Source organism: Nicotiana sylvestris, chromosome 6, assembly GCF_000393655.2.
Source record: "Nicotiana sylvestris chromosome 6, ASM39365v2, whole genome shotgun sequence".
Taxonomy (NCBI): domain Eukaryota; kingdom Viridiplantae; phylum Streptophyta; class Magnoliopsida; order Solanales; family Solanaceae; genus Nicotiana; species Nicotiana sylvestris.
Genome location: NC_091062.1, coordinates 158,491,021 through 158,563,109, shown reverse-complemented (window position 1 = coordinate 158,563,109; position 72,089 = coordinate 158,491,021). Strand labels below are relative to the sequence as shown.

Below are 72,089 nucleotides of genomic sequence, written 5' to 3'. Positions count from 1 at the left end.
TCTTAGGTGAAAACTTCATCAGACTAAGATTTTCATCTTAGGAGAAAGATTCAACAGACTAAGATTTTTGTCTTTATCTTAGGTGAAAACTTCATCAGACTAAGATTTTCATCTTAGGAGAAAGATTCAACAGACTAAGATTGTGACTCTAGGAGATAATTCATCAGACTAGGTCCATTTTTGTGTGATCCCGACTTTCTTAATTTTACAAATTCCAACTTCCTTTCTTTTCAAATTCTGCCTTCCTTTCTTGTTCCCAAATTATGTCTTCCTTTCTTTTTTCCAACTTCTGCCTTTATCTAAATTATGCCCTCCTTTCTTTTCCAACTTCTGCCTTTATCTAAATTATGCCCTTCTTTCTTTTCCAACTTCTGCCTTTATCTTTTTCCAAATTATGCCTTCCTTTAGTTTTTCCAACTTTTGCATTTATCTTAGGTGAAAGATTCATCAGACTAAGATTTTTATCTTAGGTGAAAAATTCAACAGACTAAGATTTCTTTATCTTAGGTGAAAGATTCAACAGACTAAGATTTCTTTATCTTAGGTGAAAAATTCATCAGACTAAGATTTCTTTTAACCATTTTCCTTCAAAATTTGTTTTATCTACCTACTAACTTGAATTATCTTCCTTCGGAACCGCTTCCCTAAAAACTGGTGTTGTCCTCCTTCAAAAAAAACCACTTCCCTAAAAACTAGTGTTTCATTCCTCCAAAAATTACTTTTCTTAGAACTGGTGTTTCTTTCCTGAAAACTACTTCCCTCTCTTTTTCTCTCTTTTTAAAAACACCTGTATTGACCTTCATGTTCTTCAGATAGGTACCCGACTTCAAGAAAATTTTCAAGACGACAAAACATTTTTTGCCCCAGTTTGATAATCCTCCTATAACATATCTTTCTGCCATCAATAACATTTCCATGCCCCTGTTTCAAATCAAAGAAAATTCTGTCAGTTTAAAAGTACGGTGGTTGGTTGTGGTACTCCCGCTGGGATGGCTTTCCTTTTCTCCTTTCCATGCTTTGCGTTGTCCGACCATCTTTGAAACTTGGCTGATAACTTCCGCCCTTCTTGACGACTATCTCTCAATTATTACTTCTAGTCTTCTTATCTGACCCCATATGTTTTCTGTGACAACTGATTCTTCTTGAAGGTCTTGCATGTTTACTGATTAACCACTTTCCCCGTCATCTGTGTCACTGAAATACCCTTTTTCCCCGTTCAATCCCAATACCCTCTATCTGTTGCATTATTCCTGAACCGACATCTACCAAACTTTGTGTTTCATAAGGATCCCAAAGTATGTGGATTATTACCAGCTCAGTGCTCTTGTTATTTTTCCTGACTTGTGACCCCATTTTGTGCAATTGAAAGCTGGTGGCCAATTTTGAAGTCATTCCACACTTGTTACGACCAAAAGACTCAGAAAGGGGACATAAACAAAACAAAAGGAACAGAGTAAAGGACAAATAGAAAGAGATGATTCCTAACAAGAAAACTACACAGTAGAAACCTATCGGATGTGGATACCGACTCTAATGACCTTGACATGCACCTGCGACCTATTCTGTTAAGCAAATCTGATGTTCATCTCTTGTTGTTCCTTTTCGCCGTGAAACTGGGCTTCATTGCTCCGCTTATCCAATTTGATTTGCATTCCTTATTCGGCTTGTAGTGCCCCAAAGGGTTTTCACCATCAAACCTCTCTCATTTCATTCTTTCTCTCAACTTACTGTCGCCTCAAGGTGCCCGTAAAGGTTTTCACCAATAAAACTCTCTCATTTTTTATTTCTCTCAGCTTTCATCACCTTGCGCTACCCATGAGGATTTTCATCAATAAGATTCTCTCGTCTTCATTTTCCTTGTTTGGACCGGAGCGTTTCCCCTTACATGAATCACCTTACATGCTTGACTTAGCATTTCTCAAAGACTGATCAGAAGGTCTTTCTTTGGACCGTAATGTAGGCTTTTGGATGGGTTAGAAAGAAAGGGTATAAAAGGCTCAAAATAATTTCAAAATGGGTTAAAATTACAATTTTCGGAATCCAACTTCTCATAACAACCACAATTTCTGCCCCAGTGTCTTGCTTGGGGACTTTTGGATTTTTGTTTTGGTATGACTGAACCTCAGAGAGGCTGCCTACGTACCCTTTCGGGATTAAGTCAAACGTAGTTCACGACATAGAAACTACGTTGTTGCGATTTTTTTTCTCTCTCTTTCTTTTTCTTTTTTTTTTTCCTTTCTTTTCTTCATTTTCTTTTTCTTTGTTCTCTTTATTCCTTTTCTTTTCTTTTCTTTTCTTCCCTTTTTCTTTTTTTTTCTTTTCCTTTCTTCCTTTCCTTATTTCTTTCTTTCTCCTTTTCCTTTCTTCCTTTTCCTTTTTTTTTTCTTTTTCCTTCTTTTTCCATTTGCGTATCTCCGGCACTTGCATTTCTTTAATTGTGCCGTTGATTCCGAAAGAGGGGTATGAAAGAAAATAAATAAGGCTCAAAGAGGTTGACAAAAGGGTAAAGTGTTTAGATAGCAGAACAAAACGCCTTCGTCATTTCAATCCTCAAGACATGCCAAAGGCAAACCAATACGATTAATGCACAGAAATTACACATAGTATATCCTGACCGCCTCGGAGTTGATGGCCATTTTTACACATTTTCCTACTACATCTGTCAAATATAATGCACCGTTGGGCAACACTCTTACTCTTATTACCACGCCCGGCCCCCTGTCAATTTGGCCAACTTACTTTTAGGGTTTCCTTATATTCTATTTGCCCCAGTTTCACATGGTTCGGGCGTCAAACAATCTCAAAACGTCCAAATCTGTTCTTATTTCCTCAAGTGCCCCTATCATTTTCAAAATGGTCTCATTGCTTCGCAACTTTTGAAGATCAGACTGAGAATTATGCGTGCATGTCATGTCACTAGAACCGGCAAAAGGCAAAACAAAACGATAGAAAAGAACTAAACGAAGAACAATGATTGAAAGTAACAAAAGACCGGAATTTGCATTAGACAATGATGAAATAACTCGAATAACAAAACAAAAACAAAACAAACTGGATTGCAACCCTAGAATGAACTGAAACAACCTAGGACAACACTAAACGAACCACTTCGACTAAACAAGCTAGACAAAAATGAAAGGATAAGAGGGTTTTATCACAAGACAATATCCGTATTACAACCATGCAAATAACCCTGACAACAGAAATGACAGCAAAATGGACCACCAAAGATCCTCCCCAGCTGACTTAGGGAACAGAGCGTCTTTCCAGTTACCAATCACGGCATCTTAGCCACTAAGCTTCGCATCCATATTGCCATGACCACTATCTGCTTCAGTATCTTCAACATCAGTCAACAAGTTCCCAAGAGTATTCTCATACCCCATGTCACCGGGCATCATCCCCACCAAGTGTGCCTCCCCATGTAAGGGATGCAACATGATATTCTGGGTGCCACTGTCTTGAATCAAATTTTCCTGGATCATCCTTTCTATTTCTCTTTTCAAATCCCGACAATTTTCCACATTGTGCCCCAGAGCATTGGAGTGGTATTCACACCTTTTAGATGAGTCAAAGCTTCTCGCACGTCGGTCCACCTGATTTGGAGGAATGGGTGCAATCATATCATGTTGTTTTAACTTCTCAAATAAGCTTGCATAGGACTCTCCTATTGGTGTAAAACTATCTTTCAACTTTTGTTCCCTCTATACCCCTGGCTTGGATGTGGGTTACAAGGTAATTGAAAATTTTGCAGAGGCTGGTGGAGATTCTGTGATACTCGTGCTCGCTTTCTTGGGTGATTTGATGGCTGGGCAACATACTGGGAAGGATCAACAGAGTATGGGGGTTCGAAGGTGGATAGTAATGCTTAAGGGGGTCATGAAAAACCTGATGAGGCTGCACATACCTTCGAGATGTTCTCCTAGGACCTCTTCTCGACCCTGATATCACCATGATTTCTTTATCCCTCTCATTCGTGTTACCAAATTCAATTTGGACAGCTTGAGCTGCAGCTTTGAGAGCTGTTTGACTTATAATTCTGCCTGTCTTAAGACTGTTCTCCACTATTTCTCCCATTTTGATTGCTTCCGGGAAGGATTTACCCACTGCGGACGTCATGTATTGAAAATAATCTGGCTCTTGAGCATGTAGAAAGATAGTGATTAACTCGTGGTCATCCATGGGTGGCTTAGCTCTAGTTGCCTGCTCTCTCCATTTGATGGCATATTCCCTGAAACTTTCAGTTGGTTTCTTTTTTAGGTTAGAAAGGGAAATGCGGTCTGGGGCGATGTCGATGTTGTATTGAAACTGTTTGACAAAGGCTCGTGCCATGTCATCCCAGACGTGCCAGCAAGATGTGTCTTGATCCAAAAATCATTCAGATGCTACTCCCGAGAGGCTTTCCCTAAAATAAGCTATAAGCAATTCTTCATTTCTTCCCACACCTCTCAATTGGTTGCAATACCTTTTTAGGTGGGCTATGGGGTCTCCATGTCCATTGTACTTTTCAAATTTGAGGATCTTGAAGCCAGGAGGCAAATGGACATCGGGGAACATGCATAGATCTCTGAAGGCAACGCTCTTTTGACCTGCCATTGCTTGCGTGTTTTTCAACCGTTGTTCTAATCTTTTCACTCTTTGGGTTATTTCTTCCTGTACTCTCTTTCGGGAAGGCTTCTCGATGTTTACAGGAAGCTCAAACGAGTACGAGTGGTACTCGGGAGAGTGGTACTGTTCTTGCTGTGTAGCAAATCGTGACTCGTGACAAGACTGTCCTTGGCCATTGGCCCAAGCTTGACGCATTTTGGTCATTTGTTGTTTCAGTGTTCTATTTTCCTCAACCACAGTAGACCCTTGTTGAATCCTCTGACCCTGAGTCTCTTGAGCACTCGTAACAGCTTCAATGTCAGTTATCATTTTCCTTGGATCTTGCGTTTCCAGCTTACCACAACCGACCACCTCAACTTTCTTCACAATTCAGAACAAAACATGTTAGAATGGATTGGGTCGGTCCTTATTATTAACAACATCTTTTCCATTTTTTATTCAATTTTTTTTTTTTGGTTGTGGTCGAATCCTATGTGGATTGCCTACGTATCGTGACCCCGCACGAATCAGACCAGGCGTAGTTCGTGCAAATAAAAGGTAAACGACAATAAACTATTTTTTAGAATTTTCCATTTTCATAATAACGACAAAACTGACCAACTTAACGATGCAATACAGACTCGAAAATTAAATGACCCATATACTCTAATCAGAAATACAAACCCAAAAACAAAATGACAGATTCCTTCCCCTATATGCCAACTTTGACCCAAAAATCCGGACGGTATTCATTTGACCACTGACTCTTTTCTTGTTTTTTTTCAAAATTAAAATAAATGACCCGGTATTGCAAACATGGCCTTCCTGCGCCTCGGGGCAAAGATTTTAAGGCTGTGAGGTTCAAAAATCAAAATACGACCAAAGGTGGCTGTTTATGCAAGGTCAGCCTTCCAGCGCCCCATTTGGGAACATTTGGCTATTTTTGACAAAAACGGCATCACCTGGTTTATTTATGACAAAAATTAAAATTTTGATATTTTTTGGTTATTTTTGCAAAGGGGGGTTGGACCCGACGAGGGTTGCCTACGTATCTCACGCCCTGTGAGAATCAAACCATGCGTAGTTCGGGCGAATTAACCGAACTATTTTAAAACATGACTCTTTTCCATTTTTATTTTTGACATTTCATAAGCGAATAAAAACTATTTTTAGAAACAAGACTCTTTTTTTTTCCTTTTTCTTTTCAACAAATAAAACATCCTATTTTTCCAAGCTAAAAATAACAGACTCTTTTTCTTTTTCATTTTCCACAGACAATAAAACAACCTATTTTTCCAAACTAAAAATAAAAGAGTCTTTTTTCCTTTCCTTTTTTTCAACAAATAATGAAACAACTTATGTTTTTCAAACTAAAACAAAGACTCTTTTTATCCTTTTCTTTTTCAACAACCAACTTCCCAAAATTAAAAGACTCTTTTTTTTTTGCTATTTTTCTTTGCTTTTTTTTTTAATAAAACAAAATAAAACATTTTCCTTTTTTTTTTTATTTCCTCAAAATTTCGGCAGCGTTTCGCCAGTAATTGGTCATTGATTTTTATTTCTAAAATAATCAATTAACTCCCTAACTGATATTTCTTTCTTTTTCTCTTTTCTCTTTTTTTTTTCAATTTTCCAAGATTCCCGAGATTCAGAAACCGGTCAACATGTAGGTTCGAAACAAATATATGTACAGAGCAAGTAGGATGTATCAGGATGGTCTTTTCATTTCAGGTTGCTAGTCCTAGACGGACCCAACCCCTGTGTTGAGTCCCCTAAGTCAAATGCAACATGATGCAAATAATCGTTCCTACTAGGGATCCGGCATGAAGTCACGTTATTCTATATTCAAAACCTGGGTCGGTGTTCTAGACTATGTACCCGAGCGGACAACTCGAGTCGAGGAGGGGGCAACTTACCGGGAACCAAAAGGCCATCCGGCTTCGTAACTTATCCGGCCTCTTTCTTATTTCAAGGTATGACACTAACAGAATAGGGAGTCTCAACCAGTAAGCACATCCCCGGAGGTGAAGAGAGAAGGGTGTCAGCACAGTTTATATACAGTTTAGATAATATCAAAGCGGTAACATTTAGCACATTCAGCATAAAATATGTAGGAAAATCAGATACAATAAAATACAACAATTGATCTAAGCTCGAATTCTGAACCCTGAACCAGAGATTCTGGGTTCTGTCCCCAGCAGAGTCGCCAGAGCTGTCGCACCTCCTTTTTCATCTACCTCTCGTAAAGGGCGTAAAGGAGTTTTTCCAATTAAAGGACAATCGGAACGGGATTTAATTATTAATTATTCAGAGTCGCCACTTGGGAGATTAATGGTGTCCCAAGTCACCGGTTGAATCCCAAACCGAGGAAATTTATGACTCTGTTAACAGTCCGCGAACCAGAAATCCGAGTAAGGAATTCTGTTAACCCGGGAGAAGGTATTAGGCATTCCCGGGCTCCGTGGTTATAGTACGGTTGCTTAACTGTTGTATTTGATTTTATCTGATTTAAAAACATGCTAGCTTATGTGTCTTTTATTTGTAAACCGCTTTTATCATTATATTTTAAAAGAATTGCAACGTTGTGGAAATGCGTCTCGGACCATGTCACAATCAATGCACCCGTGGTTGTCAACACATTTAGACATCCGTTGAGATTTGGATTTGGGTCACATCAATGCGCACCCGAGTTTAAGAAGGTAATTTAATTAAAATCACGCCTAAAGATCCTAACGTAATATTATTTTGGGGAAGACCGTGAAGTTCGCTAAATGGCCCTCCCAAATTCTAATCATTTTTAATAACCATTTATTGAGAGCCTCACCATTTTGTGTTTATTGGGCGGGGCTCGTCTCACTTATTATTTAAAAGGCCGACCTAAAAGAGACTACGATTTTTATTCACTTTGTCTCTAATAATAAAGAAGAACCCATGATTATTTAGCAAGATACGCGAAATAGATTCAGGCCAATTTATAACACTAATGGGCATTTGTTCAAGCCCAAGCGTAATCAAGGAGCCTAAAGCAAACTATGATGTTCACAATCTATTCGACTTTTACACCCAAATTTGATTCTCACGTTGGACAAGGTCGAAGCCCAGTGCTCATTAGTTCCAATTCCATTAAAGAAATATCTCACAACATCGCATGACCTTAAATCTTACATATCAGTATTGCAACAATTCATAAAGCAAAAATAGAAACAAATTAAGGAAAGCACAATATGAACTCATTTAAAATCCAGCTACTTACGATGCAAAAGAGCAACTTAACCCACAGACATCTATCATACACAACTGATGTAGATTAAACTCTATCATGCCATCAATATAACACAGCAGCAATAATACATCCAGTCAATCAACTAAATTAGCGCAAGTAATTCTATAGATAAGTATCACAGCAACAGTATTAAACTTGTGATTAAAGAGAGAGATATATGGACCTCAACGAGATACATTCTCCAAACTGATCTTTTCAGCTAACACGTACAAACGTGACGACAAACCCCAGCATCTAAACCAAACGGGAAACAAGCATCGCAACAGAAACTCCGACATGAACTAGGAATGACCACCTTGCTAACAACCTCAAAGCTTGGCTGAAATGGTTTTTGGGACTACTTCAAGACTGTTTCTCGGCGAAAGAGGTAACATTTGAGCCACTGTTTCCGGATGGTTTTCGTGTTGTTCAGCAACACTCTTGACTAGTGTTTGGCAGCAGATTTTCGTGGTTTAAAAGGTGCGACAATGGCCAGTGTTCATGGTTGTTCTATCGCTGATTTGCAGCTGGCGTTAATGGAGGTTTTTGAAGGAGAGTTGCTGCGAGGAAGATGAAAGGGATGGTTGGGTCGTTGTTTGGGGTGTAACAGCGAGCTCGCCGCTGGTGAGGAGAGGAGGAGTCGAGGGGTCGTTTGGGTGGGGAAGGAAGATGAGATCGTGAGGGGGGTTGTGTGAAGAAGACGACGTCTGAGGGGGTGGGGTCGTTCCTTCCGCAACTTTTGTGTTTTTTCCGCTTTTCGTTTTTTTAGCCCCCTTTTCCTTTAGTCTTCATCATTCTTTTATAGTGTAGAGTCTAGGTTGTAGGGTTTTTAGGTTAAGGGGTATGGGCCTAGGAATTATGGGCTTGGCAATTATGGGTTAGGTCCAAAATTAGGCCTAAAATGGGTTGCTCGACCCCAAACTCTATTCTTTTGCTGCGAACGAGTTAAAAATACGGGCCCATTTGTTAATTATTCCTACTATTCAAATAATTATTAAAATAAAACCAATCATTAAAACAAATCTATTTTTGGTATTTTCAAAATATCACATTAAAATAAAAATAAAAATACGATACTATTGTTGTATATATTTTTAAGATTTTTCTTTTTTAATTAAAAATAACTACAAAACATAAATGAACCTATTTTTGTGATTTTGTTTTTCTTGTAATAAAATAGAGTAAAAGAGTCAAAATTACTTAAAATATCTATATTATGCCTAAATTAAATATTTTACGCTAATATATAAAAGATCTTGGGGAGGGTCAAAAATCACATGTCTACAGCTGCCCCTCTTTGACTGGAAACGTACAGAGTTTTCAGTTGGGGTTTGTATCCATTGGCCAGTTTGTAGCTTGTTTGGTACCGACATGATTTAAATCTCGGCATATGAATTCTTGATCGCCGAAAAAGAAAAATGATTGAAGTAAAGATAATTGTCATGACTTTTAGACTCAATTTTTGGCTCTTTAATTCATTAAATAGTCTCTTAGGCTATATGTGACTTCTTTGAGTTCATTGGTTTCAATTGGATTTTGGATTTGTATTGTACTCGAGTTTTCATGTGCCAATTGTGGTGAGATTTATTGTGAGTTCTTTTGTATTATTTGTAGTCTAGAACTTTCCCGGAATGTGCTTCAAGGCGAAATCCTAGACTAACTTGGTTGGAAAAATGATGTTAGACCTTCCTTGGACCGTTATAATACCTTAAATTTCTTACCCTTGCATATTTTCCCTAGTCAACCCCTTTTGAGAGTTAATTCTTTCCATTTGATATCCCATTTATGTTTTAAATTGTAATTTATGAGTGTGGAATTCTCTCTTAAATGTGAGCGCACATGAGATTTGAGTTGTGAATTTAATCCCACTTCAATGTGGAGGAATGAAGAAGGGAAGTTAATTGTGATAAAAAGACAAAGTTTGAAGCTTTAGTGTCATGACTTGATTGACAAAAACTCATAAGAAGTTTTTGGTGTTTCATATGCTTTGGAGCAATTGTTGGTACCAATCAAAGTCATGTATTTGTGCCTAAAGTAGCCATTTTTTTACTTGGCATGATATTGATCCACTATTGAGTTAAATACTTGGAAGGAGATTTTATGTTTTCATTGCTTGAAGACAAGCAATAGTTTAATTTTGGACGTTTGATAAGTTGGTATTTTACCAACTTATCTCATCTTTAAGCTTAGATTTTTGCTATGTTTGATTGATAAAATTGGGTGTTTAATATCGTTTACATCTATTTGTAGGTTATATGTGATTTAGAAGTGATCATGAAGAAACCAAGTGCAAACGAGTCAAAAAGAAGTTGAAAAGAAGAAATCTGGAAAATGGCCTCAGATGTCGCAATTGCGATATTAACTTGGCAATTGCGAAGTCAACCAAGTCCAGAAATTTTCACAAATGCAAAATCAAACCAGGCAGTCAACCTTCGCAAATGCAAAGCCCTTCATCGTAAATGCTAAACCAAGTGCACAATACCTAGTTCGCAATTGCGAACATATAGATAGCAAATGCGATGTTCAAAAGTGATGTCAAGGTTAATATTCACAATTGAGAATGTCGCACTTCAGTGTTGGGCACTTCTGTCATTTCATATTTCCTTTATCCCAAACCCATTAATACACGACCTAACTTATGGGAAACGCATCTTTGGCTTAATTTTTTGTCTCTTGACTAGAGAACACAAGTTTTGGAGGTAGGGTTCTTGCACACACACTTGGGTCTTGAAGATTTGAAGCTTTTCGTTGAGAATTTCTTACCTATTTATGTTCATTTCTTCATTTCCTTGCTTTGTATTGTATATTTAAGTCTGTAGTATTTATTTCAATTCTTGAATCTTGTTTATGGGAATATTAATGTTTAATATGTGGATTAAATATCTTGTTGTGCTTATGCATTGAACGATTTTTATTTATTATGAAGTGAGTTATTGTTTCTTTAATTATTCTTGTTCTTTAATGTTTCCAAAGGGATTAGATAACCCTAGGACTCGCCCATTAACTTCGAAATGATTTTGGAAAAGATAAAATAGGGTTGAGAATGATTAATTAACAAGAATTTGAGGCGTTAACCCTCACTTTATAGATTCTACCTAGGGATAGGATTAAACTACTTGTTGCCATATTCGGGTGTGCTTAATATCTTAATTATTTTAGGGATAATTCAATTAGGAAGTCTTGTTAGTCTTCGGAAGAAGCTAATATTGAATTATTACCTGAGGCTAATTAACATAAACTCACTCATATTTGTAAAGTCGTGAAATACATTAGATCGTTACTTGAGTGTAATTCCTAATGCATCCATGCTTGTAGCAATCGATCATTTTACTTGCTTTCTAGGTTAGTTTATATTTTTGCATTTAGACATAAATATCTTCTCAAAATCTTTCTAAGTGTTTGGCATTGCATAATAAGTGATAATTCTCTTACACGCCTAATCACCTACATATTGTGCTTTGTGGAATTTGACCCTGACTCATAGTTGGATAAATTATATTGCATGCGACCATGTCTATTTACTTTTTGTAGTGGATTTGGACGTCATCACCCGTCTTTAGCATTCAAATCTAACGCAAGCTTAATTACTTTGTCACATTTGGTTTGATCGCCTTGTTTTTCTTTAATTCAATTATTTGTTGTTCTTTGGCCATTCGTGGTAAATTAAACCATGTATATTTTAAAATGCGTACAAATTTAATTGTTACTCATTTTAAGGGTAAACAGTTTGGCGATCATCGTGGGACTAAGAATAATAGTGATGATTTAATACGAATCTTTATAACACACTCTATTTTATGCTTGTTCTTTGAAGTTTGATTTCAGGATTGTTCAATATGTCAAATTTTCAATCTGCTCACTTGAGTGTTGACGCCGAGTCAGGCCACCACAGTGAAAATAACAACGTGGTGCCAAGCACTAGCGTACCCCATGTCGACCCTTATAGCGTTCCAGTTGCTACCTAGTCAATGCCAATTCACAGGTTTCTATCAACATCAACCTACCGACTGATCCTGATAACAATAGTCATAGGGCACCCCAGCCATCGGCTCGCGATGCACTTGAAGGGAGAGGTGATGGAGTTAGCTTACATTTGATTTTGGAGACGTTTCAAGCTCAGCAAGTTGCAATAGCCCAACTGCAAAGTCAAAAGCACGTACACAACACAGCCGAACAAAAATGGGTTGGAAAAGATACTTGGAGAGAAGAACGGATTGTCACAGGGGAAACTTTCAAGGTGATGAAAGTGCTCGAAGCACTAACAAAACGGGTGGAATCCAGTGAAAAGAAGTAGATATTGGCATACTTCATGGCCGATTTCACATCGACTTTGATCTATGAGGTCGATAAAGAATTATTACTCGCGTCGGGGACTAGCTCCGAGGTCTGGACCCTATTCATGGACAGTGCTTCTAATGTGAAAGTGTCCTGTTGGGGATCATACTGAAACCCCCCATGGGTAGCATAATAAGGAAATCAATTAGAACTGTGAAATTGATTAACAATAAAGCCGAGTATGAGGATATGATTGCAGGTCTGGAGCTGGCTAAAATCTTGGGGGCTGAGGTGGTCGAAGACAAGTGCAATTCCCTCTTTGTTGTTAATTAAATTAACGGGAGGTTCTAAGTCAAAGAAGACCGTATGTAGAGATACTTGGATAAATTACAAGTGGTGTTACATCGGTTCAAAGAATGGAAGTTACAACATGTGCCCCAGGATCAGAATAGCGAGGCTGTTGGCTAATTTAGGATCGACAATCGACTCAGATGAATTTAATTCTGGAACGGTGGTTCAATTGATGAGCTCAGTGATAAAGGAAGGTTACGCCGAGGTAAACTCAACAAGTTTGACTTGGTATTGGAGAAACAAATACAAAGACACCTTCAGAAAGGGAAACTATCATTGGATCCAAAAAAAATAAAGGGCGAGGTTTAGCTTAATTGAAGGAAAACAGTGCCAAAGATTGTTTCTCGGGCTGCTAGCAAGGTGATTGGGGACCGGGGAGACCGATTACGTGATGAGGAAGTTCACGAGGGTACTTGCGAAAATCATTCGGGAGCAGAATCGTTGGTTCAAAAATTGACCAGGGCCAGATACTACTAGAACAAAATGGAAAAGGACGCGAAGGACTTTGTTCAAAAATATAACGAATGTCAAAGGCATTCCTCGATGATTTACCAATCGGGGGAGCTGCTTCACCTGGTCCTTTCCCTTTGGCCGTTCATGAAGTGAGGAATGGACATTGTAGGTCCTTTACTATGGGCACCTGGTAAGGCCCAATACATTTTGCTTATGAACGATTACTTCTCCAAGTGGGTTGAAGCATAGACATTTGAGAAAGTTAGAGAAGGGAGGTCATCGATTTCATCTGGGATCATATAATATGATAGTTCAGGATACCGACCGAGATCACGTGTGACAATGGGAGACCATTCATCGGCAGCAATGTCAATAAGTTTTTTGAGGATCATAAAATCAAAAAGATTTTATCGACCCCTTATCACCCGAGTGAGAATGGTTAAGTGGAGTAAACAAACAAAACCATACTGCAGAACATGAAGAAAAGGATGACCAACTCAAAATGAAAGTGGAAGAAATTCTGCCCGAGGTCCTATGGGCATATCGAACAATTTCAAGGTCGAGTACCGGTGAAATACCATTCTCTCTAGTCTACGACACATAGGTTTTGATTCCGGTAGAGGTGGGAGAACCGAGCTTAAGATTCTGATATGCTACAGAGACACCGAACGATGAAACCATGGCCACAAGTCTAAATTTAGCAGACAAAAGGCAAGAAGTCGCCCTATTCTAGTTAGCAGCTCAAAAGCAGCGAATGGGAAAATACTACAACCGAAGGGCAAACCTACGACACTTCCAAGTCGGGGACTTGTTATTGAGTAAAGTCACACTACATACCAATAACTTGAATGATGTAAAACTAGGCCCCAACTAGGAGGGACCGTACAGAGTCACTAGTATAATCGGGAAAGGCTCGTACCAACTTGAGTTCGAAAATGGTGTACAATTGCCAAACAACTGGAATGTGGCACACTTAAAGCGGTACTATTACTAAGGTATTAATACATAAATTTCTGTAAGGTTTATTACACTTTGAACTAACCCCATGTAGGTACTCAATCGAAGTTAAGTGCAAGGATTAGGTCCGAAAGCACGTGTTGAACTCTTTTTTACTTCGACCGGTTTTTTTCCAAAGTGGGTTTTACGCAAGGTTTTTAACGAGGCAACAGTAAGAGTGCTACTCCAGTTTTGAAGACTGGTCTAAGAGCGGGGACTACGGATTGCCCGTATCGGATTAATAGTACTCTAGCCCTTAAAATTCAGCCTTACTAGGGGACTATCACATCCTGAGTCAAGAACCGAAGATCTAAGCTCGAATTTAGAAGGCAATGACATCGAAGCCAAGGATTGAATAATAGGATTTATTATAAGGGCCAAACGATCAAACTAACTGTGCCCACATAGCATGTTCTCCCCATGGCGGATAGCTTCTGTATCTTCGAATTACTTGCACTACATTTAAAGTAATAAAATGAGAAATTTGCATTCTATGTGTCATTGGTTCACGTTCGCACAAGCAATGTTATCGTTACGTCACTTAAAACGAGTGCTAGGTTCAAAAACCCCTAGGTCCACGGGCCACCATTAATCGGGGTCATGAAACCCCAAAGGTAGTAAGGGTCTACGGGACCATTCCCAACAACCTAAAGACCCTTAAGCCTACGGGTCTCCGAGGGCACTGAGCCTATGAGGCAGGGCCTGAATACGAATAGCCACAACCAACTTAAAATACGAAGCTATTGGAACTTCGATAATGATATATAAGCGACCCGTAGACGTTTGAGTTCGTACACATAAAAAGTAAGGTCCTTACACATTTTAAATCCACAAGAGATTGCGTATGATCTGTCAAGTCAATCGGTCTCAAATTACAGCCATGAAAAGAGCCACCTTCGGCAAAAATTAGTTGTGTCCGGATTAATCATTTGAATACTTTAATAAAGATTTCATTTTAATTTATATCGGATCTTCCAAAGTCAAAGCAACTCAGATTTGTTACTTTACCTAGGCTTTATCCGGGCTTTGGAAGTTAAAACAATTTAAGCAAATTTTATGCTAAGGCATCGATGTTGTATTAAGTCCGAGATGTAGGTTATATATCCTAAGTCCTAAACATAAGCAAACACAGAAAAATTAAAGGACACAAAATGTAGCCAAAGGGTAATTTTATAAATATGTATTCAGCGAAAGGCATTTACAAAGGCACGAGAAAACGGCCCCAAAACACAAAATGTACGAATACAAAAAACAAAACAAAAAAAGGCAAAAATAAGCTAAGGCATTTCCTGCCTAGTTTTCATCGGAGCCCGGCTCGCTATCCGAACCCTCGGGCTGGTACCTCACCTTGGTCTCGACTTCAAGCCTCTTGGCCTCTTCAATCTCGGACGCTAAGTCAACTCCTCAGGCTTGGGTCTCCTCGAGAGTATCTTTTCAAGATAGACACTTCACGTACTCAGCCTTCGTTATAATACGAGCTTTTGCTAACTCTACATCATTCTTGTACTGGGCCAGCATGTCCTAGGCTAGCATGTCCTGGGCTTCAAAACCTCATTTAAAGTCGCCTCCAATTTGGACTTCAGTGCAGTGTATTCCTGACCGAGAGCGTCACACTCTGCAATTATCGAGGCGAGTTGCGCCCGTAGCTCCTCATTTAGCCGAGTCCATTTATCGGCCTTTTCTCTCATCACTCAAAGCTACACTTTGGTCGATATCATGTCCTCTTTGATGGCATCTTGCTTCGATGCTAAGAGATCTAAGCTGTCCGATCAAGGTTATTTTCTCCCGGACCAACGAGGCTGCGGTATTAGCATTTGCATTTAACCACTCATTATCGATCTCGGGCACTCTTACCTTTTCAACAAGAAGGAATGTTCCTATTTTGCTTTCGGAGCCTCGTTTTGGGCTTTCTCCAGCTCGGCTTGGAGGGCAGGGCGATCAACCATGTCCCAGAGTACTTCATCCGTCTGCTCACAGAGAGCTTGATACATTTCTTTTTGCCAAACCTGCTCTTTGAGCTCGAATTCGAGGTGGCTCACCTCCATCCTGACCGGTGAAAGGTTTCATAGTGAAGCACCAAGGCTGAGACATAAAGAAAGAGAAATCGTTAAAATGACGTTAAGGCAAAGAGAACTCTTTAAAATAAAAAGAGAGGAATGTATACTCTATCTAGCGCCTGCTAAGCCTCGTTGAAGAGGCTTGGCCCGACTACCTAGTTCATCTTCACTTGGTCCTCTTCGGTTACCAAGGAGAGGAGATAGATTTCCACTCCGACTAGCCCGGATAGCATGCTAGTATCCGTCGATACTGTGAACATGACCGTCCTCTTCCGTTCAGCGTCTACACTCGGGGCGAGAAACTGCTTCTCGAGCTTTGGGCTCGAACTCAGCCGACCTAACCCTTGTTGCATGTCCCTTTTTGGGATATAAAGGTGGCCAAAGCCGGAGTAATCCTCTAGCATGCCGACGTCACACCCTCAAAAAATGAGTTAAGGGACTCATCCACGGCCCATGATGCCTCAGTCAATTTTTCTGCGGTGGCCCGAGCTTCGTCTAAAATGGCATCCATATGAGGCGTTGTCTCTGGAACATGGATAACATAGGCATTTTTTGAGGCAGCCCCCCTTGAAACTAAAGGAGTTTCTTGTAAAGCGGTAGCCACTTGTTCTTCTCCAAGCCCTCGAGCCGAGGAAAACTCGGCCTTTCGAGTGTCCCCCTCCAGGGCCACCAACTCTAGGTCGACATCGATCGCTATGTGAGTGACGAACTCCAAGTCATCGTCATCCTGGGGAAAGTCCTTGAGCCGATGAAGAGCCTCAAGATCCGGAACCCGGGCACCTGAAGCCCTTTTGGTTCTTTTTGTGACCCTGAGCACGATCCTTTTCTTTTTCTTAGCCTCGACAGGAGCGTCCAAGGAGCTAGGAGACCTTTTCTTCTTCTTTATTTTCTCCTCCTTCTTAGAAGAAGCTTCGGTAGTAGGCTGTAGTGAAGCGGAGGGCTTTGTAGACAGGGTCAAGGCCACGACCTCGGTGATTTCCCGAAGTTTAGTAGTCTTAGGCAAACCTGTGGAAGGAAAAGACTTAGTCATAACATATTGACACAATAAGAAATGGTCAAAGAAAAAAAAAATCAACCAAAAAGTGGAGAGGCTCACCATGAGAACGAGCCTCCCACTTGCCTTTGGAAATCTTGCACCTCTCACGTTCGGGATAGATGAGTTGTTTGCATATTCCCTTGACCACTCCATAAAATTAGGGACATCATTGGGGACTCAGGAAACATCTGCATATCAAATGAAACAAATAATAAGAAAGAATAGCATGTTCGAAAAAGTACTTTGACAACTTAAGAGGAAGTAAACTTACGTTTTGAGTTCCACTTCTCGCGGAACGGCAGGTACTCGGAAGGAATAAGGTCCTCAATTTTTATCGGAACAAACCTTCCCTGCAAGCCTCAGTTCATGTCCTCGTCTAATGCAGGAGAAGCGAGCTTTCTTTGCCTGATGGGCGAGCTTGATTAATCCTCCTCGGAAGATTTGGGGGCTGTAGACTCGGATCAAATGGTCAATTGTGAACCGAGGCTCCTCCGAGTTGTTCGCAAAGTAACAAAGAAGAGTCACAATCCTCCAAAAAGACGAATGAATCCGCCCAAGGCAGATTTTGTACCTCTTACAGAACTCGAGGATCACCTTATCGTGTAAATGCTTAAATATGCTTCCACGTGTGTCATGATGTCCTCATCGGGGACTAGGAACGAATATGTTTTTGCCTTCTAATTTGCGGTCCTCTCAGACTACTTGGAGCATCTCCTCGGTGATGGAGTAAACATACCTCCACGCCTCATCACCTCAGTCTCCTTGTGCGGAGGCTTTTTCGACCTTGAAGTCGTTATCTATGGAGAAGCCTCCATGGATGAAATTTTTAAGGAGAGGTCCCGTGGCTACTACTTGAAGTGCTACCTCGGTACATGTAGTCTGGGAAGAAGTCGAAGGTGCAGTATTTTGGGGTACCAATTTTGAAGTCTTAGCCATCTCAATCTGGAAATATGAAGGTTTGAACGTTTGGTATGAGGTTTGAAGATCTGGTATGAAGGTTTGAGGGTAAAGTATGAACGTTTGAAGATAAGATATGAATGTATAAAGATGTGAAGAACAAATTATGAAGATTTGAAGGATTGTTGAGCAGATGAAAAACTCTATGGTAACTTAAGAAGGTTCAAAATCAGAAAGTAAAAGAGTGAAAAAGGGAAATCAGAGCTTTTATAGGGAAGGAATAATGAATGCATGACATTTTACATTTAGTAACTGCCAAGGATGATCAACCGGCGGCTGACGCGTGTCCAAAATTAGAGCGACGTGATTGATGGGACGTTTTGGCTCGTCAACCTGCTTATGGTGTACAAAGGAAGGAATCAGGGTCAATTAGTCACTTCTCATCATTCCTATGAATCTACTCTCCGAGAAGTGAGGGGACAATCTGTGTACGGGTAAAATCGGGAATAAAGTTACCCCCGATATTCCGATGAAGAAACGAGGAACAACGTGATTCGACGCTGGCTTGGGTAAGACCGAGGGTGCCCGGGGGTGGATGAATGATACGTTAGGAATCGAGCATGGCCAAACACCGGAAGAATCAAGCTCGAGCGAAACAAAGAATCGGGGTAAAAGGTAAGGCGGATAAATAGGACAAACGAGGAGCTAAAATATCCATCACCAACCGGATATTACGGCACGAATCACGCCCGATATTAACTGTGGATCGTGTCTTCTTGGGAAAAAAGGAAGGAAATAATTTTTATCTTATTTAGACTTGTTTTACGGTTAAAACTCCTCTACTATATAAAGAGGTGAACCTTTTCATTTTTTTGGACACTATTGGCAAGCAAATCAAAGCAATAAAGTTTACTGTTGTCTTATAGCAATTGTTCAAGTGTTCTTCAGTTGTTCATCCATTCAGTTGCAACTGAGCTCCATTCCGAGGGCCCTATTGAAATCGGTCTTTAGCATTCAAAACTAACGCCAGGCTTAACTACTTTGTCACATACTCACATTTGGTTTGATTGTTTTGTTTTATTTTAATTCATTTATTTGTTGTTCTTTGGCCATTCGTGTTAAACTAAATCACGTATTCTTTAAACAACGTACATATCTAATTGTTACTCATTTTAAAGGTAAAAAATATTTGTGATGGATAGCATTTGATAAATCATTAGTGAATAATCTTAATTTTGTTTTTAACTCAAACAAAAACTTTTATTAAGCTGAATCACAAATCAACAAGTTTACAATAAAAAGATCTAGCATAATTTCTAGATTATCTTACCAAACAATGAGCAAGTAGAATTATTTTTTAATCTTAATCTTAATCTTAATCTTGCTTTTTAATCGGTTTTACCGCGTATAACGCAAGCGAGCAGGAAGGAGTCCAAAAGAACGATATCTAAGTTGGTACTCTTTTAGGCAACTTTTTGTTTTGTCTACTATGTTCTCACTTCTCAGTCATAGCGGCTGAAAGTCCACTCCCGATGAATTGCAAGGTTTGGGAAGGGGGTGGGGAGGAGGGGGGAGGGGCGGTGCAGTACATGACATAATCATTAAGTTATCAACAAAATAAACAGGAGCCCCTGGTTATGGAAAAATCTTTGGTAGGGAGCGATTCCCCCGAATGACGTCCTACGCGGCACAAATCCGGATATAGTCGGGCTCCAATGCAGCTACCGAACACCGGATGAGAAACCAAAAAAAAAAAAACAGAGTAATTTAGTAGTACCAACTTTCGTTCAATTTCACATCAAATCCAAACTACTTGTATCTAAATTTGAGATATGATTTACGAGTTACAAGTGCAGAATCAAGAGAAATATATATTTTTAGCCGCTCTTAAAAATAATAACAGATAAAATATAATATAATTTTGCATGTGTATTATATACAAACAAAATATATATTTTATATAAATTTTGTATTTTACCCAAAAATCAACTTGATGAATCAACTATGCTTCAGGCCTAACAAAGCAAGAGACGACCTAAGGCAATCCAATTTGTCAGAACGCAATTTATTCCAATAATAATTTTGCTTATAAATAATTCTAAATTTAAGATATATTAGGATAAAAATAGTGGTTCTTTAAACCTCAACATGAAGAATTAACTCAGTTTTGTCTTTGTCAAATAAACAAACATATTCCGTTCAATAGAGTATATATCGTTACATGAACTAGTGATAAGTAGTTCAATCAACGCAACAGATTTATAGACTTAGAGAATGTCACTCAATCTTCTCGAAATCATAATGACATCCATTAAGATAACTTTCGGCAAATATACTTCTATAGTTTGGATCAGAAAGTTTCTTCACTTGTATGAGAAGACCCATCAACAGCTTGACACTAGCAAGCTTGTCAGATTAACATATTCAATATTTACAGCGACCATACAGGGGGTTGGAGTTGCACCATCTAAACACTAACTTTAAACACATCATCTCATTTAACTATTCACAACATCCAACCTCATCTCCTGCCCGAAGACAGCTATTTGCTAGAGGATTACTGATGAAACTTTATGTAATAAATCAAGTATGCCTGCTATGAGATGGTCAATGTCCAAAAACAAAAATTACTAACAAGCTAGCCCTTAGCTTATCTTTGTAAAACATATTCAACCTCTCCGACTTCGAGTCCTTCGGGCAATCTGTCATGCATCCAAGAGATAAATTTAGCCAAAAGGAGGAAACAACATTGACGGAAAGCATAAACCAAATAAGTTGGCAATCAACTGATAGAGGATAACGTCTTGATCCCGAACAACGTTTAACTACAAATAAAAGGTATTTTGTGGAGCAAAGCAACTGTGTTAAATAAGCAATTCACGGTGCAATAATTGACACAGTATTATACATAAAAGCTAAGACTAGGAGACCTAAGCACATCCCACATAGTACCAATGATACCTTTTGACTCTTCAACATGCTGATCGGAAAGTTGCTAATCTCTACAACTGTGAAGTCACATGATATCGACATTAATTTGTCTAAATACTTCCAAGTTTAAACAGATTAATTTCTTAGTTACAGTGTCTGACCTATGATTTATTAGAACGTTGTAGCATGCCTTCTTCAAGCCATCTCTATAACTCTGTCAATTATTTTGAGAAAGGACCTAGCAGGACGCCAGGACCTAGCTCTAAAGCTACTTCTTCTCTTTTCTATTTCTTTTTTCCTGATAAGCATGTCCAAAAAGCTTCTCACAGAAACATGGGTAAAACAGAAAAATATAAAAAAGTTGGTGGCTGGAAGGTGAGACCAAGTGGCTCTTCAAAAATGTCAGCAAAAAAGCAATTCTGTTAAAGAAGAGGGAAATAACCAACCGTTCAACCCAATACAGGTGATAAGAATTTGATTTGTGCTATTTTTCTTTCAGAAATAGCTACAATCATCTGGTTAAAAGGAAACAAAAAAGAACAAGATGTGCTAAAAGGAAACTAAAATAAAAAGAAGAATCTTACGGGGTCCTCATTCACATTAATGACTTCAGAAAGTGATGAGTCAACAAGAACACTACCCCGCTTCTTTATTTCTGCGGTAGAAAATGACAAGAATCATAGAACACAGTTAAGTCAGACCTGCTCTTCAAAATCCACCAGCAATAAAGTTCAAAGCCTTTGCTGAAGGAAAATTCATACAAATAGATGAAGATTTACACCCATACTAAGATTTTGCTTCACTACCATCAAGGTTAATGATTTTTATTTCTCGTCAACAAAGCTATTAATCAAGCTTAATAATTAGAGAGTGCAGCTGCATTAACAGTAACAATTTTTTTAGCAAGAAAATCATAAAACTTTTGGTCGGAACTCTAACTTAAATAGGATGCCTCCTCTATAGTCTCAAGTCTATACATGGCCTCATGACTTGTTGCCTAGCTCCATTTAAGGAACAAAGCAAAACCAGCTTTGAAATTGAAGGAAAATTAACCAGAATTGAAGAAAGAAAGAAGATGGCACATGGAGATAAAACTGAATGGATAAATAGGAAAGCCTAAAACTTGTCAAACCTGGTGCATCCAACAAGAGAGCAGAACTCAAGCAAAAAAGTTCTTTTTAAAAAGAAAAAAAAGAGAAAAAAGAAAAATTGACTTGACAAAATAAACAGAGAAAATTATAGTAAAGCTCTCGCATCACAGAAAGAAACTCAAGTATAACAGAAGACCTAGTAATGCTTCTTCTAATTGGAACAAGCTTAGGTTTCACTGTGAACAAATCTGCAAAGTTAAAGGAAAGAAATAACTAAACAGAGGTAAGATCTTTACCAGCTAAAGCAGTCTTTTTACTACCAAAAGTAGCTTCATCCTTTGACAAGTCAGCTTCTTGTTGAGAGACATATCCAATCATGTCACTACTTTTCCTAGGATTATCAAAAGAAGAGCACTTCTTATTATAACTACAGCAAAAAGCTTTTACAGGTCATAGCATCCACTACGGAACAAAAATGTGGAATTCAACCATAATATGAGAACAGTAGATGCTGCATGAGCCATGAGTACATGCATGAATAGCAGTGTGTGAACATGTTTTACATGACTAACAAATGAATACCATTTTAAAGGAGAGAAGTGAAAGAGTGAGGATAGATGAATGTCTACTTCATCTTATTTTTACCCTTTCTACGTAATACAGTAATATGTTTGACAATCTTAACCCAGCAGCACACAAGCTCCATAGTTTTTGCAGGGGTTGTGTCGATATAAGTTTGTCTTTAGCGAGGGACTATTCTAATGGACCCAAGTGCAGCCCAGCAGACAGATCGTCCTACATTCAAGTGAAACCCAGGATCCAGATACTAATGCAATCCTGATTAAGATTACGCAAAATGCATATCAAGACATCCAAATCCAAGGAAATTTACATAAAATTTGTTTTTGATAAAGTTTACATAAGACTTATTTGTGTGAATGATCTACCTGGTTTTGTAAGATGAACCCCTAAATTATGATGCTTCATCTACCTGGTTTTGTAAGATGAACTCCTAAATTAAGGTAAGTACCACTGACATGTTAAAGTGACTACTATGCAGGGCAAAAAAATCCTTATTAGAATCTCGAAGAATTTAGCGTCAAAGTGAAAATAATTAGAGTTCATCAAAAAAGCTTTCCTAGTTGGCTAATGTTATGACTGTGCCTTCTGCATAAAGTATGTATTTTATCATGCTTTTGTGAAATTATTGTGTTCAAAAAGATATCGTTCAATTTTACAACGTAATGCGTATCAGTTCATACAGTTAATTTTACAGGTGCTATTCATCAAGAGAGCAAGGTAAGTAGGTGATGCTTCCACTGTATCATGCTTCTTTTAGTTAGGAAAAGGAAGAACACTAATAGCAAGCAATTACGTTCCTGACTTAAAGCTGAGTGCAATTAACACGTCAAATGACTTTTTTTTTCTCGAAAAAAAAATGCAATGCATCACACAATCCTTCTCCCCATTGATATTCAGAAAGAAGTAACAGCGCACCAGCACCGTGATTGCAGACCACAGGAATCCTGCATTATTAGCTCAGCATTAGGGACCAAACCACATCGACCGGATCATAATACTAAAAAAATAATAAGGTACAGAAAATGGAGAACAAACTCGATATGACAATGTGATTACAGTGATTGGAGTGAAAAAGAATCTTCAATTGAGAATCAATAAAATCCTAATTCAGGTATGGGTTAAAGTGAAACAAAATTTTCAAAAATCTTTAGGCAGAGGCGAATATTCTTTTTTACTATCAAATCACGGAATTAAGCAAACTGCTTTGGTAATAACAACTGAATGAAAAGTTAAACTTGTTGACCACAATGCAAGACAAAATGTTAGGCCTTTAAGAAAGGTAATACAATCGAGATTCATGTTGTGGGAATGGAAGCAAGGGCAACAAAAAAGTAAAGTTTCTAATTCATGTCTGAGTTTTAGACACTCTTTTGAGTTAAGCATGAGAGTATTTAATATTTTTCTTAAGTATATAGCAATTAGTTTCAAAATACTCTGAAGGAAAACTTCAATTAGGATGTTGGGTTTTCGAGCAAATAAGCTACTTATTGGCAGAAGCAGAAGATTACAGTCAAATCCAAAGGTTGAAGAGCAAAGGAAACATTCAGAAACAACGTCACCAGCATTCTATCTTGTATTTAGCAGATTAGATAGTCACCAAGCATTACTATTTTTCCCACTTTTCTCTAGTTTTTTTCACGCTCATTTGTAATTGACATTTAAGGTCCTTACAATTCTTAGTTTTTACAATAAAGATTCTAAGTCTTAAATAGCATGCTAATCCACTTTGCAAGTCTACCTTACATGAACTCTACAAAAACCTTTTGCTATATTCAGTGTTGTTTGAGTATATGCATATATGATGGAATATGATACATATACATGACAGATATGAAACATGTTTATTAACCTATTTACTCAAATTTAGGAAAAGATCAAATAGAGATGGTGATAACTCATTCAACCCTGTTGCATTATATATTATTTCTTAGATCTTCCATTCAAGGTTTATTCATTAAAAACCCATTCATGGTTTGCTTCTTAAAAGCAAAAACATGAAACCTACTTCTGTGTCTGGATAAATTTAGCATTTGATGATGTTAGTATACCTGGTCAAGCAAGGAATGGCTACTTAAAGTCCCCAAAATCTCACTATCCAAACTGACAACCTCAGCTTCCCTGCTGTCATAGGTGATCTACACATGCAAATTTCCATTGTTAACTAATAGCAAATAAAATTTTGTCCTAGGTATCTGGGTGTTCAAATATACTTCAATTTGTAGGAGAAAGCCTTTCAGAAGTGAATGCAACCCGCGACTAAGTGAACAGATAGTATAGAATAATAATTTGGTTATAGCAAATATAATTCTATCTCAAGATACATGGATTGGTTACACTCCCCCTTTCCCATGATAATCCAACCACAAGTAGCTCATTACAAGTGAACATAAGTCCCACAATCTATCACCAAAAAAAGGAAAAGCATTATGAGCTCTAATATTGTACTGACAAGTTACCAAGCTCAGAAGCCAAAAACCTTAAATAAATCAATTCTCTCATACACAAAGAGTAATAAAGTAGAATTTACTTTTCCAAAGTCTTGCTGCATCTGCAAAAAGTGCTCTGACTTGGGAAATGTGCCAACTACACTCTCTCACTCCTAACTTTTCCGATGGCCTTTTCCGCCGGTAACTTAATTTCTTTTGTCCAATGGGAAGGAAATCTTTTTTCATAGCTGGTAATAAGTCTTTCGAAATTCTAGAAGATTGTGAAGGGATTGACAGGTGGTATGTGTGGATCGAAAGGGGCCATAGATTTTCCAGCCAGATTAAAATAGACGAAAACAATTTAAGATAAGTATGCGAACAAATGCAGCAAGCTTCACGAGGCCAAGGAAATCTGTATAGAAGATGGGGGAGGAAGATCCAAGCATACACTTATAGAGTTTACCAAAACTACAACATCCATGGGAGATACATCAGAATTGAAGCATGGGCAGGGGAAAGGAAAAAAGCTATCATTATTCCTGAAGTTTCTTACAACAGGGGATGGGGAGACATCGCAGGGAAAATATTACAATTTTTGGGGGAAGCTTCAAACTACAAATACGAGGAAATTACTAACTTAGGGGGGGGGGGTCCTTCTTGGCTGCTGCTGAAATACCCAAAAGACCATCTCTACAAGAAGAAGGAGAATCCTACACAGAGAATTCCAAATTTCTGGCTAAGTGCTTGTTAGGAAGCTTCAGTGATTCCTTTCACTCCAACCCTAATCCTGAAGTCATACAACAGTGGTTCACCAAAAGGTGGCAGGTGACAGTGGGCCTGAGAATCACCCCTTTAGCTCATAACCAATTGCTGTTCGAACTTCCCTCCAGGCAAGAGGCGGCTAGAGTAAAGGCCGGTGAATGGTTTTGGAATGGGAGACGCCCGTCTCTTGAGTGGTGGTCTCCAGAAGCGGGTTCTACGCCGGCGAGCGAGCAAGCTAGTCAAAAATGGTTAAAAGCATTTGGGGTCCCTTTGCATGGATGGACAATGAACAATTTCCGCTATATTGGTAACCAGTGTGGTGGCTTCGTCGGAATTGATGAAGATACGAAGCACAGATCTAATCTTCTTTGGGCTCGTATTTGCGTCCGAGGGGAGGAAGTTGACCACCCAAAAGAGCTGATTCTGGTGGTTGATAACATGAAATACAAAATCTCAATTATAGAGGATCAATTAATCAAGCTTGTTACAGAAGAAGAAAGGTCTAATGGGGTGAAAGAAAGGCAGAAAGGATCGAAGGTGGAGATGGGGAGGAAGCCGGTGGAAGACCGGAAGAAGGAGTCGCTGGTGGTGGAGTCTTCGAGCTTCTCCAAATTGGCAGTGGAGGAACCGGTGGATAAAAGAATTGGGCACAGACAACAAGGTTACTTTAATTCAAACTCATTTAATGAGTCACATGCCAAAGTGGGGAATCTGCCACGTAGGATTCCACTAACCCAACGCAATAAAAAGGGTTATGAGGGGAGTAGGAAGTGGGGTTGGAATTTGGACCACTCTTACTACTCAAAAGGCCCAAAGACAAAAATCACAAATTCCCATAGACCCAATAGGAAAATCTAGAAGCCTGTTGGGTCTCTTCTTGACCCTTGCTCAAGTCGTAATAGCCCACTACCATACACAAACAGATTTGACCCCTCTATGCTGAAATTGAAGCGGCAGAAGAAGTCCAACGTTCAGAGCCCAGGCCAGAACCCTTTGCATGTGATCCCACTCTGAAGCTGACGATGAAGCAGAGCCTATGAATCAGATAATACCAAGATCCCCCTCGATTAACCCTTTTGGAGTGGTAAGTAGCTCTGAAGCAGACCTCTCTTCTTCTGAGACACTGCCTCTCCCTTGGTATGGTATGGACCAACCAAATTCTCGAGAATTGGGAACTCCATCAATAATTGAAACTTCAAGATGGACCAAATCAATGTTGTTAAAAGCATGCAAGGTCTTTGGGGTTAATGTGGCAGGATTCGAACATGAAATTTTCGATATGATTCTTAGAATGGAGCACAAAAGACGAGCAAATCCAGAAGCAAAAATCATCAATCAAGACCATATCAAAAGGAAAGAGAAAGCAGTCTCTAGAGTTGGAAAGACTACGATGGGGCACAAATTACGAAGGTAGGAAGGCTGGGGAAAGGGACAGGCAATACAAAGCCTCTCTGGATGAAAATCAAAATATTAAGCTGGAATGTTAGGGGCCTTAACGAGGCAGAAAAGAGGAGCACAATTAAGTCACTGATTCATAAATGGAGAGCGGATATAGTGTGTCTTCAGGAAACAAAAATTGAAGAATGGTCTATACAATGGATTAGACAAGTTTGGGGTAATAGATGGGTCGACTGGGCAGTATTAAAATCAACGTGCAGAAGTGGGGGCATCATTGTTTTGTGGGATAAAAGGGTATGGCTGAACAGAGAGATACACCAAGGCCATCATACAATTACATGTATGTTTGACAGTGCATTGGAGGACTTCAGATGGTGCTTCACAGGGGTCTATGGGCCTCACAACAACTCAGATAGGGAGATCTTTTGGCAAGAACTAGCAGCCATTGGAGGAATATGGAATTAGCAATGGGTCATAGGGGGTGATTTCAACGTCTGTAGATACGAAAGTGAAAGATATAATTGCATAAGAAGATCTAGGGCCATGAAATCCTTCTCTGATATCATCCAAGAATTGGGAATCATAGACCTGCCACTTCAGGGGGCCCACTATACTTGGTTGAGAGATGAAGACTCACTCCAGGCATCCAGAATAGACAGGTTGCTCATCTCCCCAGAATGGAATGACAGCTTCAATGCAATCAAGCAAGTAGCCCTTCCTAGAGTTGTCTCTGATCACAGACCTTTGCGTTTGGAATGTGAAGATTGGGCAGCCAACCCATCATATTTTAAGTTTGATAATATGTGGCTCCAGGCTGATGGTTTCTTAGACAAAGTCAAGGATTGGTGGCTTGGATACCCAGTCGATGGCAGCCCAAACTTCATCCTTTTGCAGAAGCTTAAATGTCTAAAAAAGGACATAACAAGCTGGAATAAGGAATCTTTTGGCCAGTTGGAAGCAGGGAAGACTAAGACTCTAGAAGACCTAGCTCTTCTAGAATCAGCAACTGAAGGAAGATTGATGACTCAAGAAAAAGAGAAGTCAATGCACATGAAAATGGAATTGCAACAGATGGCAAAGGCTGAAGAGATTTCTTGGAGGCAAAAGTTCAGATGCCTATGGCTCAAAGAAGGAGACAGGAACACCAAATTCTTCCAGAGAATGGCAAACTCTCATAGAAGAACTAACTGTATAGACAAGCTGATGATAGGGGAAGACATCTGTGAAGATAGTGAGGAAATTAAGGCTGAAATTTTGAATTTCTATCAAGATCTCTACACTGAAAATGCACCATGGAGACCCAGTGCTAAGTTTGAAAACTTAGCTACACTCACTGCAGAGGAGAAGACATGGCTGGAAAGATCATTTGAAGAAGATGAAGTGAAGGCAGCAATTAAATCCTGTGCCCCTAACAAAAGCCCAGGTCCTGATGGTTTCACAATGGCTTTTTTCCAACATTCATGGGAGATTATCAAAGTAGACTTAATGGGGGCTCTTAATCACTTCCATCATCAATGTTACATGGTAAGGTCATGTAATGCATCCTTCATCACTCTAATTCCCAAAAAGAAAGGTGCAATAGAACTCAGAGACTTCAGACCCATAAGTCTCATTGGTAGTGTGTATAAGATAATAGCCAAACTCTTAGCAGAAAGATTGAAGACAGTGATAGGGAAGCTGGTTTCTGAGGAGCAAAATGCATTCTTGAAAAACAGGCAAATCACTGATGCTTCCTTGTAGCAAATGAATTACTGGATGAAAGATTAAAGAGAGGGACCCCAGGAATCCTTTGCAAGCTAGATGTAGAGAAAGCTTTTGATAAGGTCAACTGGTCTTACCTACTGAACCTACTGAAAAAAATGGGGTTTGGAGATAGATGGATCAAATTTAGCCTTACCACTGTTAAATACTCTATCCTAATAAACAGGTCACCAGTAGATTTCTTTTCCCCTCAGAAGGGAATAAGGCAAGGAGACCCCTTGTCTCCCTTCCTATTCATCTTAGCTATGCTAGGACCCAGCAGAATGTTTGACAAGGCTAAGCAGGAGCTGTGGATTGAAGGGTTCAAGGTGGGCAGTAACTCAGACCTATCAGTTTCAGTCTCTCATTTGTTGTATGCAGATGACACTCTAATTTTCTGTGGGGCTGACAAGCTTCAAGTCCAGTATCTCAACTTGACACTACTAATTTTTGAAGCTATCTCAGGGTTGCACATCAACATGGCAAAAAGTGTGATATACTCGGTGAATAAAGTGACTAATTTAGAGGAACTGGCTGGGATTATGGGTTGTAGCATTGGGTCTTTCCCAACATCTTACCTAGGGCTCCCCTTAGGAGCAAAGCATAAAACAACTGAAGTCTGGAATGGAGTCATTGAAAAGGTAGAAAAAAGACTGGCTTCTTGGAAAATGCAGTATTTATCAATGGGGGGCAGATTAATGCCGATTAAAAGTGTCATGGACAGCATTCCTATTTATATCATGTCCCTCTTCCCTATGCCAAGCAGAGTCAAAATGCAGCTAGACAAAGCCAGAAGATCATTCCTATGGGAGGGCAATAGTGAAGATCACAAGTTTCATTTGGTCAAGTGGTCCAAAGTAATCATGCCTAAGCACCAAGGTGGTCTAGGAGTTAGGGATCTACAAAAGCACAATAGGAGCCTTTTATTGAAGTGGTGGTGGAGGTAGGCTCAAGAAAATTCTTGCATATGGAAGAAGGTGGTGACAGCTAAGTATGGGAAGTTGGACAGCTGGAGCACCAAACAAAGTAGAGCTCCACATGGAGTTGGGCCCTTGAAGTATATCAACAACTTAAAACAGGAATTCTTTCAAGAGGTATACTTCAAAGTAGGGGATGGCAGATTTGTTAAATTCTGGAAGGATAGGTGGATCCTGCCCCAACCTTTAAAAGACACACACTCAGACATTTTCCAGATAGCCTTGGATCCAGACTCAACAATTGCATAGAATAGAGGGAACCACTCTTCAGAAGGAACCTGCAGGACTGGGAACTAGAGGAACTCTTTGATCTCTTCAGAATCATTGAAGGTTCTTCCATAGACCTTCAAACTACAGACAGGCTAAGATGGGGCAACTCCAGCAAGGGTATATACACAGTGAAGGCAGGGTACAACAAATTGTGTGCACCTAATGGAATGATTGACAATTGGCCATGGAAACACATTTGGAGATCAAAACTACCCAAAGTTATTTGTTTCTCCTGGATTGCCCTCAGGAATGCTACACTGACACAGGACAATCTATGCAGAAGGAGCATCCAACTGGTCAATAGATGTTACAAGTGCTGCAGCAATACTGAATCAGTAAATCACCTTTTTTTGCACTGTCCAGTGGCATCTGACATCTGGAACATGTTCTTAGCGGTTTATGGACTCAGTTGGGCAATACCTATGGACATTAGAGATGCATTTGAAGGCTGGTGCTCCTGGAAAGTTGAGAAATCCATCAAAAAAATCTGGCAAATGATCCCAGCTTGTATCTGCTGGAGTATATGGACAGAAAGGAATTCCAGATGTTTTGAAGGCATCTCAACTTCCACCAGCCGTTTGAAGTCTAAATGTCTAGTGAATTTGTTTAGTTGGAGCTACCTTTCCCCTGTGAATGATGCCATTTCCCTTTTAGATTTTATTAGCTCCCTTAGCATGGCATAATGCCTCTTTTGCTTTTGGTCTTGGTTAACTCAAGTCTTATAGGTTTTTTGTTTTTATAGAGTTAGCCAAGGACTCACACTTTGTAATTTTCTGGCATCTTCTTGATGCATTCAATGAAACATCTTACTTCATCAAAAAAAAAAAAGTAGAATTTACTATTTTCCTAAGACACGAGGTAGCAAATCTGTTTTCTTGCTTGTGAGTGCTTGACTAATTAGATATAGGAGTAGTTCTTTTTTCTTCTTTTGCTTCCTTAGTAGTCTCGTTTTTTTGTTAGAGCAAGTGCTTGCTAGGGCCGGGGCACTTTTCATCTTCATCTGAAACTAACAGTGTGTCAGGAACCCGGCCTAAGAGAGGTGGCCTCTCTCGCGAAAGATGGCCTAATTTCTCTTCTTTCTTTTTGATTTCAGCTTTCCTTTTCTCTTATGGATCCAATAGGCTATATGGTGGTGAATTCTGTGATAAGGGGAAGGTGGACTGAGGAGGGCCCATTGTTTGATCTACAACCCACTTTCTAGGTAGCACTGAGGACTGAAGTCCCTTTTCAGAAAGAAGTCTATGGGAATGCAAAAGTACTTAACCTTAAATCATGTCAAGAATAGATTTTCCTTTATTTTGCCAATTGGAAGACCTCCGAAGCCAATTATACTTTCTCAGAAGAATCCAAAACCGATTATATCAACAGTCTAACTCTAGCAACATCATGTAAACCTAGCCTACAATCCAGAGCCACCTCACCTAAATACAATTAGAATCCGTTTCACCAAACATATTTTGTCTAGCTAATTATCTTCTCAAAACAGTTGCATTGCAATCTATGAATTCATCTTAAAGTACAGGTCCCTCCAATTCTACAAAATCAGCAAAAGCCTCCTTGTACCAGACCTTATATAGCTAAGAAACATAGGCAAATCCTGTTAGGCTTTTTGATTGGCATTCATCCACCTACTTTCATAAGCTTAATAAAACAATCGTAACAGCAAACTTGCAAAGCTCAGTTTTTTAGGGCCCTCCTTAAAAGAATTAGACCAAAAGTAGATGTGACACTAGTTGAGAATGCTGATAGAAACCAGGAAACTTTTCCTCCTAATATACCCAGAGAAGGTTCTTCATTTTTGACTATTTATTTTTTTTGTTTTTTGAATTGGTAACTATTGTATATATTATAAAAAACAGTACATAGGTTGCACTGAAAATCAAATTTACATAGAGAGAATTTGAAGATATTCTAATTTAAAACCTAGCAGGATCCTAGTATGTCTATGATTGTCAATGTATCTTCTGTGTACATCTGTTTGCACCAAAAACAAAATAGAAGAATACAATTGAGTTTGATCTTCTGCAGTGGATTGCTTCTGTCTTCAAAACATCTAGTGTTCCTTTCCCTCCAGACTGTCCACCAAATACAAGCCGGAACAGTCCTCCATCTATCTCTGCTAGTTGCTTCAGCTCCAGCTTCTTCCCAACTATAAATGACATCTTTAATCCTGTATGGCATTGACCATGAAATACCCCTAAGACTAATAAAGATTTTCCATAGTTGATCTATAATCTTGCAATGTAGAAACAAATGGTTGACAGTTTCTGCATTTTCCCCACACAGAAAACATCTTGAACACAGAGATATTCCCCTTTTTATGAGATTATCCTGGGTTAAAACCGCCTCCTTTGCTAGTAGCCAAGTGAAGCAAGCTACCTTGTATGGAATCTTTGTTTTCCATATATGTTTCCAAGGCCATGTGTCTACCTGTTGATTATCATGATTCAAAATCTTATATGCATCCTTCACTCGGTAAACCCCTCTGTTGTGCCTCTTCCACCATATTGAATCCAAACCTTCCTGTAATCCTGTAAATGCTTCCAGCTCTTTGTAGAGGTCAGTTAGTCTTATTATCTCCCAGTCATTCAGCTGTCTTCTTAGAGCTATTTCCCATCCTTGACAACTCCTCATTTCAGCTACTGTCTTATGCTGGTTTTGTGCTAAAACGAACATATCTGGGTATCTTTCCTTTAAGCTTCCAATTCCTAACCAGTTATCATTCCAAAATGATGTGTTCCTTCCGTTGTTCACTCTTATGGATGAGTGATTCTTCATTATTGGCCAAAGTTCTCTGATGGATTTCCACACACTTACTCCATGTGATGTTCTGACTTTTTTTGACACCCAGTTGTTTTCTTCACCATACTTTGCTTTGATCATTTTGGACCATAAAGATTGGGGTTCTTTAGAGTACTTCCATAACCATTTAATTCTAAGAGCCTTACTTTGGTTCTTCAAATTCCTTATCCCCATTCCACCTTGTTTTTTATCCATTGTTAGCGTCTTCCAATTGACTAAATGGAAGACCTTTTTCTCCTTATTGCCTTGCCAAAGGAAAGTTCTTCGGAGTTTGTCCAATCTCTGTATAACACCTGCTGGAATTGGGAACAAAGACATCATGTAAGTAGGTAGAGAGTCTAATACTGAGTTGATTAGAACTAGCCTACCCCCCAATGATAGGTACTGCGATTTCCATCTTGACAACTTCTTCTCACACTTTTCTATGACTGAATTCCAGATTTCTTTTGATTTGGATCTTGCACCAAGAGGCATCCCAAGGTAAACAGTTGGTAGGGACCCAAGTTCTCCTCCCAATATCTGAGTCAGTTGCCCCATATTGTTAACTTCATTAATGGGAAAAATATTGCTCTTTCTCCAGTTAATGTGTAATCCTGATACTCCCTCAAATAAAATCAAAATGATCCTTAAGAATCTAAGTTGGTCTTTTTCAGCATCACAGAATACTAGAGTATCATCTGCATATTGGAGATGTGTGATCTCTAGATTTGTAGCCCCACTCCTGTTTACCTCAAAACCTTTAACCCATCCACTGACTTTAGCCGTTTTGATCATGTTGTTTAATCCTTCCATGGCTATGATGAATAGAAAGGGAGATAAAGGATCACCTTGTCTGAGACCTCTGTGTGAATAAAAATAACCTTTAGGACATCCATTTATAAGAATGGAAAATTTCACAGTAGATATACAAAATTTCATCCATCTAATCCATTTTTGCCCAAAACCCATTTGTTCTAACATTCTTAGTAGGAAGCTCCAGTTCACATGATCATAGGCCTTCTCGATATCCAATTTGCATAAGATTCCAGGTTCTTTCTTTTTTATTCTTGAGTCCACAGCTTCATTAGCAATCAACACTGCATCAATTATTTGTCTTCCTTTGATGAACGTCATTTGTTGAGCATCGACAATTTTCCCAACCACCCTCTTAAGTCTTTCAGTTAAGACTTTTGCGAGCAGTTTGTAGAAGCTCCCTATTAGACTGATCGGTCTGAAATCTCTCAATTTCTTTCGCACCTGTCTTCTTTGGAATCAAAGCTATATATGTTGCATTGAAGCTTTTCTCAAACATCTCCTGTGAATGGAAGTTGTTAAAAGCCGCCATGATATCTTCCTTCAGAATGTCCCAGCACTTTCTGAAAAAACCCATTGTGTATCCATCTGGCCCTGGAGCCTTGTCACTTGCACACATCTTCAGACTGCTCAGCACTTCTTGTTCCTCAAAATTACTCTGTAAAGACTCCCTGTCTGATTCAGAAATGCTTGAACTATTTTCAAAATTGACTGTTGGTCTCCACTGTTCAGGTTCTGTGTAAAGCTCCTTGTAGAATTCTATGATCTCGTTCTCTATTCTTTCTGGATCCTCGATTACTTCATGTCGAATCATTATTTGGTCAATGTTGTTGTTTCTCTTGCGTGCATTTGCAGTCCGATGGAAAAATTTTGTATTCCTATCCCCTTCTTTGAGCCACAAAGCTCTTGATTTTTGTCTCCATGCCAATTCTTCATTCTTGAGTTGCACCTCAATCTCCATTAGAGTGGCTGCTTTCCTGACTGATTCCTCCTCTGTCAACGCTCTTAGTTGTTGCGTTGTCTCAAAATCTGCTAGTTGACTTAGCAATTTTGATTTCTGCAGTCCCAAATTCCCTTCGTAACTTCTACTCCATCCTTTTAGCTTGCCCTTGAGAGCTTTTAACTTGCAAGCTAAAATGTAATCAGGTCTTCCTGAGAATTCAAAAGATCCCCACCACTCTCTAATTCTATCCTCAAAGCCTTCCACATTCAGCCACCAATTTTCAAACTTAAAGTATGATTTAGCTTGTTCCCACGCACCACAGTCTAGAGCCACAGGTGAATGGTCCGAAATCAACCTTTGTTGGATAGATTGCTTGATATTTCTGAACCTTACATCCCATTCTTCTGAGATGAGAAATCTATCAATTCTTGAAGCCGCTGTATGATTGTCCCTTTGAACCAAGTATAGTTTCCTCCTTCAAGTCGAAGATCTATTAACTCCATATCTTCTATACAATCCGAAAACTCCACCATCGCTCTGGACCTCCTTGAACATTCCCGTTTTTCAGAAGGGTACCTTGTAACGTTAAAATCGCCACAAACCGCCCAAGGACCTTCCATCAATCCCCTCACTGCACCCATTTCTCTCCATACTTTTTTCCTTTCTATTCTACAATTTGGAGCATACACTCCTGTTATGTGACATTGAAAATTCTGTAGAAGAGCGTCAAACTTACACGTCAAAGTGTATGCACCAGTCTGTAACACCTCCCCTTTCCATACTCTGCAATCCCATAACAACAAAATCCCCCCTCTCGTGCCGCTAGCTTCTAAACAAGCATACCTCACCCATCTACCACCCCATATTTGCCTGACTATTTCCTCGATATCCCCCTCGACTTTTGTTTCTTGCATGCAAATAATGTCTGCCCTCCATTTCTGCACTTGACTTTTTATTATCTCCCTTTTCTTCTTATCGTTTAATCCCCTTACATTCCAGGAAATTACTTTGATCATCATATAGAAATGATTGATAGATCTCTTCCCCTACTCCTTTTTCCATCACTCTTGAACTTGACATCGAACGAGGTTAAACCTTTTAATTCCAGTGATCCTTTGAATCTTTATTTCTTCACCTCCAACTCTGTCTCCACCCTTCTTACCTGTCTGCAGCTGTCAATTTGCATTAGCAACTCCAGTGCTTCTTCTTCATGTCCTTGAAAATCTACTCCAAACATTTTCCCCAATTTGATCATATTTTGGTGGACCCATATTGTTGCATCCATGTCTTTATCCAGTGATGGAATGTGTTGCTGAACTGCTATAGGAATCACCTCCTCGATTTCCCACTCTTGAATAGAGCTAAGTTGTTTTAGGTGTTCCACAGTGCTTCCCACATGTTCATTCCCCATCTCTAAGTTTATGCTTTGCTCCCCTTCCTTCTGTTCCGATCTTGCCCAATCTGCTCCTCCATCCGACTGATTGCAACTGGTAATTGTTTCCTTTTGCATACTTTCGAGATTCACATTAAGGGTTTGGTCCCCTGAAGAGGACTCTTTTGCCCCTGAGTAAAAAGGCCCTCCCATTTCCTCGATATAAGGCTTCCGCCCAATATCATAAGAGATCTCACACGAGAGGTCATTAAAAATGACTTGTGCAGCCATATCGGGGTCATAGGATTTCAGCTTGACTTTTGACACTTTACTGCTCTGATTCATCGAAGTTGAACCTTGTGCAAATTGTCCACTTGCCTTTCCTTTACCAGTGTTAAGCTCATATCGTGTCTTTCTTTCAGCCTAGATTGGGATGAAAATTTTGGTTCCGTCTCTTTCAATCCCCACCTCATTGGGAATCTTTCTGCCATCACCAACAATTTTGATTCTTGCCCACTTAAGATGGTTTTTGAGGTCAGTTTCTTCTTCTGTAGCTAACCATCCCCCACAGAGATCTCCTATTTCTTTGAAGATCTTTTGTGACCATAAATGTAAAGGAATCCCCATGGCTCTAATCCAGCATGTTTCCTCAATTTGTGAGTTTGGAATGCTACCGGCAATATGATTCCACCATTCCTGATGAAGCTTGAATTTTTTCCATCTTCATTCTCCTTGCACAATCTGCTCTGCCATGAATCTGTTTGGAAATTCAAAAAGAAACATGTTTCCTGTCATTTCATATATGTTTACTCTGTATGCTTTGTTCCATTAAGCACAAGCCCATCGCCTTATGTCTGCTAAAGTGGGTCTCTCATTGATTTCTTTCCCAAAAGACCCGATAATGCATCTTTTTAGTAGGCATGTATCCTCTCCTCCAGTAGGTTCCATAATAGAGATTTCCCCATTGTTCGTGTTGACCCTTGCCTCTCGAAGTGTATTGGACTGCCATTTACTCTCCTTAACTACTTGGGCATAAGGGAGATTTTCCACAGTGTTTCTGGGTGGTGCTATGGAAATCCGCCTGTTGGTCTGATTAATGAATCTTTCTATCTTAGCTGCTATGTCTTTCCAGCCAGAGTTCAGAGTTAACTCTGGGAGTATTATCACTGACCTCCCTTCTCCCTTCAGTGACAGAATACTCATATATCTTCCATGAGCGTTATATTTCCTAGTACAGAAATGTTCTGTCATTTGTTCCTTGTACTTCCATCTCTTCACTAGATTGTTTTGATTTGTCGAGGCTTCATTAAGTGCAAAGCAAATCCATTCCATTGCCTTTCTGCCCATGGATGATCTTCTCATCATGTTGCGACTTCTCTCAACCCATTCAAACCATGTGTCTTTGTTAGAGTTCCATCTGGTGATGTCAAAAGATTTGAATCCTGCGTTGAAATATATCCTGTTGTCTCCCATATTGTACTAAAACCAGCTGCTCAGCTTATGAAGGTTAAAGTTTGTTTGGAAGTTATCCCGGTGGGATAGAAAACTCGAAAATGAAAGAGGAAAAACCAGAACCAGAAATCTGGAAGGTTCCTACCACCGGAAAAAAAAAAGTTGTCGAAATTCAGAAACGATTGTATGGTTGTGGTCGGAATTCCCTAGTGATTGTGCTGTCTAGAAGAAAATTTTTGAAAAAGTGGTCGGAATTGTGCTCACGCGCCGGCGCGTGGCTTTGTCCTCGCCGGAGTCTGGCTGCGCGTGGGGGCGCGTGGGGGTGTTTTATCGGAGCTATTTTCAGAGGGGTGGTCGGAATTTGATCGGCGTTCTAATGGTGTTAATGGATTCTCAGAATTCCTTGTTCTCAGGCTCCTCGGGGAGTGTGCCTGAGAGCTTTAAGAAAGAAGAGAGAGAAAATCCCGATCGTACAATTAGATATTCCATTTTTGACTATTTATGTTACAGGGAAACGAGCAAAAAACAGATATAACATTTTCTACACATCATTGAAGACATCTCTTATATTTAGCAATCTTCTGACTGACCTTGAGAGTGTTGTCGCTAGAATCGAAAGCCTCTGAACAACTACATAATTGAAAGAACATACATGTCATGAAAAGTGAATGTTATAAAATATACAAATACCAAAGCAATTCTCACCATTTATCCTCGGAAGAGCACAGTTCTATTTGCTGCCTGATTAACTTTTCACCTTTATTTTTGCTTTCCTACATGTTCAAGAGTTTGAGCAAGAAGTCTGAGTGAAAAAAGCTGAAAGATTTGATAGGATATACCTTTGAGATGGGAATATCTGAGCTGTTGCCTTTCACGGATTTGGAACGCTCACGCATAATTGTTTGACATCTTGAGATTGTCTCTTTTTCTTTTAGAGAACATGGATGTTCATCCTTCTTATCAGACAAGGGTCGTGAACTGCGAGTTCTTGAATGATATGGAAGATGCTCAGTTCTAATCACTGCTTCAATGGCTCCATGTGCATCATCTTCATGTTCATCGTCAATCGAAAACTCCTTATGTAATTCAAATGATGCAGAAGCTGAACATGGTTCAGATGTTTTTTGTCTTTCTCTAGTATCGAGCTCTTGGTTTGAAGTTTCACTTAACTCTTCCTTATCTGAATATTTCTCTTTTATGATGCTCAACGGAAGAGGTCCCTTTTTGCAAAATTGCATTTCCAATTTGCTGCCCCCACTGTTACCTGACCGAGTCATGCCATCTTGACATTTTTGGTTTGGTGCATTAATGGAGCCAGCAGTCTGAGATATCACAGGAAGAACAATGAGAACAAAATCGGTTATGCACTTCCAGTGACAACTGATAAAAATCAATGGAGGGGATAAAGGAATGTACTTGAGCTTTATTTTTCGAACTATCAAGTAATTTCCTAATGAAACTTTCATCTTGGTGATAACGAATTAAAAGATCACTGTTTCCCTGCAAAAGAAAAGAAGAGAAGTGTAAATAAAACAAAAAATAGTCAAACCAAATGCTGCATGCCAAAAGAAAATGAATTGTAGAACTTGCCTGACTAATATGTTTTTGACCCACTTTATACAGTGAAGATGGTAGCAAAATAAGTCCAGGGATATGTGAACGAGAGACGCGTGTGTTACCTATTGCATCCAACAAAGAAATCCCAATATCTGACAAAACATGAAGCTTCTGCAATATGACAAACTCTCTCATGAATCAACACTAATACATTTAAGAATAAGGAACTAGCATCAATATCAAGACCAAGACACTGACAGGTGTAATTTGTGCATCAACAGCATCCTCTGCTTTTTTTATAGCATGGAAGATGCTTCTCAAGTATGAAATAGCTTTACTAATGAGGTCCACAGTGCCATCAGAGCAATTAAAATCAACCAACGCCTGCAAGCTGAAAACAAGTGGACTGGCCCAAAGGGATAGTAAGAAAAGGAAGAGGTGTTTAAAGACACAACTGATGAGTAAACACTAACCTGAAAAACTGAACACAGAAGTTGGCATCATGGTGATCAGCAGTGGGAAAATTTGGATCATGAGCTAGGATGTGGATCAAGAAAACCACTACGTAAACAGGAAGACCAGTCACATGTCCAGGCATTGTAGATATTTGATTTATTCTTGCTGTATTTCCATATTCCTGTACAAATTCTTCCATGTACTTCAAAGACTAAAAAAAGGGTTATGTCAGGAGAGCGCAAATAATCTGACAACAAACAAACCACTAAGATTTTAATAAAAACCTACAATTTGTTGTAGATCTTCTGGAGAGTCTGTGGCAGCAAATGGAAATGCACATGCATATCTACAAGGGATCTTATGCTCCCTCAAAAGCTTTTGCACCTTCTTAACAAACAGTCTCTGTACTAGAGGAGAATTATCCTATCACCAAGTTATAGGAATCCAGGATCACAAACTTCGAATATTAGAAAAGTGAAACTCAAACGCAAGCTATTACTGTTAACTTATATCTACATAGGCTTTCAATTCATCAAGTCAAATTCTTGCTACAATGAATATCAGGAAATTTATGACGGTTCGACCTTAGCTAAAGTAGATTCTGCCAAGCATGGCAGAAAAGAAAATAAAACAAGGCAAGCTTGAAAATATAAAACAAACTAAGGAAAGGGAATTAGTCCGCCATTTAGCAGAGTCCATATCATGAGCTTTGTCTGAATTGGCTACCTTATACATGATATAACATAACAAACAATGGCATCAAATATCAACTACATTTAAGAAGCTATACTTTCACAGCAAGAAACCCAACTTGCACCATATAGTAGTCCAAATCATCCAGTGTAAGAACTCCCCTCACTTAACAAAACTATCAACTCTTTAGTTCTTACTACCTCCATTTCAATTTATGCGTTAGTAACTCTTTAACTCCACTTTCCACATGGCATATTTAAGACCACAAGATTCAAGGACATCTTGGTACATTACGTGCATTTTTAGTTTAAGACAGCAAGATTTAAAGGTCTTCCTTACTTTCTTAAACTCCGTGCCCGGTCAAACTAAGACACATAAATTGAAAAGGAGGGAGCAACTTCTTTTGTTCCTTTTTGAAAATTTTATTACTTTTTCTCATTCATTCTCCACCAAGTTTAACTACAGGAAATGAAACTGAATTATCTCCTATGAACCGAGGCTCTCAGTCATCAAAGTCCTCTTACCAGAAAAATGAAATTACAAGAGAAATCCATTCTATTTGCAAAACTAACCATTACTCTACCTCAACATACATTACGCTTGGCCAATATCATAAAGAAGAAAGACAACATGAGAAAATGACACAATTCTGCTGATTGTAACGGTGACAAGGTAATAAACTATAAACGTATAATGTCTTCCCAGAACCTAAACGCCAGAACAACAAGTAAACAAGAGGTATGGTTCTATATTATATAATCCAACTGTTACTTATCAATTATGCACTGTATAAGACCTTCACAAATATAAAACTTGTTGAATCTCAAACTCTGCATCTCTTTGGCCAGTGAGTTGCTAGAATTTGTAAGTAATTACAAAAGGATTACTTCAGACTGGAGCTCTTCTAACCTTGGCCGTCAAAACCGTGCAGCGGAAAAGTTGTGGTGAAATGAGTGAATCCCACCTTCTTGAGAGCTGAAGAACGGACTTTGCAGCAGCTAATCTAATATGAGTCTTGTCAGAATCACTGCTAAAAAGATAACGGATAAATAAGACATTGCAAGTGTCACAAACGCAACAAAGAAGATATCACCTGCAGCAAAAATGTTTTGAAACAGAGAATACCTTTAGTTTCCACCTTTCATTTGTTCTGGTTAAATTTTCTTAAAAGCTACAATGTTGCAAGCATGTTATCTATAGGAAGTACAAAAGTGACCTGCAATACCTTCTGTTTGTCTGAAGTATAAGCAGCATAGAATCTACTAAGTGGTAAAGTAGGTCCAAACATTTTTTGCCAGTAGGCAAGTGCAAGCAAAAAGGACAAGCCTCCGCACAACGGTAGAGTTTCTTCCTTGGAGACCTACAGGTCACAGGTTCTAGGTGTGGAAATAGTCTCTTTGCAGAAACGAGGGGAAGACTGCATACAGTATACACCCACTCACCCTAAGGGAACAAAAAATGAAAGAAAGAAGAAGCGAAGAAGAATGGAGGCTTAGGCTAGTTGCTGGAGTTTTATGCGATATTCTGGGATATCCTTTTTATTTCTGGAAGTAATATTTGTCACGCTAAGGCCCAAAGTAATTAGTCTAGATTTTATCAGGTCAATTTGATGTCCCAGAATAGGTTACTTGTGTCCATTTTATGCGACAAGGATGTCCAAAAATATAAAATATAAAAGAAGATATAAACAAATAGCGTATACAGTGTCGCATAGCCTTAAATTTTGTGCAGTGCTTCATGGATAGTGACTCCATGCTAGAATTGTTTTCAACCTATGTGGTTACATCTGCTAGGAGGTAAACCATGAATCTAAACTACATATTGTCAGAGCATATAAGAGCCTTACAGCTTACAAGTATGTTGGTCCTTGAGCATGGAGATTCACCCTCTTCCACATCATTAAGTGGAGACATCGGTAAGACCATTACTTATCTTACAGTTTCTGTATTAGTATTGAGTAGTGCCCAATTCCTTAAGTTTTTCAGGCTAACGTACAAGCCACTAACAACGAAATTTTCATTCACAAGTCACCAGGAATATAACATTACCCAAATGTCGAGGACTCTCTAGTATGCTCAAAGAAGCAGAATCTCATATACTGATAAACATCTAATTAGAAATTTTGACAATAATCATCCTACCTTGAGATACTACCACCATAAAAATCACCCTTCTGAAGCATTTCCAGTATAATATCCAGTAAAAAGTTAATTGGACGACTGACAGCTGCACTTTGATGGGGCAAAAAGCTCCGGACTAGCGTCTTGAGCCCAAAAATCTGCATCAACTGAATAGTCAACAGAAGCCAAATTCCTAACTATAAAGCTAAACTATTATACATTAACATCTTTTGGGTCCTGGCTGAAGTTCAGTGATTCGAAACTTATTAGCACATAAACCAATCCATGAGCTCAGTCAGTTAAATGCAGGACAATTTTCAGATAATTTAAGTTTTTTTTTCTTTTATGACGATGGTATTTGGACAAACTTGCGTGCACTTCGACTAACCGCCCGGGTACTTGTCACCTACCAATTGCACAGATGTTGGGTAACTTTACCCATCAGACTTGAGCAAATAGGAATAATTGAGATTGTTACTCCATCTCTTCGACAGCTAGGTCACCCCCTTTGAAGCAATTTTCAGATTATTATGTAGACAACATTTAACAGAACAGATAACAAAAGAAATACTGTTGTGATTTTTGCATGCTTGCTTGGAGTTGAGGGTCTATCGGGAACTGCACAAGGTAGGGGTAAGGTTGCCTATTCACTACCCTCCCCAGACCCCACTTGTGGGATTAAACTATGTTTGTTCTTGTTGTTGTATAACAAAAGAAACACATTCCCCACTCAACTTGCACAAATTATCCCTTTTCCACCTTTTCTTTGGGAGCAACCTCTTACATACCTTATATATCCACATCCATAGCAAGTAACCTGCTATTTTACCGCATTGCAAGTGCGTTTTTTCCCAACAAATCTGGTGCATGAAGAGTAAAAACGTTGTATTGAAGCTTTAGTTGAACACTCCATGTCCTTCTCTTTCCTTTCCCATTCTTTTTAATATATCTCCGGCACTCTTCCTTTCCCCCTTTTTTCCAATGAATTTGATGGTTTTCTAAGTTTATTTGATCAAAAAAATTCGTCAAAAATTTCCTGAGGGAATTCTCTTACTTTGAATTCCTCAAAGATGTCTGAGTAATATCTTGGGTCTCTTCTGACATGGTTTATGATCCAGCAATGCGAAATGTTATCAAAATACTTGAAAACCAATCAGAAAGAAACACAGAATCAGAATGAAGAAATTCTATAAAGGGAAAGTGTAAGAAGGATTATATGTTGGTGAAACAAGTATTTTTATTAGAAGACACATTTTGATGTATATATTTGTTATTTAAAGTGATTATCATTTATGTTACTTTTGGTGCATTTCGGAATGAGATTTATATATTGCATTTTGGAAATGTGAATTGTAGGTTGCATCGTAGATGCAAGTTATAAATATCATTTGTCAGGCGCAATCTGTTATTAACCTCTGACAAGCTCAAGTGCATATCCATACGTACAGCTATTCAATATGAAGAGCGATTACAAGTGAATTCTTAAAAGATGGAACCCAAATGGAGATGTATATATTAAAAGAGGTGCAAGTGCAGATCAATCAGTTGACGGCTTTTAAATGTTCAAAGACATTCAGTTCAATAAGTGGATTGTAGACTGGTAGAACCCAAATCAAAGAGGAAAAGGAGTGCGAATAAGATGGATGAGACTCACCTTTAATTGGCAAGAAACACTACATTCAGAAGAAGCATTTTCTAACAAATTTGGATCCTCCAACATGGCCCCCTACTAGGAAGAAATTTTATCTACATCAGTAGGGAAAGAAACAGCAATTTACAGATATCAAAGTGAACAGGTCAAAGGAGTACTATCAGTTATTATGCATTTCCCCTTTGATCAGTTCCTTTTTAATTTTTTCCATTTTTTGGGGGAACAAGTAGTCACTAGTCAGAAAAAGACACTCACATAATTTAGTTGAAATATTTCCTCAATGATATAACGGGTCACCACCTCTTCGTGCACTTGAAATGCTAAAACAGAATGTTGTGCCAGACAGCCCAAAGACTGCAAAACTGTTGGAAGCTGCTTCCCCAGATGCAGAGAATCCACAAGTTTCTAGAAGGATAATAAATGCAGAAGAGATAGAACCTTAGGATCAATCCATAGAGGAGTTTAAAATAACAGAGTAACAACACAAACAAAAAAGTATGACAAGTAAAAGGCGAGCACAAAGGCATGGGGTGTAAGCACCACAATTTTCCAGTTTACAGTGTTTCCATCAGTACTAGGTAAAGTTTAAATAAATAATATGCTAGTGAAAATGGTAAAGTAGAAAATTTAATTAAAATTGACTCGAGAAAAGAAAACAATGAGAAAATGATGGATCAACCAATATGAAAGCATATTGTAGCATAACAGAGCCCATTTTGCTAAGAGAACAAATAGTTCAAGTCAGTTATAGCAAAAAACATCTCTGATAAAACATGTACTATCAATTTCTTTTATGACGACATGTAGTATCAATCTATAAACCATTGGGGTCAACATTAAACCAAAAACACTATGCATTAGATGCAAAATGAAACAAAAACAACGATCGCTCGAAAAGTTCAACTATAATTATCTCATGCCACTACCACCAAAATTAGCACATCCTCTTCCGTCAGAACTTCACATCTTCCATTCTAATTTTCCAGTTTCTTAGCTAGCGTTTGGACATAGATTTGGTTGAAATTTGAAAAAAGAGTTTTTGAAGTTACGTTGAAAAATAATTTTTGGAAGTTGAAGTTGTGTTTGGACATGCATTTTATTTGAAAAAAAAAAGTTGAGATTTTGTGAGTGGAAGAAAAAATTTCACCAAAAAACGGTTTTTGGAAACTTGAAAAAAAAATTCAAAATTTTCTCAAAAATTGATCATATTTTATGAACAACCAGTGTTTACAAAAAAAAAAAAAATTGAAAAAAAGTAGACAAAATTTATGGCCAAATTTTTTAGCTTCTGTAACATTGAGTCAATCACTTGAGAAAACCCAGTATGAGTGACCAACTGAACAAAGCTTTGGGCTTAGAACAAGTGGTAGCGTGTACCCTAGCAAACGAGCCATTTTACATGCAGCCCGTGGCATTTTATGGACGCCCCCAGCTCAAAATGCATCTCAAGGCTCACCTGTATCATACCTCTTAAACCATGACAACAAGGTGTCCAAGAGATTGAGATGATTATGGTGGTGGTGGTGGTGGTAGTAGCAGTGGTGATAATGATAATGATACCGATGACAATGATGATTACGCTATATGGGCAAGACAAGCCTCATCCATCTTGTGATTCTTGGAGATGGGGTTTGTGTGGCGATGGTCTGTTCACCGTAAAGTCCTTTTACCAGAGTATGTTGGTGAGATAGGAGGCCTCTTTTCCATACTCCTCGGTCTGGATTCCTAAGGCGCCCACGAAGGTGTGCTTTTTTGCATGGCTAGCGGCGAGGGGAGTGATTTTGACTGCTGAGAATCTTCGAAAGAGGGGAATTACACTTGTTAGTTGGTGCTATATGTGTAAACGCTCAGGGGAAGAAGTTGATCATCTTTTGTTGCATTGCCTCGGCTCTGTGGAGGGCGATCGTGAACCTTTTTGGTGTTCAATGGGTGATGCCAAGCACTGTAAAGGAAATGCTATATAGCTGGGCCGGTTTCCGTAGAAGAAGAAAGCAAAAGGCGTGGAAGTACGCCCCGTTAGCTCTCATGTGGATAGTTTGGGGGGAGAGAAATAGGAGAGCTTTTGAGGGGATTGAGTTTCCTTTTTCACATCTTAAGAATAGTCTTTTATCTTTGATCGCTTTTTGGTGCACTCATATAGCCCCTATTTGTACAGAAGATTGGGCGTCTTTTGTAGAGAATCATGTTCTGATGTAAATTCTCTACTTTTTGGTATACTTCTTGTATACGGGAGATTCTCTCATTTTTTATTAATACAATTTACCTTATCAAAAAAAATGATGATTACGCTTATATTATCAATATCATTTTGAATTCTGATCATCTGATGATTATTTTGACAATGTAATTATCATTTTTATTAGTTTAATTATTAGCAGTAGTTGTTGGCTTGTTGTGGTAGTGATAGAAATAGTAGTAACAACAGTTGCAACAGTAGTAGTAGGAGCAGTAACCGCTCAGGTGAACTGTTTGACAGGAAGCAAAGGCAAAACAATTAAGTGAAGTACTATAGATTTTTTCAATTTGATTTGCTTGCTAATGGAAGTGCTAGTAGAAGCTTATAGTCAGATCCCATTGGATTGCAATAGTTAAAACGAAAAAAAGATCATGCAAACTCCGAGAAAATTCTAGAAGGAACAGACATTTTACATCACCATAGCAAAAAGATGAGATTTCACCACCTTGCATAATTCTTTTGATAAGGACTGCTCTGAAGGGCTCATCAATGCAGCAATTGCAGAAACAGCCAATTTAGATTGAACACGCCTGCCCTCCAAGCAAACCTTCTCTAAAAACGGATATATATCACTGCAAATACAACCGCTCTAACTCAGAACCAAAAAGAGAGTAGTAACGCAGCATAACATATGCAACAAGGAAAAACACATTCCACTTTTCTGGGGAAAAAAGGGAGGCTAACTAAACATTCTACACGGGAAAAAAAGGTGGGGAAATGGAATGTAAAAGCATGCAATTTCTTGATTGAGTTCTAGAAGAAGCCAACCACCAAAGAACTTGTGTAAAAACAAGTACAGAATGTGTAATCTAGTCTTTCAACCAAGTAAGAAGAAAACCCACATCATCCTCCTATGTGAAGGTAGAGACTGTTTGCTATGATACATATTAGGAAGAAGCTGCAATCCTGTCTTATCAAATCATAGCACCAACAAGAACTCAAACAAAATGTAATACAGAAAAGAAGAAAAAAGAAGCTAAACTGATGGTCTGAGGAATTCACCCAGGTTGAAGCTAATAGCAGAAAAGACTTCATTGCTTCAGGATTAGAAGTGATGCTAACATGGTGAAGCATCTGGGCCACTCCTTGGAATAGTAAAGACAACAGAACCAAAGGGCAGACTTTAAAAAAGAATCAGATGATTAACTTAAGAAATTTAACACTTGCATATGACACTAAAATAGAAAGCAGTGAATGTAAAATTTAATTTAAGTTCATGTTCTTGCTAAATCACCAAATGAAATATTTAATGCCGAGAGATGCTAATTTCCAGAACAAATGCCAAGGGAGGTAATGCTCAATCTCATAACAGACAAATTACACAGATCATCAAGATTAGTAGGTCTCGGAATGGAAATGTTAAATATAGGACATTATACAGTAAATTCTACAGTGCATGAACCAAAGAGTAAGTTACTCCCAACCTAACCGTGTAAACTTTTGTCAGACCATATGCCATATTCATGTGAAAAAATAATTAATGGAAGCTTAATCTGTCTCTTTTGACTCATTTTTCCACATACTGCAGTCGCTCTATAGAAAAAAATGCACAAACCACAACCTAGAACGTGAAAAAATTACCCAAGGTTGATTAACATATGGGATCCTTCTTTTGCAAGAATCTGGATCAGCCGTTCATTAAATGGGATAATCTCCTTTGACAACAAGAGCTGGAATTCTGTCTCCAAACCTCTCAAGAGTGAAGGAAATGCACTGAGAATAGTCTGGCAAAAAAAGGGGATGAATATGAAAGCCAAAGATATAGCATACAATAAATACGGCTGCAAATACTATATGAATAAAAATCTAACAGACAAAATGAAAGAGATTAACAGGGTCAAGGTGGCATGTAAAGCTTAGGTTACCTAAAGCCCTTTATCAAACTGGAGAACTTCATGCCAAAGAAGTGATTGCACCAGCAGATGGCTTTGTGAAATATCAATGAAAAATAACTAACAAAAGGTAGCCTTTTTAAGCATGACGACTTTCACATTTGTCGTGCTCAAATAGCAAAAAATCTGAAGCTTTATATGATCCCCTTTTCATTTAACATAGAGACTAGTACAGTAATAGAGAGCTAGGTTTAACTTTCTAAAAGTCACCATCAGCGGAACTCAAAAAAGAACTTTCTCAGACTTATAGTCTAGTTCAATTAAGTGATGCCAGTATTTCTATTGACTGTCAGAAAAGGAAGAGAGGAAGAAAAGACTAGAGTGCAATTTTTGGACTATTATAAGCATAATCTGCAAAACAGTCATCTGTTACTACCCAAAGTTCCTAAGGAATATTGGGTGTGAGGAGCACAAAAGATGACAATAGAAAAAAGCTGCTAATATCCACCAATTTCAGGATTCTTTCTTTTAAAGTAATTTCTCTTACCAAGAGGAGTTGAACAGAAGAGTCCTCCAAATGCTTATTTCTGAATCTGTCATCTGCAAGATGACGTAAAATACAGCACACATGCTCTGAACCAAACAGATTGAATGAGCATTTCATAGAGAGTAATTGAAGAAACTCAGCATGCGGATTCTTGTCCCCAATCTCTCTCAAAAGATTATCCTGGATAATGCAAAGGGCCGACAAGTTGTGCATTAAATTTGTCAAGGAATTGATAATGGCGCAATAACTAAAATCTAAAGAAGAAAACAAGATAAAAGGAGGGAAAATTAGATTAATCCACAAAAAATTGCACTACCATGTTATCATGAACTTGTATGTGCCCCAAAATCGCTGCCTTACGCCAAATCAGGTGTGCATATAGTCCAGACGGAACCAAAGAGTTACAGAAGGCAGATATATTATGGGGAATGACCACACAAAACACTCTGCTTCTTACTTAAATCATGAAAAGTAAACTCCTCTCTAACACAATTGAAAGTCCTCTTTGACTCATTAAAAGTGAGTCGAACTAATTCAAATGCATTAAAGAATTTACTCAACATCGGAAATGCATATAACATAAATATCTAATTTTAGATAACTAGATCCTCTCATCCATAAGCTTGTCAAATACACTCAGTTTCAGTGCCTCCACACCAGCACCCACCACCAGGGCTAATGTAATTGTAAACTGTTATCTTTAATTAGTTTCCAAGGCAAGAAAATTTTCTCAAAATAGGTAAATGTAGAATGGGAAGAAAAAGATGTCTTCAAATTAAATATGCAACATTTACTCATAAAAAGTAAATCACTTTGAAGTTCTAGCAAGGCTGTTGCCACTGTACAAGCTTATAGCCTGAAACCCCAAAGAAACCAAAAGGTTGATCTTTTTCACACATAAGCTTAGGCATACACCTATCCTGAAATGTTTTCAAGCTTCTCTCCAGAAAATCTTCTTCCTTATACTGACCAAAACCAGAGATCCAATCACACTCCTTATTTTGTTAAGCATTCTCGCTCTACTCCAAGCCCACATTTCAGTCTGTTAAGCCTTGGAATCATTTTTCCCATTGATATTTGATACATTACGGCCATTAACATTAGTCTACTCTCTTTACTCCAGGCAGACTCCTTGGCCTGTTTAGCTTTTTTTCCTCTCGTTAAATCACAATTTTCAGTTTGTTGAGCCACTTAGGGCTCCTTGAAAATCAAGCTCATCCAAGAAAAACCACTCAAGAGGCCCAACCGCTTGCCCTGCTTCCTGGTTATTCTCAGTTCTAGACACCACAGAATTTTAATGCAATTTATTGGGGGATTGAATCCAAGAAAATATAAAAGCCACTGGAAGGTTAAAAAAATTATCCTGAGATTACTTGAGCAAGAATTCATTAGAAACTCTAAAGGCATCTTGCTCCATGGTAGAAATTTTGATAAAAAGAAATCCACTCTATATCCAGGTTGAAAGTGAAAAACAGTAAGAAAGTAAAACTTAAAGTGAAACAAGCTCACCCTGGTGGTTTGAGCATCTTCAGTTTTCTGTTCATTTAACAACTTTCCCAACAGATTAAATATTCGACTGTTTTTCACCATATCCAGTTTACGAAAGCAGTCTTGTGCTTTGGTAGTATCCTCAAAAGATGCTGACATTTTCACAATGGACATTTTCATTTTCTTTTCTACTTCTTCAGAGACTTCCTCCTGGAGGATAAAGATAGAAAACCAATGCAAAATTACTACACAAAATGAAGTGAGAAAATCATGTGGGAGGACCACCATTCCCTGCAATTTGGAATTTCTTCATAAAAAACACAGCAGTCTGTCTTGCCAACATCAGCTACCAAGAAATTAGAAACAAGAAGGGTAGTTAATGCCATCAGACAGGCATTCTGGGCTAAACCAGAAAGGCTTCAGCCAAAAAGGAAAAAGGTATCCCAAAGTTCAAGAGGTACTCATATCTGGAATTTGGAATTTCGAACAATCCAGTAATTATAACATTAAAGCATCTATTGCCTCAGCTTTAATGAATTCAATTTTCTCCTATACAGTGGAGAACAAAGAGACTTATCATAAACGATTAACAATTGGCAATTATTTGAGATACCTTGTCTTTGTTGCAGAGAGTTAAGTACACTTGCAATTCATTTCGCAACCTGGAAGCACATCACCCCATGAATTCAAGCAAAAGAAGCAAAGCAGATCTTAGAAGTTAAAGAAATCCAGATTTCACCAAAGTACCTCAGCTTTTGGGACAAAATTGCATTCAAAGCCTTCAGATGACAAGGCGTAAAAAGTGAGAACATGAAGACCCAATGCCTGGTTCTATCCTCAACTGAAAGAGAACCAGGAAACAGAGAGTCAGCTAGCACAATCTCCATTCGCTGAGGCCTGTGCATCAGATGAATCATAATTAGATCTCCATCAACTAGAACATGCATCTATTTAGAACGGTCACATCATGAAATAGGCATACTTGAACTCCTTACAGTCTCTGTCATAGCATAGCATCAAAATTTTACATGGAATCTGTTCAAAATGAGCATTGAAATCCATGATTGCAGCAGCACATTGTGTGCAATATTCCTGATACAGTTCTAACAACTTTTTCAATGCTTTCTTTCTGACAGACACCTATATATTTAGATGGAAAAAAGAGGCAAAAAAAAGCAAATATTAGAAAGCACAATCAGAGTTCTTTTTAAGAAATGCACAAAAAACAATTCTATCTTATGGAAGCTGTTCAATCACCATAACCTTTTTATCTCTCAGTCGTTCTGCAACAAGTGTGATTAGTTCATGGGTATTAGATTTTAGCTTATGTCTTGCCAAGTCACACATCACAGTAACTGCCTCTGATCTCACTCTGTCATCAGAATCCAAAAGTCGATCTTGAAGAGCGGCTTCTCGGTTCACAAGAGTTAAAACATGAGATGTAATGCTGAATTAGAAGACCAACATTAAGGCATTCTAAAAGACAAAAAAGAAATGAAAACAAATGGCTTTCAAGTTTTGACATCTTACCAAGAACTTTAAGTGATTCTTTTGCAGATGGATTGGTCATGTAGAACGCTTTAGCACATGAAAGTGTAATGAGTCTCACTTCAGCAGACTTATCACAGGATCTATTTAAGAATTCAACGAAAAGCTGGTGATAATCCTGCGCAAAATGGTTTCCAGGCAAGGAAAAGATCCTTTTCATCAAGCCAAGAGCTTTTATCCGAACATCCACTTGATCTGTCTGCAAAGAGAGTTACATTTCTAGTTTGAGCAATAAAGTGGGCAAAATAACCAACTTCAATGGAAGAATTTTAACAACAGTAATATGAGAAAATGAGGAAGACATTACTTTCAAAATTTATTTTAGCATTCATCGGACCGGAAAACTAAAGCACACCGTCATACCATAATAGACTAAAAGGCAGAAGAATCACACACCAATAATTCGTTCATCAAGCTAGGTATGACAGAAAGAAGCATTTGAGGAGCACACTGGAAGATTTCATATATAATATCATGGTAGTATTCCTTGATCTCACTCTGCACAGCATCTCTGTTGAGTATGCAAGACCTTAAAAATCCTGAAACGATATCTTCGATCTTCTCACTGCATTTTTCAATGACAGAGACAGCAAGCTGGTGGGACGCACGAGATGCACCCTGGAACAGAAGTTAAGAAATGATTCCATTTAAGACAAGTACACAACAATTTCATAACAGGAAAAAATGAATTGCAAAACTAAGAGAGAAATGTCAATCAATTTCACCTAAGCCAAACAAGCACCACTTAGTAAGTGTATAAAGTTCCTATATTGCACATCACTATAAACTTGCAACATCTATACTACTAATATATAAGAGAGGATGCCTCTGATGGTCAATATGCCTGCTTCATCATGAGGGTATTTTTGTCATTTCACCATCAATGACAAAAAACACTTAGCATGACATGGAAGAAGGTAATCTTTCAAAGCCATAACTGGAAGTAAGCTTAAAAGAACAAGTCTATGAGCAGTGTTATGGCAACATGGCAACTACAATATCTCTCTATGGGTGGCAGGCTAACCTTGATTAGCAGTGTTATGGATAGCATTCCAACCTATGACATGCCACTTTACCCTATGCCTAATAAGGTGCTCGAGCAGCTGGACAAGCTCAGGAGGACCTTTCTTTGGAAAGGGAATAGTGAGGGGCTAAGTTCCACTTTGTCAAGTGGTCCAAAGTAATCCAACTCAAAGAACTTGGTGGACTTGGTATCAAAGATTTGGCAAAACACAACAAGAGCATGCTAATGAAATGGCTAGGAAAATTTGGGGAGGAGGATACCAGCCTGTGGAAGAAGGTGGCGATAGCCAAACATGGGCAACAAAGCCATTGGTGTACTAAACTAAGCAGAGCCCCTCATGGAGTGGGGTTTTGGAAACACATCAGTAACCTTTGGGATGATTTTTCACAGTATGTCTCTTTCAAGGTTGGGAATGGTACTCATGTTAGATTCTGGAAGGATATTTGGTTTGGAAATTGCCCACTGAAGGAGAGCTTCCCTCTACTATTTCAAATAGCCAATGATCCCAATTCTACAGTTAGGGGATATAGATCAGAAAACGCATGGGCCCCTCTCTTTAGAAGAAACATGCATGACTGGGAGTTGGACAATTTTTTTGTGTTGTTGGAAAGACTGGAAAACCTCACCGTGAATGATCAGATTCCAGACAAGCTCATATGGGGAAGAGGTAGTGCAGATTCCTATACAGTCAAGGCAGGCTATAGGCATATGTGTGAACAGAATGGAATCATAGACTCTTGGCTGCGGAAGCTCATTTGGAGGACAAAGCTTCCAACAAAGGTTATTTGTTTCACTTGGACAGCCCTTAGAGAAGCCTGTTTAACTCAAGATAATCTTTGTAAAAGGAGTTTTCAGTTGGTGAATAGATGCTACCTATGCCAGCAAAACTCTGAGTCAGTCAACCACCTTATTTTGCATTGTCGAATGGCAGCAAATATGTGGAATATGTTTCTAGCAATCTCGAGGCTTAGCCGGACACAACCTCAGGGCATTAAGGAGGCAGTAGAAGGATGGAGCAGATGGAAAGTTGACAGAGCCATCAAGAAAGTCTGGAAGAAGATGATCCCAGTATGCATTTTTTGGTGTCTTTGGCAAGAAAGGAATCGCAGATGTTTTGATGGCATTTCAACTCCAATACATGCTCTTAAAGCTAAATGTCTTGTGTATCTGTTTAGTTGGAGTATTCTAGGCCCTGTAAATAATGTTATTCCCCTTCTAGACTTCATTGGCTCACTTACTCTAAGTTAGCCCCTTTCTACTTTTGATTCTTTTTGTTAGCTCCCGGGCAGGTTTTTGTTATATTGTAATGGAGCTAACATTGATACTTCTTGTAACTTTTGCATCTTCTTGATGCTTGAAATGAAGCAACTTATCTCATCAAAAAAATTAACAAGTCTATGAGCAACTGCAGATAACATGTACTACTACTCCTGCATTTTGACGAGTCAATCAGAAGGTTCGATTTAAACAGATGATTCTGCACCCAAAATTAAAGGATGATAAATTCAATATTACTATCAGTTTGGGGCATTACTAATGTTCATACGTTGATGAATCCTCCAACCCCTATTTTCATCTTTTGCACTACATCTACTTAACAAAACACACTAGCCCTGCTCCACAGCCAAAACATGTATTACAACTTTCTACATTCAAAAAAATAGGTATTCTTGGACAAAAGGAAGATGCCTTTGTCACTTCTCCCCAAACACCCAGAGGAAAAAGTTAGAGCAAATGATAAGTCTCCATTAGCCCCAAGGAAATATGTGCTAATCTAAAGCATACCAGGATCCATACCATCACTAATGCAACCAAAAAGTAAAAAAGAGAGATTAAAAGCCATAACTTCTAAGACAGTAGCAGAAACTTTATGCAAAAAATTTATCTACAAACAAAAACTTCCGTTGGCTGTGAACCTAAGGGAGGGGAACTGCAACTATGGACTCATAACTTGGCGGATAGTAATTTCCAGACATCCAAATCAGTACAAGGGTGTTGTCTTTAATCATCATGGATATAGAACCAGTGTACGTGCAGGTGATGGACACTCAAACAACAATGATAACAATTTTCTCAATTCCAAGCTAGTAGTAGCCAGCCATACATATCCTTGCTATCCATATAGCTCCATTAAACCCATCTCAATCCAATGTTTTAAAATTTAGGTTCTCTATCACTACAAGTTATCTATTTTTTCTATTGGAATATAATCTCTAACAAAACTTACTCTTAATGAACATTGGACATAAAGTAAACGTATCAATGTCACTAAAACTTAACCCAACTAAATGGTATCACCTGTAAGGATCTTTTTCTTCCATCCTGCCCTTTCACAACCCTACTCCAGTATTTGGGCTTAGGACAGGTAATATGAGCAAGCTCACAGACACTCGGTTTTCTTACAGCCACAGCACCCCGGTCTACAAACAATTGTTTTTCATTTTTCTTAAAACCGTCTTTGCGAATTGAATGTAAGTTTGACTTCAGAGAAGTCGAATTAAAATAGTTTTGAACTAGAGTCATATATGAACAACTATGTATTCGATATTACATACACACACATATAATATATACTCCCTCCGTTTCAATTTATCTGAACCTATTTGACTAGGCACGGAATTGTTTAAAAAAAAGAGAAGATTTTTGAATTTGTGGTGCAAAATGAGGCACATATATATTGTGTGGCTATAAATCACTGCATAAAGGTAAATTGTTTCCAAATATAGAAAGGGATCTTTTTTTGGCACGGACTAAAAAGAAAATAGGTTCACATAAATTGAAACGAAGGACTATATATATATATATATATATATAAACTGAGAAATCCCGAGCGAGGGCCAATGGCACATGATTCGGAACTCATTGGATAATGGGCCCACTCCACTACCTAACAAGTGACGTGCAACTAACCCATACATTAGATCAAGCCCTAGGGGCTACACACACACACATATAAATATATTGTGTGTGTGTGTGTGTGTTGGTGAATGAATAGCTTCATCACAAGTGCCACTTCAGGGCAAGAGATTACTTTCTTGGTTTATTTAGATAAGAAGAGTGTAAAAATTGATCCATGAACTTATGTAGAAGTATAAGACGTTCTGCATCAGAAACTGTACACTGCTGTAGGACAAAACATCAAAAAACATTCATTTTAATTTGGAAAAGGTCTATATGAATTAAATAAAATTCATTTGCTCTTAATAGGTGACATAAATTGATTTAGAAATGGAAAATATATAATTGGATAAGAAATTAGCTAGAGAAAAGAAACAGACAACAACTACCCAGTATAATCCCACCAAGTGGGGTCTGGGGAGGGTAGGATGTACGCAGCCTTACCCCTATCCAGGATAGGGAGACTGTTTCCGAATGACCCTCGGCTAAAGAAGGTGAAGGAAGCCCTGATAGCAAGTGATAGCAAGAGATAGCAAGACAATTAGTTAGAAAACTAAATCGGAAATAACAACAAAGAAGAGAAAAGAAACAGAATGGGAAAAAAATTATAATGGAGGCAGAGTAAATCTGAAGACTTAGGAGTACTTAAGTCCTTAATTAAAGTTTTACAAGTTCAGAAAGGAAGATACAGAAAATAGAACATCCTCTTCAAAGCTTCAGCTACCACCCTACCCCTCCTCCAACTGTTCTCCAGTGAGAAGATGACACCAAATAAAACTTGGTTTGTGGCTTCAAGACAACATCATTGAGTAGAGATTACAGCACTAGGTATTACTGCTAATTTATCTTGGAGAAGGACAAAAAGAAGATAAAAAATTTCTGTTTTACAGGGATAAAGGAAAGAAGGTTTTTCATCTCTCAAAACAAAATTGAAAGTATCCCTGAAACTGCTAATGCAGCAACCACTTTTAGCTTTGGATCTTATTAAGTTATAGATCATCATATATACCTTTGCTTCTTTCAATAGGTTCTGCAAAACCACATCCAAAAGGGGCTCAGAAACTTTTTTTTCAAAAGTGAGCAGCTCAGAACTGCTCCTCTCTTTCTCTTGCATTTTCTCCTTCATCTTCTCCTCCAAAATTTGTGACATTATCGATACTACTGCAGAAACCATACTTGGAGGGTGATGTTCCCTACAAGGAAAAAGTTAGCACCATCAGATAGTAAAACTAACCTTCAAGAGATGTGCCCATGTAAACCGCAGGAAATTTAAACTATAAAATTAAGCATGAGAACATGACATGGTAAACAATTATGTAAATTCAATTTAGCATCCCGAAATTTCCTGACTTGGGTGAAATTCCTAGCATCAGATATATTCATCCGCACCCACTTTTATTTTAATCGGTTTTCTTCATGTGCTGTTTCTCAAAGCATTTCAACTACTAGACAAATCAAGGAGTTTAAAAGATGAGCAAAGGGGGAGGGGGCATCAAAGCCCTCAGAATCAATCAGGAAAAAGGGCTAATAATAAGGAAATAAAGAATTTCACCTCAAGACGGTAAAAAAGTTTTTGAACAATTTTTTAACCAAATCTTCACAGCCGATATCTAGCATTATCAAACAAAACCTCAGTTTTGCAACAGTCTCTAACAGCTGTACCCTCAAGCTGAAGTAAGGATTCTTGGTATCGTCAAGCTCTGCGAAGATATTGACGAGAAGTCTAAATATATCCTGCTAAAATTTGAAAGTCAGCAATTGTATTGACAGTATAAAGAATAAAGTAGCACGGAGAGGACCATATAACAGAAACAATTGCACAAAATAAGACTTTACCCTAGAAACTGCATCAGTAAATTCGGGGTCTGGTGCCAAGACACGGATAATTTCGCAGAAGCAGATGCCAACCAGAAGTCTGATATCTTTGTCCTTGTGAAGAAGTAAACTATGTTTAACGAGAGAACTGCTCAAGGGTTTAATGACAGACTTCAGTGATTCGGACTGCTTTAACCCTGCAAAAGCACGATTGGCTTGCTGCAGCAGAAACAGCTCATGTCATGCAAAGAACTAGAGAGTAATATGGCATCTGAGAAGACAAAGCACAGTAATTCTCAAAAGCCAAGAAAACTTCATCCAGATGCTAACAATCATACTTTTATTATAACCAAAAAAATCCCCTGTGAGTTAGCTGGCTCAACCCCAGTAGGCAACGTGTTCAAAACTCAGGCAAGTATGCCTTTACCCCTGCTCCCACTTAAATACAAAGCATTGCAGCAGCAAGGTCCAAATCATGACTTGTGCCTTACAGTCACATTCCACATTGCGCCCTTAGCACTGAGCCTACACTCTTGGGGTAACAATACTTATTATTCTTTTCCCTTTATAAGTATTTTATTTACAAATGCCCCAAGAAGGTGTCACATTTTCTTAACCCAAGAAAGTATATATACATTTCTAAAGAGCCCAAAAGCACACCAGATTCTGTACTCCATTTACAATTGCCTTTGCTTCCACCACAGAATGTGAACTCTCACTAGTACTAGTTGAGAAGTGAATTATATGTATGTTCCTTCATACTACATGATATCATTTAAAAATACAAGAACTAATAGCATGTTCGGTCAAGCTTCTTTTGGGCCAAAAGTGCTTTTTTCCAAAGTTGAGGTGTTTGGCCAAGCTTTTAAAAAGAAAACAAAATGTTTTCGAGTAGAAACAGAAGCAGTTTTTGAGAAGCAGGAAAAAATAATTGATCCCTAAAACCACTATTTTTTAAAATACTTAAAAGCACTTTTTTGGCCAAACACTAATTGATACTCATTAGTGTTTTTCAAATTAAGTAGTCAAACACAAATTGTTTTACAAAAACAACACAGTATAATCCCACTTAGTGGGGTCTGGGGAAGGTAGTGTGTACGCAAACCTTACCCCTAGCCTGGGGTAGAGAGGTTGTTTACAAATAGACCATCGGCATCCTTCCCTCCAAGAACTTTCCACCTTACTCTTAAGGAGACTCGAACTCACAACCTCTTGGTTGGAAGTGGAGGTTGCTTACCATCGGAGCAACCCCTCTTGTCTCAAACACAAATTGCTTTACTTGTTTGAAAATGAAAAAACACTTCTCAAAATAAGAAGCTGATTTTAGAAGCTTGGTTAAACAGGCAATAAATAGCAAAAAGAAAGAAAAAAACTTACAGCTAATTCAGATGATAGATTTCTATGTCAAAAAAAATATCCTTAACAAACTTACTGAGCTCCAATAATGAAGAGAACGTAGTGAAAAAAGAGCAAAAATTGCCAACACAATAAGCAATAACAGAATTGAAAAGAAAAAAAAAGGAGTTTTTGATAAATACTAGAGTGGAGCAAATGGAACCCAAACTTATAATATCTTCAGTCGCAAGGGCAAGGCATGTGAGAATTAGAGCATAAATGATAAATTACTTAAAAAATTAAAATATATTCGTGTTAGAAATGACAAATTAACAAGTAAGAATATTCATAAAGCATGTTTAACAATTGGAAAAACGAGTAAAGGTAGTTGAGAATGAGGTCTTACTTTTAATAAGTTGACTAGAGTATCTTTGTTGGGGCAAGTTTTGTATGCACCCAATTGTTTCCCAATTCGGGAGATTACTCTTATCGCCTCCGTCTCGGTGGAGTCCGCCATTGCGAGGTGAATCAGAAACCCTAAGAAGCTTCCTGAAATTTTTAGAGAGCGATTAGCGAATGGAAGCGCGTGTGAGAGAGGGGTAGAGAGTACTGGAGAGAAAAACTTTTTCCCGCCTTACGCCCTTTATGATGAGCGCTACCCGACAAAACGAAAATTTTCTTTTTTTCTTTCTTTTTAATTTAAATTTTTTCTATTACACTAATACACATTGTTTGATATATAAATATATTCAGTATAATCAATACGGTATTTGATTTAAAGGCAGAGAGACCTCATTCATCCATCACATAATTTCCTTTGCTAATATAACTACATAAAGGTCAAAAAAAGATTATTCTTATCGACAAATATTTCATTAAAAGGGCTGAATTTCAACAACAATAAATAAATAATTTTAGTGCAAAATAATTTAATGATAGTAAGGTAAAATCGCAAAGGTAACCGTGATAGGCGCGAGACTATATTATGAATGACGAGAGCATTTTGCCCGTAAATTTTATCCCTTTCTTTCTTTTGCTCATAATGCAAAGATAAAACGACTTGATTTTGAGTTGTATCTTTATTTTGTATTTTTGGTTTCTTTTTAAAAAAGGAACTCCAAATGAGAAGGCAAGTAAAAGGAAGTCTGTTTAAGTTGTATAGTACTGTTAGTAGTCGTACCTGCGCGATGCGCGGTCAATATTAAAAAAATATTAATTAAATTAAATTATGATCAGGCTTGTTTGATCCTATTAGATCGTATTGCTTTAATAAAATTCAATTGTCATCTTGTTTGTCAATACGATATACCCAATAATGAAATCTCTATTAAATCAAACGTACTTATATAGTCAGTGAATAACTTTTTTGTTCTATTTTTCTTTATTATATTAAACAATATTTAGTATTCGCTTTCTTTTTGTAATATATGAGAAGATATATAATTTATTACTATTGAATTTTTTTTTAATTTTATTATGTTGTTCTTAATAATATTATCTAAATTTTAGTGAATAAAATCTATGTTAAACTAACGGGACTTATACAGGCAGCGCATCGAATAACGTTTTTGTTATGTATTTTTCTTTATTATATCTTTCAATATTTAATACTATTACTTTGTTAATAGAAAGTTTCATTAGCATATTACGTTATTTAATATTTTTCTCTAAAGTTTTTTTTATTACTTTATTTTTGTTTTTTATTTTTAAATAATTTTAAAACTCCAACTTAAAACTACTCCCCAATTTGAATTGGTAATTTATTATTTTTTTAATTTTGTTTTTTATATTAAAATTCCAACTTGAACTACTCCCCAATTTGAATAGGTAGTTTTTTTTCTCTTTTTTTCGTTTTTTATAGCTTTTTTATTTTAAAATAATTTAAAAACTCCAACTTGAAACTACTCCCACCCAATTTGAACGGGTAATTACTTTTTTATATATTTATATTTTCATTTTCTAATTATAGTTAATTATAAGATATCTATTTTTATTTTAAAATTATTTTAAAACTCCAACTTGAAACTACTCCCCGATTTGAATGGGTAGTTTTTCTTCTCTTTTTATTTTTGTTTTTTTATAGATTTTTTTTTGATTTTTTATTTTAAAATAATTTAAAAACTCCAACTTGAAACTACTCCCACCCAATTTGAATGGGTAGTTTTTTTTATATTTATATTTTCGTTTTTTATATAGTTAATTATAAGATATCTATATTTATTAATTCAAATAAAGTAATCAACTAATATATAATAGTTTATATATATATATATATGAATATATTCATATATATGGTAGTTTTATATTTTTTTATTATTTTCGTTTTTATATATATTTAAATTCAAAAAGAATAACCAACAATTAATTATTAACTAAATAATAAATTTAGTAACTAATTATGTCATGTGGCTTTTTTTTAAGCTGTCACTTGGATTAACGAAAGCGTTTTTTCATTTCCTTTTAGTAATATATAGATTCTGCTGTTCTTAATAATATTATTTAAATTTTAGTGAATAAAATCTTTGTTAAACTAACGGGACTTATACAGGCAGCGCATCGAATAACGTTTTTGTTATGTATTTTTCTTTATTATATTTTCAAATATTTAATGCTACTACATTGTTAATAGAAAGTTTCATTAGCATATTACGTTATTTAATATTTTTCTCTGAAGTTTTTTTTATTTCTTTATTTTTGTTTTTTTATTTTCAAATAATTTTAAAACTCCAACTTAAAACTACTCCCCAATTTGAATTGATAATTTATTATTTTTTTAATTTCGTTTTTTATTTTAAATCTCACATTTGAAACTACTCCCGATTTGGATGGGTAGTTTTTCTTCTCTTTTTTCGTTTTTTTATAGCTTTTTTTTTTTGCTTTTTAAAAAAAATAATTTAAAAGCTCCAACTTGAAAATACTCCCACCCAATTTGAATGGGTAGTTATTTTTTTATATATTTATATTTTTGTTTTTATATTATAGTTAATTATAAGATATCTATATTTATTAATTTAAATAAAGTAACCAATAACTAATTATTAATTAAAAATAACTACCAATTTGAATGGGTAGTTATTTTCTTATATATTTATATTTTTGTTTTTTTATTATAATTAATTATAAGATATCTATTTTTATTTTAAAAGTATTTTAAAACACCAACTTGAAACTACTCCATGATTTGAATGAGTTGTTTTTCTTCTGTTTTTTTTATAGTTTTTTTGTTTTTTTATTTTAAAATAATTTAAAAACTCCAACTTTAAACTAATCCCACCCAATTTGAATGAGTAGTTATTTTTACATATATTTTTATTTTTATTTTTTTTATTATAGTTAATTATAAGATATCTATATTTATATATTCAATTAAAGTAACCAATATATATTATATATATATATATGGTAGTTTTATATTTTTTACTTTCCGTTTTTATATATATTTAAATTCAAAAATAATAACCAATAACTAATTATTAATTAAAAATCACTACCAATTTGAATGGGTAGTTATTTTCTTATATATTTATATTTTCGTTTTTTTATTATAGTTAATTATAAGATATATTTTTTTATTTTAATTATTTTAAAACTCCAACTTGAAACTATTCCCCGATTTGAATGGGTAGTTTTTCTTCTGTTTTTTTTTTCATTTTTTGTAGCTTTATTTTTTTTATGCTTTTTGATTTTAAAATAATTTAAAAATTCCAACTTGAAACTACTCCCACCCAATTTGAATGGGTAGTTATTTTTTTATATATTTGTTTTTTATTTTTTTTATTATAGTTAATTATTAATATAGAAATAGTTAAGAAATCTATATTTATTAATTAAAGTAAAGTAACCAATTAGTATATATATATATATATATATATACATATATATGGTAGTTGATTTAATTATTTTCATTTTTTAGATATATATTTAAATTAAAAAGAATAACCAATAACTAATTATGTCATGTGTCATTCTATTGTTCTGCCATTTGGCTTCATGAGGTGCTTTTGTCTTCTGTTTTAATTATAGATAGATTAGAGGTGGTAAGCGGACAGGTCGGGTCGGGTCGGATATAGGCGGGTCGAAATAGGTAACATAAAATGGATGAATTATCTGACTCAACCCATATTTAATACGGATAGAAAATAGGTTAACCGGCGGATAATATGGGCTTTTTGAATATGATTCTTTTGGGAGAATTTCTAGTCTCCCAAGTTCGACCTCCCAATTTAAGTATTTACAAATGTAAAAACTAAACTCATTAGTTATCAATTAGTTATCTATTTTCTAAGTAGATAATGGAATTTTTATTCATATTTGATTCGTTTTTAAAATGTTCATTATCCAACCCATTTTTTAGTGGATAATATGAATGGATAACTGTTTTTTTATCGAAAAAGACCTAAAAATGCCTTTCAACTTTCAGAAATTTGCTATTCGTTAAAAATTTGCTATTTCCATGCCACTGTCGTTACAGAAATGGCCCATCCATGCCATTATTGACTAACGGCAGTGGCATGGATGGGCCAAATAAAAATTGAGTCGTTAGTCAATAATGGCATGAATGGGCCAAATGTGTAACAGCAGTGGCATGAAATGAGCATTTTTTAAGAGATTTTTTCCTTCCTATACCATATATGAAACTTTATTACCAAATATGTGCGTAGTTTCTAATTTAGCCGTCATGTTCACTCTTTTTCTACAATTATTATACCATTCATTAAATACTAATTATTAGTAGCTGAATCTTCCTAATTAGGCGCGCTACAAATCAGGAACAGAATATTCTAATTGATTTAGCGACCTTCAGATCAAATTTGAAACAGAAATCCTTTATCTTCAATTTAAAATCAAATTACATAGACTCTTTTCTCCAAAAACTCTATTCTTCGATATTTTTCCTTAAACCACAAATCAAAAAAGATAAAATCGTCAACAAATTCGAATCAAATTGTAGAAATCAGTTCTGCAAAAGCTCAATTCGTCAACTTTTTTCCTCAATCCACTGATTAAAAAAGCGACAAAATATTCAACAAATTCAAGTCAAACTGTAGAAATCAATTCTGCCGATACTCTATTCTTCGTCTTTTTTTCTTAATCCAAAAAATAAATAAATAACGACAAAATATTGAACAATACCTTAGCAACGACACGCAATTATGTCCAAAATCCCAATCATGCTACAATTAAATGGGAATTGGGATAGCTATGGCAGATTTAGAGATTTTCAAGTTGATGGCATTGTGCTCGATGAGGATGCAAGTTACAGTATGTTGATTTCTACAATTGCAGAGCAATTAATGATTGATACTTCGGAAAAAACTATAGAAATCAAATACATTGTGAATGAGAATTGTCCTCCAATGGAGATTAAGAACGATATGGGGGTTCGTGTGTATATGGAGACAAAAAAGGAGAATAAAAATTTAGGATCGTATCTGTTATGTATAAGTGTACGAGATTTCAATATGGAATTGACTATTACCAATGAGAACACAAGTGCATGTTTGTTATGTTTCAAATTCTATGAAAGTCTGATTTTACGGTAATATTTATAAAATTCCTACATTTATCTACAAATAAATTACACATCAATTTTAGGATGTATAAAGCAATATTATTTTCATGATTATCTACAAAATTACTATATTTATACTACAATTAAACTACAATCTATGTTTCTAAAATGTTGACTAAAAAATTTTTCTCTTCATCTACAAAAATTCTACAAATATACTACAAATCAGTTTAAGTATATATAAAACAGTATTATTTGTAAGGGTATCTATATAATTACTATATTTATGCTACAATTAAACTGCAATCTATGTGGGAAAAAAGGTTGACCACAAAATTTTCTCTCATCTACAATTTATCTACAAAGATTCTAAAAAATTGTAATGACATTGTTTATCTTTATTTTCATGCAGGTTCGTCTGAGACAATAAAGTTACTTGATATGTCAGCCTCTCCCGTCATAGAGGAATATCAAAGTGAAATAATAACTGAAGGTACACAAAGTGTTATCGAAGAAAGACAAGTGTATCAAGACAAGCAAACAATTGCAACTGCAATGAAACACTATTCTGTCATGCACAAGTACCAATTCAGGGTTAAAAGATCTAGCCACAAAAGGTTTGAATATATTAATGGTGAAAAGATCATTATAAACAATATTTTCCTTGTGATATGTGTTTTTCAAACATTGTAGATGAAACGTAGTTATATTGTATAGTGTGTTACTTTATGTTAAAACAGTCCTTTTGTTACATCTACATTGATAACTTGTATTATAAATGTATTTTTTTGTAGCTACTGGCTTATATGCGTTGGAGAAATTGTAATTGGCACTTCAAGGCAACATCAATTAATGATTCTACAATGTTTAAGGTCAGGAGTTTCAACCGACAACACACATGCACCTTAATGGATGATACATTCATACAACGTAAACGTACTGCAATTGTAGTTCGTAGCATGACCATTCCAAAGTATTGTGACCATAAGACAATTTACACACCAAATGACATACAAACTGACATGTTGTCCCAACATGGAGTGAACCTAAGCTACATGCAAGCATGGAGAGCAAAGGAAAAGGCTTTACAGTTTTTGAGAGGTCATCTGGCTGACTCCTACAGCAAATTACCAAAATATTTTTATATTCTTGAGAAGACGTATCCTGACTCAGTTGTTAAATTGAAGAAGACAGCAGATGAATGCTTCTTATATGCATTTGTTGCTCTTTGTACATCAATAAGTGATTGGAAATATTGTAGACTAGTAGTAGTAGTTGATGGGACATTCTTAAAGTCAGCCTACAAGGGGATTATGCTGACAACAAGCACAATGGATGCAGTAAGTAAAATTGTAGTTATTTTGTAGTTATTTTGTAGGCAGTTTATAAATGATAGATACATTATAGATACTTTGTAGATATATTGTAGTTTATATGTATTTGTATTTCATATGCATTTTCAAAGCTGCCAGTTAATTATTTTTTGACTAATAATGTAGGTACAATATTGCCTTTGGCATATGCTGTGGTTGATTCGAAAAACGACGCATCGTGGAAGTGATTTTTTGAACAATTCAAGCAAGCATATGGTGAAAGAACTTCAATGTGTGTTGTTTCAGATAGGAATGAGAGTATCCTGAAGGCAACATCAATTGTCTATCCGGGCGTGCCACACTACTCTTGCATGTGGCATATTTGGACAAATATAAGGGCAAAGTTCAAGAAGGGTCATCTACAATTAAATGAATTGTACTTTGCTACAACGTCGGGAGTCTTGTGTGACAAGAAAGTGTCACCGTTACTAAAAGGTAAGTTTTATAGAGCAGTGGTTAGGCCTGCCATGTTATATGGAACTGAATGTTGGCCGGTAAAGAACTTACACATACAGAAGATGAAAGTAGCGGAGATGAGGATGTTGAGGTGGATGTGCGGGCATACAAGGATGGATAAGATTAGGAATGAAGATATTCAAGAGAAGGTGGGTGTGGGCCCCATGGAGGACAAGATGCGGGAAGTAAGACTCAGATGGTTCGGGCACATTCAGAGGAGGAGCATTGATGCACCGGTGAGGAGGTGTGAGCGACTGGCTGTGGTGGGCACGCGGAGAGGTAGAGGGCGACCTAAGAAGTATTGGGGAGAGGTGATCAGACAAGACATGGCGCGACTTAGGATTACTGAGGACATGACCCTTGACAGAGGATTATGGAGGTCGAGCATTAAGGTTGTAGGTTAGGGGAAAGTTGTGAATATTTCTACAACACAATAGAGTGAGACTAGCCAGTAAGGAGTTAGACTAAGAATGTCATTGGTCGTCTATTGATGTAGGGCTTTACCTGCTAGTTTTACTATACCAGCCATATATTTCGTATTTCGTATTTCGTATTCTGTATTTAATATCTCTTATATTGCGGTTATTTTATTATGCATTTTATGGTACTAATATATCGGCTCCTGTTGCTTTTTTGAGCCAAGGGTCTCCTGGAAACAGCCTCTCAACCCTTCGGGGTAGGGGTAAGGTCTGCGTACATATTACCCTCCCCAGACCCTACCTGTGGGATTATACTGGGTCGTTATTGTTGTTGTTGTACTTTGCTACAACACGGTCATACACTCTGGATGAGTTTAATGAAAGGATGTCGAAGATTGAAGAGATAGACCCGCGTGATATTGACTATCATAGATGGTCAAGAGTACATGCAACGGTGAATAGAACTTGGACTATGACATCAAACATTGCAGAGCCGTTGAATGCTGTAACAAAAGATGCAAGAGAGCTGCCAATATTTGACCTATTAGAGTATATGAGGACACTTCTTGAACGTTGGACGAACGAGAAGTTATTGAAGGCAAATGGTACTTTCACATTCCTTGGGTCCAAATTCAACAAAGAATTGGAGAACAACAGAACATTATCTCATAAACTTAGGGTAAGATCTGTTTATTTGGTGCAGAAAAATAATATTTTAATATACAATATTTCTATATTGTAGATAAATTGTAGACAAATTGTAGTTAATTTGTAGATTGTAGATAAATTGTAGATAAGTTGTAGATAATCTATTTTTTATGATTGTAAATATTTTTCTTTCTGTTTGTTATGTAATTGTAGGTGAGTGCTTCAACAGATCATATCCATACTGTGATAGATGGTGTGAAGCGGTATATTGTGTGTCTTGAAAGCAAGAAATGTAGCTGTGGCCAGTTCCAACTTGAAGAACTTCCATGTGTGCATGCTTTGGCAGCTTTAAGGAACGGGAATGAAACTTATGAAAACTATTGCTCTCCATATTACACAAAGAAGAGCCTACTGCGTACATGTGAAATACCAGTAAATCCCCTTCCTGATGAAAGTAAATGAAATGTGCCACAACATATATTTGATGAAGTAGTAAATCCACTTACGGGAGAGAAAAGGCAGTCAGGAAGACCTCAAAAGGAAAGATACAAAACATATGATGAACTAAAATCGAAGTATAAGGTGTCATGTGGCAACTGTGGAGGTGAATGGCATAACAAAAGATCTTGCAAGAATGCGTCCAAAAAGAAATAAATATCATGTAGTTAGAATAGTATTTCAAAATAATTGTTAATGTGTTCAAGTTAACAGAATTTTGTGTGTAATCGTTTAAGTTTTTAAAGATCTTAATGTAGTTAATTTCAATTTGTTTCTGTGTTTGTTAACATGTTTTTCTGTATTGTGTCAAGCATCTTCCTCCATTTTTGACATTCTGTTCATAGCAGTTACTATTTATTATCTACAATATAACTACAAGTTAAAAAAATTAACTTAACTTGAACTAACAGTTATATACAGAAATTAAATACAACTGGAGGTATTCCCTACAAGTTATATACATATTCAACTATAAAATTATATACAATCTCAACATTCAGTGTTTTCAGATTGTAGATAATTTGAAGTTTTTTAGTAGATAAATTGTATTCTAACAACGTAATAACTACGTTTAAGATAATGAAGAACAAGTGCTGTAAATATTAAACAACTGGAGATAAAACCACCAAGTTATTTTCAAGTGAACTACTACATTGGATAGAAATTAACAAAACAAAAGGTTTGCTATAATAAAAACACAAATGAATTGTTCGGAAAGTTGTGTACTATACTTCTCCTACAAACTAGCATCAACTAAATTACATATACATGACACTGCTTCTTCTTTCTCTAGACTCTTGTTTTCTCATTCAATGCAGGTGCACCCTTCCTCCTTGCCAGTATGCATGTAACCTCACTTTCACTGATTGACCCATCTTCCTGCTTCTTTGTAGCATAGTCCCATAGGAGCGCTCCATAGCGTCTATGATGTTGGTCAATATCAGAAAGGTCTTCTGCGGAAATTGACAAATCTCCAAGGCTAACATACTCCGCAAAGGCAGCAACAAATACACCACAATCGCTGCATAACATAATTTTTTTAAAATATTTACCAAATGATTAGAAATAAAAAAGGAATTAAATGCATAGAAAGAGAGAATAGATTTTTTACAATGACCCTCCTTTTTGATGTGGAATCTCTCCAACGATCCACTGAATGTTAAGAGAGTCGGTAACAAGTTTCTCGATGTATGCCTTTGTATTCTTGAAGTTAATGTCTTTACGCTTCCCATAGAAACCAGTGCATGACAAATACAAAGGGATAATAACAGAGAACTTTTCGACACAGGATTCAACAACTTGATGGTTGCATGAAGAGACCATGGAATCATACGCATAAAGTTGCATGTCTGCAATGTCGAAAATGACCAACACCCAATGGAATTTTTGTACAATATTGACCGGCATGATGACATAGCCAACTTCATCCATGCAACATTGGCAAGTAGTCTATATCCCAAAATATATTTTGCAACAACATCTTGGGGTTTAACAACCAAATACTTCTTTTGTGGAGGTGAATTTATGAACTTTTCATAAATTTGTTCTATCCTGGTCTTGAACAAACAATCCGTTGTGGTAAACCTGGTCTTGTTATTGGGGCCATACTTGCCTCTTTTCCTCAAGTAATACATTAAAACATCAATGTGCTGCAACCAAAAATAGTTGGCATATAAACAGCAAGTCAACTTCAAATAATCTACATAAAACTACATTATAACTACAATTTACTACAAAACTGAAACAAAAAATCTACAATGATGTCTAAAAACAGCTCTACAATTTAAACTACAAAGTCAACTTCAAATAATCTAAAAATAACTACAATTTATCTACAATTATTGGGCAAGCATGTAATACAACATCTACAATCATGCATACATTATATCTATATTTATACTACAATTAATCTTGTAATGTTCTACATAAACTATAAAATAACTACAATTACACTACAAAAAAGAAATACAGCAACAAACTATTCTATCCACAAAATATATATAGAATTTATACTATAAATAATCATCAAATATGATACATAATCTGAAACCTAAATACAATTACACTAGATACAAGAAAGACAACATTTACAATCATATCTACATAATATCTACAATTTATACTACAAGTCATCTTCATATATTATAGATATCTATAACATAACTACAATTAAACTACAAAACAGAAGACAAAATATCTACAAATCATATCTTGGGAATAGACTCCTTGATACTTACCGAGTCATTGAGGATTTGTCCGGGGTGAGTTAGGGAAAAGAACCATTCCTTCTTATTAATCTTTTCCACTCCAAGGTCTAACCAAGGCTTAATTTGGCTATCTTATATGGAAAACGGAGCCTTCCTCCTGTAACAACAAATAAATATCAAAAAAATTGTAGAATGAATTAGATATGTAAAAGATAAATGTTGAAATGCAAGTGTCAAATTATGCATCCATACCTCTTTGAACCTTTGTCGCTACAGTGGTATAACCACTTGTTGAAGTTATCTAAAACCTCCGGATCTATATCTTCATCAATAACAGTAGTAAAAGGGTGCTTGAGGTAGAAAATTTTAAGCCCAACTGAGTTGCTGCCCCCAGAACTGTATAGAGGGATAAATGGTGATCGGGCATGCTTTCCCGGATGCCTTGTTATCCCTGGATGCATAGGTGTTGCATCATCTTGTATGGGCTCTCCAAACTTAACCAATTGGTATAAGTTGTCAGGCAACTCAAAATCATCTAGTGTGACCCCTTTCTTCTCAACTCCTGATCCTTCCGAATCACCTAGATCTACATACCGTGCATCTGCACCTTCATTGTCATGTTCCTCAATGACTTGTTCTGTCTGAGCTGCTACTGTCATTTTGTGAATTGGGGACTGTGCATTGATATCTTCCATCACTGTAACACAATTCATATCTTACTTAACAAGAATGTTAAAATTTATAAACAACAAGAAAATATCTCTGAATGACAGTATGATACCTGCTTTATCTTTATCAGTTGCAACTTGAAAATGTGTATATAAATCACCATGTGCTAGAAGATTTTCTTTACCAACTGCACCTTCAACATGCTCTGTTTTATAATTAAAATTAGTAAATAATACTGGATAATGGTGGCTTGAGTTGTAGAATATGTGTATCAAAATTGTAGATAATTTGTGGATAAGTGTAGATATGTTGTATATACACTGACACAAATTGTAGATACTTTGTAGGTATTTTGTAGATACCTATTTTGCGGGTGCTGGCCTGCACTTGTTTCCCAATATTGAACTGAAAATGCTGATTGTTCAAGTCTTTTTGTTGGTCATTGTATTTTGTTGAACTGCCAACAAACTGAATGTTTTATGTTAGTTTGTATATATTTTTTCATATGTCTAAATTGTTTTGGTAGAAAAATAAAAGTCAGATCTTACCTTTGCATCATCTTGCACATTTCTACTATTTATCATTTGCAAAACAGTATGCACAGACTCATTTATAAACCCTCAAAGGCTATCGAGTTCTACAAAGACAGCTTTCCTAAAATCTTCAAGCTTTCCATCAACCTACAAGTTACAATATAGTAAGTTGTTAACTTCATAAACATATGCAATTATATATAGATATATATCAGAATATATATATATATATCAGAATTTACAAATTTGTAGATATTTTGTAGTCAGTTTATGAAATGTGGATATATTGTAGATATGCAATTATATATAGATATATATCAGAATTTACAAATTTGTAGATATTTTGTAGTCAGTTTATGAAATGTAGATATTTTGTAGATATATTGTAGTTTATATGTATTATCTACTCAATTCCTTTTTCTAATTTTCTGATCTTCTTAGCAATAGACTCCTTGTCCTCTTCTCTATCTGTTTGTTTGTGTTCCAACGTAGGAGGATCAGCATTGGGAACCTCAGATGTTTGTTCACCTTCTTGAACTTTGTACTCAATTTTGTCGGGCAAAATCAGCATTGCAATCTCTTCTCCAGATTCACCTATGTTGGTAAACTAAATGAGGAAAAATAAATTAGTTTGATCAAGGCAGAATATGTAGAATAATTGTAGAAATTTTGAAGGTAAATGTATAATCATAAAAAAAGAAACTTTACCTTTATCAACTCAGGCTTTATCATCTTCTCTTCAAAGGTAGCTAACCAAATCTGCCCCTTACTAGCTGACCATCTTAGTATGCAAGATATTGAGTTAGAACACCTCGTAGCTATATCAGTGCTGACAGTAGAGCAACACTCATAAAGTCATACTTGCAATGCTAGTGAGCATCCCCATATGAGATAAGAATGTACATACGGATTTAGTCTGTGCCTAACAGATTCCATCATATGGATGAAAGATTTAATATCCCATGGGTATGACTCATACTGCCTAGATTCTACCAAATAGAACCTAAAGTGATCTACAAAATAAACACGATCTTTGTCCGAATGACAAATGAAAAATTCTAAAAGATAAAGGATGCACAACTTTACCGCATCCTCATCGTTTACCCAGGATCTAGTGGTTAC

The 72,089-nt window shown here is 37.0% G+C and overlaps 3 protein-coding genes across 7 annotated transcripts; 2 read left to right on the top strand and 1 right to left on the bottom strand.

Moving 5' to 3' along the window:
• Window positions 1-20,201: 20,201 nt before the first annotated feature.
• Window positions 20,202-59,267, bottom strand: LOC104216209 (sister chromatid cohesion protein PDS5 homolog B). 5 transcript variants are annotated; one of them, XM_009766217.2, is made up of 31 exons: window positions 59,059-59,267; window positions 57,339-57,536; window positions 57,055-57,239; window positions 56,512-56,695; window positions 51,977-52,198; window positions 51,563-51,779; window positions 51,296-51,441; window positions 51,015-51,172; window positions 50,780-50,929; window positions 50,646-50,694; window positions 50,054-50,242; window positions 48,545-48,724; window positions 47,747-47,889; window positions 46,611-46,737; window positions 44,185-44,334; window positions 43,933-44,004; window positions 42,300-42,436; window positions 41,068-41,188; window positions 39,754-39,888; window positions 39,483-39,676; window positions 39,268-39,415; window positions 39,043-39,180; window positions 38,869-38,952; window positions 38,292-38,774; window positions 38,158-38,225; window positions 38,043-38,082; window positions 24,567-24,653; window positions 23,434-23,462; window positions 22,233-22,327; window positions 21,430-21,500; window positions 20,202-20,616 (listed from the first exon to the last, which is right to left on the bottom strand). In XM_009766217.2, the coding sequence occupies exons 1-31, from the start codon at window positions 59,167-59,169 to the stop codon at window positions 20,584-20,586; spliced, it is 4,344 nt and encodes a 1,447-aa protein (XP_009764519.1). In that variant the 5' UTR covers window positions 59,170-59,267; the 3' UTR covers window positions 20,202-20,583. The 5 variants fall into 5 exon arrangements, with proteins under 5 accessions (XP_009764519.1, XP_009764540.1, XP_009764532.1 ...); XM_009766238.2 differs by having other exon boundaries at window positions 39,268-39,400; XM_009766230.2 differs by having other exon boundaries at window positions 41,068-41,185.
• Window positions 59,268-63,805: 4,538 nt separating this feature from the next.
• On the top strand, window positions 63,806-65,804 carry LOC138871538 (uncharacterized). Its single transcript, XM_070149420.1, has 4 exons — window positions 63,806-64,151; window positions 64,577-64,758; window positions 64,959-65,504; window positions 65,664-65,804. Exons 1-4 carry the CDS (start codon window positions 63,806-63,808, stop codon window positions 65,802-65,804), a joined length of 1,215 nt encoding a protein of 404 aa, XP_070005521.1.
• A 993-nt stretch (window positions 65,805-66,797) lies between these two features.
• On the top strand, window positions 66,798-67,522 carry LOC104227698 (uncharacterized). The gene is made up of 2 exons (XM_009779998.1): window positions 66,798-67,091; window positions 67,274-67,522. The coding sequence occupies exons 1-2, from the start codon at window positions 66,798-66,800 to the stop codon at window positions 67,520-67,522; spliced, it is 543 nt and encodes a 180-aa protein (XP_009778300.1).
• The last annotated feature ends 4,567 nt before the right edge of the window (window positions 67,523-72,089 follow it).

What these genes read in the sequence shown, in the direction of transcription:
- LOC138871538 (XM_070149420.1), top strand. Translation starts at nt 63,806, where the DNA reads ATGTCCAAAATCCCAATCATGCTACAATTAAATGGGAATTGGGATAGC. An exon ending in CAATGAGAACACAAGTGCAT is followed by an intron (nt 64,152 to 64,576) that starts GTTTGTTATGTT and finishes ATTTTCATGCAG; the next exon opens with GTTCGTCTGAGACAATAAAG. An exon ending in CAACAAGCACAATGGATGCA is followed by an intron (nt 65,505 to 65,663) that starts GTAAGTAAAATT and finishes CTAATAATGTAG; the next exon opens with GTACAATATTGCCTTTGGCA.
- LOC104216209 (XM_009766217.2), bottom strand. Translation starts at nt 59,169, where the DNA reads ATGGCGGACTCCACCGAGACGGAGGCGATAAGAGTAATCTCCCGAATT. An exon ending in CATATGTTAATCAACCTTGG is followed by an intron (nt 46,738 to 47,746) that starts GTAATTTTTTCA and finishes TTGTATTTGCAG; the next exon opens with TGATATATATCCGTTTTTAG. An exon ending in TTGATGCACAAATTACACCT is followed by an intron (nt 39,181 to 39,267) that starts GTCAGTGTCTTG and finishes GTCATATTGCAG; the next exon opens with AAGCTTCATGTTTTGTCAGA.
- LOC104227698 (XM_009779998.1), top strand. Translation starts at nt 66,798, where the DNA reads ATGTCGAAGATTGAAGAGATAGACCCGCGTGATATTGACTATCATAGA. An exon ending in CATTATCTCATAAACTTAGG is followed by an intron (nt 67,092 to 67,273) that starts GTAAGATCTGTT and finishes ATGTAATTGTAG; the next exon opens with GTGAGTGCTTCAACAGATCA.